The sequence below is a fragment of the Ochlerotatus camptorhynchus genome, unplaced genomic scaffold (genome assembly GCF_037179485.1).
Source record: "Ochlerotatus camptorhynchus isolate MF236.1 unplaced genomic scaffold, CSIRO-AGI_Acam_v1.1 ptg000128l, whole genome shotgun sequence".
NCBI lineage: Eukaryota > Metazoa > Arthropoda > Insecta > Diptera > Culicidae > Ochlerotatus > Ochlerotatus camptorhynchus.
The window spans coordinates 846086-918174 of NW_027040618.1; positions in this window are offsets into that span (position 1 = coordinate 846086).

Genomic DNA, 72089 nt, shown 5'->3' on the forward strand with positions numbered 1-72089 from the left:
CACGAATCAATAGCAACAAAACTAAACCAATTTCTTTACATAACCAGTGATTTCAATGTTAAAAGTGTAAAGATTTGTTTAGAGAGCCGTTGTTCTGTTGCGTGTAATTAGGGTACGTTCCATTAATTTCGCATGAAACAAATGTTTTATGTCCACTAATAAGCTAAAGCTATACAAATATGCTAATAAAGATCATGTGTCAAATAAGCTGTCCATGCATAATATAATTATAATCCGTTGCGTTTGGCTTTTCAATACTAGCAATCTATAGTAAAAACAAAATAATTAAACGTACTTTAATAAAACGGTACAGTTTTCATTTGATTCACACAATCAAAATATTAGGATACACGGTAACTCGCAACAACTCAAAATTGAGGCAAACATGCTCATTTCAGTGGGAAGTATGGCTACTAAAAAGTGAGTAGGTGCGCTTTTACTCAATTTTGAGTAAACAACGTTCTCGCGCAGAGTGAGAGATGAACTAGCCTAAGGCTAAAAATCTCTTAAATAAAGAATTAAAAAAAAAAAAAAAAAAAGTTCTCGCGCAGAGTGAGCCAAAACCACTCTGAGATATTTTCAGCCGGGAAGTTTTTTTTTTTTTTGTTCTGATGAAAAGTTGAAATTAGCTGCTCCAGAATTATTTAACTGGAGCTGAAGACGACTGAAAACCGTCTCAGCATGCAATTCCTGCTTACCTTAATGCATTTCGGCCTGTGTTATGCAATAATTTCGCCGTTTGCTAGAGCGTTTGCTCCGACACGGCTGACATTTTTTTTCTAAGTCCCGGATTTGGCTGACTGAGTGGCTTTTACTCAGTTTGACATTTCTCGTTTACTCAGATTTTGACAACCTAATGCATCAGACTGAATTGAGTACGATTGACACACCCGGTGAGTAAGCTGAAGTAAGCGTGTAGTACTGTACGATTCTTGTTGTCCATTATACCAGTACCAGCAATGCCAGATTGAAAGAAAAATATTAAATCCTAGTACACAACTAACCTTGGATTAAGAAATGCTAAAGCCACTATGAACTGATGAGCATTCAAATGTTACATGTAAAAGTAACATTTATTTAATTATTTCATTGAATTATTCGATCAAAACATCAAAGGCGTTAAGCAAAGGAATGCAAAAAATATTATTACACACGCAACGAATCGAAAAGTCTGGGAAAACTAGCAACAAGGCGCCACTGAGTTGCCTATATCGAGTGTAGTGTCCCACTAACTGCTACCAGGAGGACTGAAAGAACAAAAGAGACGGCATGTTACTATATGCTACATGACTGATAAGCTCGTATTCGCTTTCCCTCTCATAAATCGTAAACAATGGGGTCATCCGTCGTGAATGGAACGATTTTTTTCTACGACGAAATGCATTATCATTTCACTTTTTCTGGACGACGGTTTTTACGCATAAAAAGTGAAAGACGGAAGATGTTTTGCACAAACGCACACGGCCATGAGAAATGCCATTGGAGTAAAGAGAGTTTCCCTGACATTCCTTCGACATATCCTTTCGCAACCCAAGATATTTTCTAATCCTATAGGTAGAGCGATCTGCACAGAAAAACAAAACTACCCACCGCTTGGGTTTTTTAAACTCAAATTTGAGTTATTTGACCTCTGCCCGTTTCATTTCCTCTCGCTATTGTTGTCAAAAATAGAACGAAAGATTCGACTCAACCGTCTAGTTCCGTACGAGAAGCCAAAATTGAGTAATATGCGATATACCCAAATTTGAGTTAATTGAACTTAATTTTGGGTACAAAAAATTGAAAATAACTTAGCGATGGGTAATTTTGTTTGCCGTCCTTAAATGCAAACTACTTTGAGCCGGTTTACCCAAATTTGGCTTATCGTACGGAACATGGGAGATGAGTGAAAAGAACTTAATTTTGGGTTGTTTTGAATTTCTGTGTGCATGTGTATTGAATATAGTTTTGAGAATTCAGGATGAATGAAAGATTGGATATTTTTTAATTAGGGGGAATGTCGGCTTCGGCACTTCTTTCCCTTTTATCGCAACGGGGTTAAATGAAGTCTTAGAGTGTTAATTGTTTGCAGAACAATACATTGGAACATGATGCAAATATATACCCGCTGATGATAATATTTCCTATCGTTAAACTTTGGATATGTCTTATTCTAATTGTGTTTTTGAATATCAAAGTGTACGGAATTATGATAATCGTACTAGAATTAGGAAAACAATCATAAATACAGTTTTTCTTTTATGTGATCGTCTCACTCCACAATTAGCATTTTACTTACCCTTTGCATTTGCAGGAAGCATTGATGAAATCTGTGGGTAGGAAGTGATCTGAGCTGTCAAAGACTCGTGCTTATTCCTGCTTACACTACACCAGTGCTACACCGCAAAAACGAAAACGACATAAGCTCAGAGCATGCAATAAGCTTATATGCAATAAGCAATAAGTTTAAATTCGAAGAAGAAGAAGAAGAAGAAGAATTCAAAACAAGCATATAATCTAAAAAATAAATAAGATTTTCTCATCTTTCCTAAAGACACTCTATACATAAGCACCAACAGAAGTGTACACACCTTTCAATATATGAATCTTGGGTATGTTTGGTATAAATGGTAAAAGGTGGTATAAGTGTAAATAAATTTTGAGTGTAAAAAGCGTTCTCTCCACCGCTAGGTGTCACTACCAATTGAAATTTAAATGGCTCCGTTTCTGATTCCCATGTTACCTATCTGTTCTGTGATTTAAGGGTAGATCCAGGAAGAGTTAGAAATAAGTGAAAATAGGTTGTGGATACCTCTAGCCATTCCATTGCAAAACGATATAGTGGTTCTCAGAATTTCGTAAAAATTGGTCGTTATCGCAAAGTATTAGAAACACATATTTTTTTATTTTGTCATTATGTCAATGGTCACCCATTTCCATGGTTCAAAAAATAAATTTCTTTTTTCAAAAATTACTTCTTTTTTCATCAAAATACCGAATGAAAAATACAAAAAATGTGATTTTGTATTGAAATACATTGATTGTATCTTTGTTTTATGGTTTTCAAGGTTTGTTGCACTGGCGTGCACAGGGTGGAGCAAGGTGTGGCTTCATTGAAAATTTATGGTGGAAAATTTGCAGCATTTTGGTGCATGAAGAGGAAAAGCCTGAAAACTTCACCACAAAGGTGCATGGTGAAACAAACTTCACTGACAACTTTTGGTTCTAATGAATGGAGTAGCATGCTTTATTTAAAATTTCTGGTGCAAATTTTTGGTCAATTTGATAAAATAAATGAATGGAAAATTTCTGGTGGAAAACTTGCACTGGTCTGGTAAATTTAAAATAAAGCTTTTTTTTAAATATTTTTTGGAAAACCTGCAATATTCTGATGATTGGAGAAGCAAGCTATATTGAAAATGTCGGGTGAAAAATGGAAAAAGGAAATCTGCACCAATCAGAATATTGGAGAAGCAATTTTTATTGAACATGAACGGTGGAAAATTTGCATCGTTCTGATCAATTGAAATTTTCTGGTGTAAAATTTTCTGGGGGCAAGTTTGTATTGAAAATTTCTGGTGTAAGATTTGCAACAATCTGCTGCATGGAGAGGCAAGCTGAATTGCACAGTTCAGGTGAATGGAGGGGAAAGCATTATTGAACATTTTTGGTACAAAAACTATAACGTTTTAGTAAACTTGACTTCCGAGAAGAACCTTAAGGGTATTGAGTTCTTTGGACAGTTCCAAAAGAAAAGATTTCTGGGGATGATTCCATGAAAATTCTGCGAATAATTTCTAGTAATAATTATAATTTGATAATGATAGTGATAGTGATAAGATAATTTCAGAAATAATACCGAGAGAATCACATTTTGAATGAAATTCCATATTGAGCAAATTTTTTTAAGGGAATTCCCAGGATAACTTCGAGCTCATTCTGCGAAGAATTTCTGGAGAATGGAGAGGAAATTATACAGAAACTTTAGGGAAATTTAAGTTCCAAGGTGTTCTTAGATAAAAAAAGCTCTAAAAGATTCCGAGAAGAACCTCAAGGATATTAAATTCTTATGACTGTTCCAAAATATTTCTGGGAAGAATTCAAAGAAAATTCTGTGGATGAATTATAATACATCTTGCAGATAGTTCCAAGATAGTTTCGAAAAGAATACCGATAAAATATAATTTTGAGTGAAATTACAAAGGGATTTTAAGCAAAATTTCAAGCCGAGGATAATTTCAAGCTCATTCAGTTCCAAGGTGTTCTGAGAAAAAATCACGAAGAGTTCTAGTGGACTTCTGAGAAGAATTTCAAAAGAGCTCTTAGGAGAGTTCTAAAAAAAACCGAGAAGAACCTCAAGGATATTGAACTCTGAGGATAGTTCCAACGGATTTCTGGGAAGTATTCCATAAAAATTCTGCGTATAATTTGTAGTGAATCCTGCAGATAGTTCAAAGATAATTTTGAAAAGAATACCGTGAAAATTAAATTTTGAGCGAAATTCCAAAGGGATTTTGAGCACAATTTCAAGAGAGTACCGATAATTTCAAGCTTATTCCGGGAATACTTTTTTGACAAAATTCTTCTTGTAATAAATTCGGGTTTGTCCTTTATATCATCTTTAAAACATTTTGAATGTTCGGCATCATTTTCTGTCACCCCGACTGGCGGTACTTTGGGACGGTTCATCATCTACATCGTCGATGGGATTAAATTGCCAATTTCCATTGGCTGTTCTAAAGCAGTTTGCATTAAAGAAGATGAACCACCACCGGAGTAAAAAAATAAATAAAATTAGCTTAATTAAACAGTAGGGAAACAGTGGTGGGGGGACAGCACCATCTCTTACGCACTTTGGGGTACTCCCCATGCCCAGATTAAATGCACCATTGAAGGAAAAGATTGAGTCGCAATATGTTTATATATTTTTCCTCGTTAATTTAGGCTTTTTACACAAGATGTTAAAAAATCAGCGATGTGTTTCGTTTTTGATTTATATTTTTTGAAGTTCGCTCAATACTCCTAAGCGACTAAACTACTATGCGTCTCCATTGATACATAGCTAACATAAATCAATGGAGACGAGTAAAGTAATATCATTATCGTTTAACTACGCTGAAGATATCGTCAACAAACCTCCGCCAACGGTTTGGTAATAGTCCTTTCTCCTTTCGTCTGCTTGTAGAAGTTACCTTGGAAAGAGAAGTAGTTCTCTTCCATAAAAAGGAGGGTCAGCTTAAGGTACGTCTGAACCTTGTTTCTCCATGCTGCATCGTCTCGTTGCGTTAATAACCAGTCCTCCGAATGGTTGATCGCTTCCTTGGCCGGTACGCTGGGAAAAACATCTGTGACGTCGAAAGATACCATAATCTCGTCCTCGTTGATGTATCCTGAAGATTGTAGTTGCTGGGTGAACTCCTGGGTGTTGCTAACTGCTTTGCTCTAGAACTGATTCGGCATACTATGGAACTTTGTGACTAGCCCTTTTCGCTACCCGAGCTAAGTCCAGCATCAAAATGACAGAAAATTGAAATCAAGTTTTGATATCACCATAAAACTGGAATCATAATTTGATTTCAGGTTACGCAATTAACAAATTTGATGCCTATTTTGATTTTAAATTGCTGTACATTTGCTCTTCAAAAATATGTTGTTGCGGGTTTGTTTTCATTGCCTTAGCATAACAACAAATTGCATACTTGTTTTGTTAACACTATGAAAAATTCATATCAAATTTAATTTTCAGCTTGCTCTCACTGATAGCAGAAATAGTTTTCAATGTGATGTCACAGGAAGATTTGTTCCATCTCCTGACATTGATTTGCGCTCCTTCAGTGCTTTCTCCACGTGTTTCACTATGTTCTGTTTCACTTTAGTACAGATAGTAAAATTTTCAGCAGATCATTACAGCAAAAGGCTAGAACGATAACACCAACAAGTTCCTTTTCCAATCATAATTCCCATATAAACTTCAATGAGTCTGCATCCAAATCAGTTTAAATATTGGGAGATCTACCAGGACCTGATTTGAAATCGATTAAGCTTGATGGAGCTTGGCAGTCCAATTTTACGATGAGTGGTTCTCCCAGCATCTGGTGCATAGAGTATTTCTTCAATTGTCTAACCATATATTGTACTAATGTAAACCATGGTATCGACTGAGAAAGCTCTTAACAAGCAAATAGTTCTAAAAAATAATCCATTAGAGCAGTCATATACCATGTCCATGCAGCCGCATTCCCAAAATGGACCATAAATACACGAAACATTAACGTTTATGTCAACTTAATCGAATACAAAGCATTATCATTTCAAATGAAAGTGACGACTATGATCCTTAAATTTAATTTTACTGCCAACCCCCTCACACCATCCGGATCGGTTCGCAAACTAATTCCACTGATGGAATAAATTATCATTTCCTCATTCAACCCCCGGGATCTCCGAAGTTGGGATTCGTTTCTCATCAGTAAATCATCGTCCAAGTCTTCCCAATCAATCAAATCCCCATCGCTCGCCTTGTTGCTTTCAGATAAATTACATCAAAAATTTAGATTACATTTTCTACCGCGCACCAACCGATGATCCGATGATGCTCCCGCAAAACCCACTTGCAATAGCTGGACGTTGACCATATGATATGCGTATGTATCAAGAGAGTAAACTTTGTTGTCGACCTCATCGTTAGTGGGTTGCTCGGACGATGAATCGGTCGTAATCGTCGTCGTTGGACTGTCAACAAGCAGTCAGCAGTCTTAAATCAAATAAAGCATAGCAATTTTGCTCTCCAGCAAGCTATGGACGAATAAATTGCTGATATGCTTGACCGTTCTTCCAAGGGTGTATGACGAGGTTTAGCTTAGGACACACATGCACACTTATGCTCACACGCAATGAGTACAGCACTGAGCACTGGGCAGAAATCAGTTCCCCATTTTCGGTCTCTGCAACTCAATTTGTAATTTAAATTTCAATTCCATACACGGACACAGACACAGCCAGTCAAAGCAAAACTTCCATTTCCGTATCAGGTCCTCCTCTGCTGCTGCTGCTGCTGCTGCTGCTGCTGCTGTTGTCCATTCGTAGAGGATAGTAAGTGCAAGCTGAGAGCGAGATATCAACCAAAAGTTATGGCTGTAAGTGAATGCAAACATTGTTGTATGACCGATTCGATCGAGCACGAGGACTTGCCATGGATGGTTTCAATCGGGTGAGGCGCGGAGAGGAGGTAGTGCAACCGAAAAATTGCAACTGGTGCAGTGTAAAAATATATTTATTTGATATGATTTTGTGTGTCTGTCTGTACGTCCGCCTGTTTGTCGTTTTTTACTGGCAGTTTCCAGTGCAATACGACCTATAAAACGCAGTTCCTGGACCAACCCTTCGCGAAATGTTTCAATTTTCCTAAAGTGGAGCTCAGATGGGCTTCTTTAGGAGGTTCACCGTACTTCTTTGAGAGGCTTTTGGGTCACTACACAGCAAAACATTATTTCTCAAAGTGTATGTACTTCAATCGTGTCGAAAATATGGTTAAAAATTACTTGCCAAAAAGGACAAAACTTTTATTAATACAGTGTATGAACTGACATTACGCTGATTTTGCTGCATTTGTTTATTTTTGTGACAATAAAAATTACATGAGATTTTCTACATGATTGAAGTGCATTCTCATTGATGTAATATTAAAATTTATTTTTTGCTGTTTACACACGTAGTTAAAATATAAAAACTGGAAAAATCAGGAAGCTCTTAAAAGTCCTATTTTAAACATAATTATAATGAAATCAAATTGATTTGCTAATCATCTGGAATTTATTGAAAGTACCGTAATGTTTATGAACTAAATATATATTTTTTATAAATTATATGAAGCACATAGCTTGTTAGCATCAGTTTATATATCCATTACGCAGCATTTCAAGATTTGATTAAATTTTCAGTAAAATACTGCAGAAGGTGAAAATTTATTGCATTACAAGATATATGATAGCTCGAAAAAAGTTCATTTTCAGTAAACATACTCGACGTCCAGTTTGCACTGGAAACCGTCCATTTGGTAGATCTCTATATTCTGCCACGACGATATGTTTGGGTTGGGGATATTTTCGCCCCATACGGATTGCCGCTTCCACCGACCTCCGTTCCGAACAACACACGCCCGGGTCCAACACATGCATGCCAGCAAAAGGTTACTCCGGATGGTTCGATGCAGATTGCAACAATGTTGCTGCTGGCAGTGGAAAATATGGGAATCAAATTTATTGCTCCCGATTGGAGAAATACTTCGTTCGCAATCGATCGCCCACGTTGCCGTTGGTGACCTGAGCAGTGTCAGCGAGACTTCCAGCATTGATATAACTTTCCAACTCAGGGCAGTGGTCTGCGGGAACCGTTTCAAATTTCGTCCCCACATTGAAACATCGTTCACCGTTTGCAGTTTCCGGTGCATGGAACAATCGAGATTCAATTGATTGATTTCATAAATTTCAAACTCACATGTCAAGTCCATATTAACGTTGTTGCATTCTGCTTGAGCCACCCACCCACAGCAAGATATCCGAAACGGCCTGCGTTGGACTGCCGAGATGAAAGAAATTGGCTCGAGACGGAACGGAATTAGGTTTTAAATTAAAAAAGTATGTTTATTTATGATTTCTTTTCATCTTCTCTGTGTGTCCCTCGGCACCTTCCTCGACTCCGAGCCTGCCGGTGAGGTTTGCGGTTCCTGTGTGCTCCTCACGCAATTGGAGCGAGGATGGAGTCAAATTTAAAACAACTTTATTGGTTTATACATTCAGTTCCTGCTCCCGGTCACATTTCGGATGTATTTATTTTACAACTCTGTCCCTTTTTAGTCTCGGTGTTTTGTCTGTGCCAGTTGCCGGAATCAGGCCTATTCTGTCCTTTAATCTCCATGCGTCGTTTTCATCGCTTGGCAATTTTATTGGTGACGTTGAAATTTCAGCCGGTCCCTTTGTGACATATGATATGGTTAATTTCACTGTTCATTTCTCTAGTGGCGTCGCAGAATTGAGCTGGGATGACATTGGTATCTGTGGAAGTTTGATTGGAATTGATAAGTTTGATCGTTTTCAACCGATTGAATGAGGTTTGCGTTATGAATTTAAAAACTTTACTCATCTCTGTGAACCCTGAGAGATTGCAGATGTTGTCACGAGGAACTGTAAAGAACAGAAGAGAATGAAAATTATGGAAAATCGAATACACCACCCTTTCAAACGAGTATAGCATTGCACTAGAAAGACCATAAAACCAGCGATAAACAATGCAAAACAAGACACCTAACAAATTGCTGTACAAACAGTAATTATTCAGCGTCTTAATTCGTGCGTTACCGAGGTGGGGCACTCTGCTCGTTTTTTGTGCTAATATCCGCAGAGAAGGTTCTACCATACACATACCGAGCAAATGCTTTTTGAGCCCTCATTCTCGATTCACCTAACCAGAACAGCATGTTTCTGCATCCCAAATAAGCGGAGCTGTGGATGAAGAGTACCTGATGGTTCTACAACGCTGATTATATTGAAACACATGTTCGTACAACAATGTGCCAGAAAGAAACACCAGCGCATAAAGAGAAAGACAGAAAGACAGAAAGAGAGAGAGAGAGAGAGAGAGAGAGAGAGAGAGAGAGAGAGGTGAAACTGATTGTTTGTAATTTTTATTTCACTCTGCATACATTATTTAAGTTGCTAATGCGATGATTCTTTGCCCCCTTCACCCACACCTTTCGTTTGACTGCTTTTATTTTTCTCTAGCATAGTGGCACCCCTTTGAATGTAACATTTAGCTAAAGGGGATCTTTAGAAAAAAATTGATGCTATTTTGTGCATAAGCCCGTGAATGGGTTCATTCAATCGTTTCCAAAAGGGGCTTCGTGATGTTTCATGACAAATTAAGAGTCAAGATGAGAAACTGGAAGATAGGTACGATTAAAATGAAAACTAATTAACGCGATTCGCTCTTGTTCGGATCTGATTTTACTGGCCGTTTTCGTCACAACTGAAACTGTAAACCTAATTTTAACAGATTATTCTATTTATACTGCTAGGACCACTTTCGAATGTCTCTCCATAAATGTGAATCCTTGGTTGTAAATCAAATAGAACGGAAAAACATATTGCCTCTTTGGGGTTCTGCACAATTTCTGTTTATCTTAAATTTTCTCTCCGTACAAGAACACGGCAAATAATGGTGATGATCCAATGTTTACAATATCTCGACTGCCAGAAAGTGGCAGACAACCAGAAGATAGTAGCAGTAAAATTATGTTTATTTCTGTTGATTATGGTAGTACATTGATTTATGATATTAATTGATTAGCCTATCTGGCTCTTCATCTTTGTTTAATTTGATACTCTAATTTAATATTTGCGTTTTTCAACTAGTTAACAGAATTCCCCTTTGGGGATTTGTTTTATTTGAATTGAAAAAAGTGATAACCTACCTAACTACGAGTATAACTTAATCTAACGTGCTAGATCACGAAGGATCTGATGATTTGATCTCAGACAGGTCTGTCTCTGAACCTTTCCAGGATGAATACTCTCCGTTCTTCTAATGTCTGAATTCCAGCCAGGAGGTGGATCTCAGAATTTCTAGTCCGCGGGGGACTGTTTAGGACCATCCTAAGGATCTTGTTTTGGATCCTTTGGAGTTTAAGTTGATGGCATTTTGCGCAACTCTCCCAGCTTGGCATACCGTACTCGATTACAGGAAGGATGATTTGTTTGTAGACAGCAAGCTTATTTATCATGGACAGGGTTGACTTCCTGTTGATAAGTGGATACAACGATCTTATCAAGATGTTGCACTTGATTTTCATTTTGTCAACGTACTCCCTGAAAATCAGTTCGCTGTCGAGTGTTAGCCCGAGGTACACGGCCTCTTCGGACCATTCCACCACTGTGCCGTTCAGGCAGATCTTGTTATTCTCCGACGGAACAAGTGTGGGAGATTTAGAGTGGGACAGATAATGTCCTGCGTCTTTGCCGCGTTGATACGGATCTTCAAGCTGTTGAAGTATTCAGACAGGACGTCTAATCCTCTCTGAAGTTTGGCAGTCAGAGCTCCGATGACCCTACCCTTGTAGACGATGGATGTGTCATCTGCGAACAGAGACAACGATCCACCATCAGGGGGAGCCGGCATATCGGAGGTGAACAGGTTGAATAGAATGGGGCCAAGGATGCTTCCTTGTGAAACCCCAGCACCGATGTTGAAAGTATCCGATGTGATGCCATTCAGAGAGACTCGGAACGTCCTGTCTGATAGATAGTTGTTTATTATCTTCACTAGGAAGATTGGAAGATCGTACTGCTGCAATTTGAACACCAGGCCATCATGCCAGACATTATCGAACGCTTTTTCAACGTCCAACAACGCCATGGCAGATGTTTTCGAAACAGACTTGTTCCGTCTGAGAATGTTTGTTACTCGAGTCAGCTGGTGGACGGTCGAACGACCTTTCCGAAAACCAAACTGTTCCTCGAGTAACAAGTTATTTTCATCGGCAGATGTTAGGAGCCGGTGGTGCAGTGCTCTTTTGAACAGTTTTGATAACCCTGAGAGAAGGCTGATTGGTCGATAACTTGAAGGAGAAGACGGATCCTTCCCAGGTTTCCGGATGGGTATGACTTAAGCTGACTTCCAGCACGAGGAGCAGTAGCTAAGTCGGAGGCACAGATTAAAAATCAGTGCCAGATGGTTGTAGAATCTGGAACTCAAGTGTTTGAGTTCCAGATTCAGGATGTTGTCGAAACCTGGGGCCTTTATGTTCGTCAGCCGTAATCTCGGATTCCTCTGGAAAAATGTTGGGAATCTGAAGAAGATTGGTTGCATTTTCAGCAACCTCAGATTCATGAGGGCTGACGATGTTTTGTCCGAGATTATGGGAGCTGACGAAGTGTTGACCTATCGCGGCAGCCTTCTCTTAAGGAGTTATCAGATGAACCACTGGGTCGCCGGGACGATCCAGTGGGGTCAGTGGTGGAATGGGCCTAGGCTTGTTTTTAAGATTTTTTGTAAGTTTCCAGAAGGGCTTAGCACAATCTGGGAGAGAGCGGATCTTACTAGCAAAATCGTTATTTCTGAGATCCACCATCCTGGCCTGAATGATCTTTGTTAATCGATTACAATTGGTCTTCAAGTTAGGCAGGCCAGTACGCTGGTACTGCCTACGAATGGTGTTACGGAGTCTAATGAGATCTTTGGTAGGGCTGTCATGGTTCAGAGTGTTACTCACCTGTCTGGATACTGGCACGTGTTGTTCCCTGGCCCGGAAAATCGCCTCCTCGATGGTTTGTAGACACCGGTCAACATCTTCGGACGTACCCGGTTGGACATCGTAGTCAATGGTTGTGTCGACGCAGTGTTGATATTGCGCCCAGTTGACTCGATGGTAGTTGCGCCGGGAAGCTTCGAATCGGTTTACCGAGGATCCACCGGGTAGTGGTCCGAGCTTAGCTCCTGGAATGCCACAGGTTGCGAGATAACAACCAGAAGATACACAGCTGCAAAAATTAGGCTGATTTTGGTGGGGCCTCAGATAGCTTAGTCGGTTAAGGCATCGTATGACTAAACCGGAGGCTGCGAGTTCAATACCCGGTTCGTCGAGGAAATCTTTCAGTTTGGAAATTTTCTCACCCTCCCTGCATACTTAAAATCAGAATCAGTCCTCGATGACATATTTATTTATTTATTTATTTATTTCGTCAAGCAAAGTAGACTACATTCAATGCTTACAACGTTTTACTTACATCTTATGCATTATCTCAGTTTCCTCTTAGTCTAGTTTTTATTTAGTTTTTGGACATAGTGATTCTAATTTATGTTATACAGACGCGTCTTTTGATTGAAAGGACTATTTTTTGCATAGAATAATTTCCGAGTTCTAAGAGGTCTAAAGAGCGCATACAAATTTAGTTTTTTTTTTCTTTGGTTCCGTGCTGAGCACCAATGCTGCCGACGCCAGGGAGGCAGCTCCTACACCTGGACCCTACCGATCAACCCAAAAACTCTTAGACCAGAGACCATCGGCTATACTTCCCTTCGGAAGGAAGGCATGATCAGAGATGTTATGCCTCAGAACATCCCAGCGGCGCCGACTGGGATTGAACCCAGGCCTGCTGAGGTGAGAGGTAATCACGCTTACCACTACACCACCATCGCCGCTAAATACAATTTTAGTTGTGATAGTATTGCTGCAGATTTTATGCGATGAGAAATAATGTCATTGATAAGGAAAAGCTTTGCAATTTTTTTTAACTAGTTCGTTTATTTGAAAGGCTCAATCGCGTTAGCTTTATGGAGCCGATAGTTCATTGTTCTTTTTTTGTAACAAAATTCACTTCATTCTATGTCTAGTAGGAGTTGGGCCGAATACTCGCGGCTTACCCGAGGTTAGAGAGGTACATTGTCGAATGATAGGATCAGGCGAGGAGCTTGGGGGTCCGGTTTCGTTGTCTCATCAGAGTGTTGTCGCCAGTATGAACGGTAGTGCGGTTCTAGTTTCGTCTGGAGTTTGACCGGCTATGGTCACCAGTGGACGACCGATGAGACTCGTCGAGACGGGGGGACAAGGCAAACAAAAACTATTAAAGAAAGACAAAAGACAAAGGAATTAAATTCTTATACTAGAAATTTGAAGAAACACATAAACCGACTGCATATAGCAGATATCGCGAGTTCCCGACACGTCTCTGATAAGAACATAGGGTTGTTTTCCTTGGGCCTCGAGGGTATTTAAAAGTCGCTCTCTGGCGGCGTCATTATCCGTACATTGCCAAACTGCGTGATCGATGAGCATTGCAAATTCACGCCGTTTTTTTAAGTGTTTGCAGATTCATGAGCATGCAGCGCGCTTCATATGATGGTAGAGGAAATGCAGTAAAATTTAGTCGTCGAAGAGCATTCAAAAGAAATTGTTTTTTTACAGATTCAATGCGTTCTTCGTTTATGGCAGTGTATATTATCCTAACAGTTCAGTGATCTGAAGATTTGCTGAAAAACCAAAATTCGGATCAAGGTTTAGCAACATTTCGGTAAAAAAATCATTTACCATGCTTCATCAATAATAATCACTGATCTAATTTAAAAAATCTCAAATTTCCGAAATCAGCAAAATAATGTAACGAACTTTACGGCATTCATATTTTACTAAATAAGACTGACACATTTCAAACTTTCGTTTTGCTGAAAATACGTAACTAACTGCCATAATTAAATTGACCGCTCTGCTAGCTTGTCACGTTCTTCGTTATTTTGGACATAATTTTTGAATACTTTTGGTACACTTCAAATCAAATGTTTTGATCATTTTACCATTGCATGGAAAATATAAGATTACGTTTCCAATAGAAAGAATTTGACGCAAGATACATCTAGATTTTGCTATAATTGGTTTAAATTTTAAAATTTAATGCAAGCCATAATTTTGATATATGTCCTTCAAGTTCACTGAAAAGAGGTAGAGGGCTCACGAAACTGTTGGAGAATGAAGGTTGATAGACTCGTCTAAATAAGATACGTCAGATTTGATGACGATGATAATTGTTTGGACTCGACTAAGTTGCTATTAAACTCTATCGTGGGTTCCAATATTTGTTCGGCTAGAGTAGAAGTCAGTCAAAGTGATAAATTCTTGGTTTTTTACATTTCAAACGGTGTGTTCATACTTAACCTAGTATTAGTATTAGTTTTATCAAGAAGTGAATAGTTAGCAAAATTAAACGATGGTTTGATTTATTTTCTTCAATTATAGTTTCCGCTTTGCGAATATCACGAAGAGCGAAAACTCTACTCTGATGCCCCTTCCTTTTTAACCTTAAGGTAATTTAGTAACTGAATTATTTTATTTAATATAATCCTAATCGATGAATTGTGTTAGACAGCAGCGTCCCGCGGATGCTTTTTACACGGGCTGCAAAGCTCCAGGCTAAATACATCGGCCGTTTTTCTGGCAACCACGTACTGTTCATGCGGTATGCAACCCAAGCAGCATAAATTCATAGAATGATGTCGAGAAAACTGCTATATGACCAAAATTAGTCATACAAAGGTTATGTAAACTATTATATAACATGTATGTTGCTGGAAAGTGTTCCTGTAGGCCCGCCGGTTTCGGTAGAAAAACGGAGTTAAAAAGGATTTCACGCTGACCTGCTGTTAAATGGTCTGACCGATACCGTTGTGTTTACTTCCATTTCGTTAAGATCGTTGGAATTGGCGAGTCTACCTGACCGTTATCCACTCCAGAGTTTGTGCCTATCTAACGGTAATTTCCATACAATTGCGATGCATTTGGTTTTCACAAACCGTTCCGAGAATCCCCTTGAGAGTCTCATGCTATTCAGCTTAGTCGGGCGAACACAAAATAACACGACCAGTGGTCTCACGATCTCGAGAGTGACGCATAAGTCACTGCGTTTGCGATAGTTTCTCTAAGCACATTCGACGGTCGGATACAAGGTACGCATGGAAAGTTTATGTGGTAATCAAGCTGAAAAGAAGGTTTTCATTGAACCAACAACTTAAATAAAAAAACAGTGTTGTAAAATTGTATACTATACTTCTTTTATTACTCTTCAAAATCTCGATCAAAATTTAACATGGAAACTACAAAATTTAAAAAAATATGAAGAACTGCAGGGAATCACAAAAAAAGCAATACCCGTAAAAGGTAAACATTTTGTTCCGAAGCTTTGGTTAAATTTAACAGTTGTGGAAAATTTTGCTATGCCAATCCCACGGCAATTAAATCTTGTACCGAGGTCTTTGCCACAGGCTCGGCTTTGGATTCTTTACACTTTTTTTGTCGGGCTTGGCGAAAAAATCTAAGTGTGTGGGCATATAGTATTATTGTACTTACCACATGCATTGGTATAAAGGGTCTCCCACACAGTTAAAATTATTTTGTAATTTTACACAAAATTTTCTAGCACATAAAAAGAGCATGCATATTCATGTAAAATTAAATTGGTTTCTAAATTTACACGACTTGAAATTAACATGCATGCAAAATTAAACGTCACTTGAATTTTACATGGATAGCTTAAGATGGGCTCACTTTGTAATTCTACAGGACATTTGGAATTACACGCATTTGGCTTTTTGAACAAATTTGCATAAAATCGAACTGATTGTCAAATACGGGAAATTATCACCCACGTGGAATAACCCGCCTTCAAGGCATAGTACATACCCTACACTACGTTCTGCATCAAAACGATCAGTCAGGAGAAAAAGGACCCACGAGCGCATTTTTGAATGTTTTTCTATTTTTCAATATCCAAATTTTTGATTTTCTGCACGAACTAGAAGTGCTCTCTGTATAAAACCGCTTTCATCACTATTTTGTCTGTCATCCATTTTCGATGTGTGGACGCGGGTATGCACGATAAATCGTTCCACATAACCAAAACTGAGCGCACAAAACAAAACAAACCGAGCTGAGAAAAAACCGATGGAATAATCGGTCCGTCCGTTGATTTAAATTTATACAAGCATGTAAATTTATAGGTTGTATCGTTGAAAATCCGATGTTCTTCAATAAGGCTTAACATCACGTGGTGATATTGAACTGCAAGAGAAAATTGATCGAATAAACGTGTAATTTTATGAGTTTTATCATGTTTTTATTATGTGCATGATTTTTAATGTAAAATTAAATTAAAACATAGTTTAAAGCAGTGTAATTTTAAAATGGTTTTGGTTTACATGTCATGCAAAATTCCGTATTTTTTGCTGTGCACATCAAATTGCATCACGGAAAAAAACGCTGTTGAAAATTACCTAGTTGACCGATCTTTTTCAAATTTTCAGATAGTAAAAAATAACCCATTAATAAGCTTTTGGAATATTTATTTCATTCAATTTCAATACCATAACTGTACGCTCGCACCTTACCCTTACCTCCACTCATTAGGTTCTAGCTGCAGCTTCTCCTGTACGGAAACCCACTGTTACTTCCTCAGATTTGACCTCCTTGGAATGCTTCCGTAGTGCCTGCTTCATAAAAGCCCAGTATTTTTCGGTGGACCTTCGTTCCGGTGCGTTGGGGGGTTCATGTCCTTGGGTAAGAAAGTGACCCCGTTGGCTTCGTACCACTCCAGGACAACATTTTAATAATGGCACTCAGTTTAACACATGAGCAGATCGCTTGCCAAATCATATATTTCTTGGCGAACTTTGAAAGTTTCTGCTGCCTTACTTCCTCCGGAACATCAAACTTGTGCTGGGCCCCGGTAGCCCCGGAAGCTGCCAGAAGTCCGCCTTGACGTAAGTCTCATCATCCATGATAAGATAGCGACGCCGGTGGTGTAGTGGTAATCGTGATTACCTCTCACCCCAGCAGGCCTGGGTTCAATCCCAGTCAGCGCCGCCGGGATGTTCTGAGGCATAACATCTCTGATCACGCCTTCCTTCGGAAGGGAAGTTAAGCCGTTGGTCCCCGGTTCATGGGTTGATGAGTCGATAGGTAGGGTCCAGGTGTGGGAACTGCCTGCCTGGCGTCGGTAGCATTGGTGCTTAGCACGGAAAACAAGATCGACGGAAAACAAATCAAGGAAAAAAAAAAATCCATGATGAGACAATGACGCTTCGTCGGCATCTGGGTGTATAGTTTCCGGGCCTGTGTCTTTCCCACCGTATTTTGCCGTTTGTCACGATTTGGAGCCTTCTGAACTTTGTACGTATGCAGTCCCTCCCGGTCCTTGGCTCACAAAACGAAAGACTTGGACAAATTCAACTTTTTGGCCACATCCCTGACCGAAGCATTGGGATTCCGCTTAAACGCTTTAACAACACGATTGTGATCCTGATCACTAATAGAACATCTATTCGGACCGCATTTCTCCTTCCATTCGCTTCTCATAGTTTTGTAGTAACGTTTAATCACACGACGCACCGTTGACTGCACCATTCCGAGTTGTTTTCCGATGTTCCGATGAGAGAGATGAGGATTTTCCAGGTGCTTGAGCCAAATCAATTCGTGACGTTGCTCGCTATTTTTTCCAACTTTCGAAAAACTGACAGCGTTTATAATACAGTGTAAACAATGCACTCTAAACTACTTCTGCCTAAATTTTTCAAGAGCAAATACCCAATGGTCATTGGCGTAAGAAGAGGGGGGCCGGGGGGTCTGCCCCCAGGCTTTGGGTTGCCCCCCCCCCCCCAGAAAATTGCAGAAATAAACACCCGAGCAATTTATTTTCCAGATTGTTCAGAATAAATTTTGCTGTGATTTTAAATTGCTTAATATATTGCATATTCATGGTTGATAATTGGTTCTCATCTTTTATTTATTGTTTCGTTGATTCCCTTTAGTGTAGAAACGTTATGCCTTGATGACGCTTGATGCAGTAAATAACTTTTTAAATTGGCATACCGTTACTGCAACTTCACTCTTCATAGACTTCTCTGACACCGTTGGTATTAGTGAGTAAAAAAACCCGCTGTCGGGTCAGACAATTTGACAGTTGAATTTGTGGTTAAAAAAATAAACAAAATCGTTTTTACTCTGTTAGACTAGCACAATTGTGTTAGTGAGATCTCGCGGCAAGAAGTCTATGTCATCCAATGACGTTTATATAAGGTTCGGGCCAACAGGCAGCTTGCTGATGTTAGAAGCAAAAATATTGTAAGTAATCTCCCTCCCCATACTACCGATGGTTTATGTCTTGTCAGCTAGGGACATGGCCTCCTCCAACCCAACATCACAGAACAGATAGGTAACATGGGAATCAGAAACGGAGCCATTTAAATTTCAATTGGTAGTGACACCTAGCGGTGGAGAGAACGCTTTTTACACTCAAAATTTATTTACACTTATACCACCTTTTACCATTTATACCAAACATACCCAAGATTCATATATTGAAAGGTGTGTACACTTCTGTTGGTGCTTATGTATAGAGTGTCTTTAGGAAAGATGAGAAAATCTTATTTATTTTTTAGATTATATGCTTGTTTTGAATTCTTCTTCTTCTTCTTCTTCTTCGAATTTAAACTTATTGCTTATTGCATATAAGCTTATTGCATGCTCTGAGCTTATGTCGTTTTCGTTTTTGCGGTGTAGCACTGGTGTAGTGTAAGCAGGAATAAGCACGAGTCTTTGACAGCTCAGATCACTTCCTACCCACAGATTTCATCAATGCTTCCTGCAAATGCAAAGGGTAAGTAAAATGCTAATTGTGGAGTGAGACGATCACATAAAAGAAAAACTGTATTTATGATTGTTTTCCTAATTCTAGTACGATTATCATAATTCCGTACACTTTGATATTCAAAAACACAATTAGAATAAGACATATCCAAAGTTTAACGATAGGAAATATTATCATCAGCGGGTATATATTTGCATCATGTTCCAATGTATTGTTCTGCAAACAATTAACACTCTAAGACTTCATTTAACCCCGTTGCGATAAAAGGGAAAGAAGTGCCGAAGCCGACATTCCCCCTAATTAAAAAATATCCAATCTTTCATTCATCCTGAATTCTCAAAACTATATTCAATACACATGCACACAGAAATTCAAAACAACCCAAAATTAAGTTCTTTTCACTCATCTCCCATGTTCCGTACGATAAGCCAAATTTGGGTAAACCGGCTCAAAGTAGTTTGCATTTAAGGACGGCAAACAAAATTACCCATCGCTAAGTTATTTTCAATTTTTTGTACCCAAAATTAAGTTCAATTAACTCAAATTTGGGTATATCGCATATTACTCAATTTTGGCTTCTCGTACGGAACTAGACGGTTGAGTCGAATCTTTCGTTCTATTTTTGACAACAATAGCGAGAGGAAATGAAACGGGCAGAGGTCAAATAACTCAAATTTGAGTTTAAAAAACCCAAGCGGTGGGTAGTTTTGTTTTTCTGTGCAGATCGCTCTACCTATAGGATTAGAAAATATCTTGGGTTGCGAAAGGATATGTCGAAGGAATGTCAGGGAAACTCTCTTTACTCCAATGGCATTTCTCATGGCCGTGTGCGTTTGTGCAAAACATCTTCCGTCTTTCACTTTTTATGCGTAAAAACCGTCGTCCAGAAAAAGTGAAATGATAATGCATTTCGTCGTAGAAAAAAATCGTTCCATTCACGACGGATGACCCCATTGTTTACGATTTATGAGAGGGAAAGCGAATACGAGCTTATCAGTCATGTAGCATATAGTAACATGCCGTCTCTTTTGTTCTTTCAGTCCTCCTGGTAGCAGTTAGTGGGACACTACACTCGATATAGGCAACTCAGTGGCGCCTTGTTGCTAGTTTTCCCAGACTTTTCGATTCGTTGCGTGTGTAATAATATTTTTTGCATTCCTTTGCTTAACGCCTTTGATGTTTTGATCGAATAATTCAATGAAATAATTAAATAAATGTTACTTTTACATGTAACATTTGAATGCTCATCAGTTCATAGTGGCTTTAGCATTTCTTAATCCAAGGTTAGTTGTGTACTAGGATTTAATATTTTTCTTTCAATCTGGCATTGCTGGTACTGGTATAATGGACAACAAGAATCGTACAGTACTACACGCTTACTTCAGCTTACTCACCGGGTGTGTCAATCGTACTCAATTCAGTCTGATGCATTAGGTTGTCAAAATCTGAGTAAACGAGAAATGTCAAACTGAGTAAAAGCCACTCAGTCAGCCAAATCCGGGACTTAGAAAAAAAATGTCAGCCGTGTCGGAGCAAACGCTCTAGCAAACGGCGAAATTATTGCATAACACAGGCCGAAATGCATTAAGGTAAGCAGGAATTGCATGCTGAGACGGTTTTCAGTCGTCTTCAGCTCCAGTTAAATAATTCTGGAGCAGCTAATTTCAACTTTTCATCAGAACAAAAAAAAAAAAAACTTCCCGGCTGAAAATATCTCAGAGTGGTTTTGGCTCACTCTGCGCGAGAACTTTTTTTTTTTTTTTTTTTAATTCTTTATTTAAGAGATTTTTAGCCTTAGGCTAGTTCATCTCTCACTCTGCGCGAGAACGTTGTTTACTCAAAATTGAGTAAAAGCGCACCTACTCACTTTTTAGTAGCCATACTTCCCACTGAAATGAGCATGTTTGCCTCAATTTTGAGTTGTTGCGAGTTACCGTGTATCCTAATATTTTGATTGTGTGAATCAAATGAAAACTGTACCGTTTTATTAAAGTACGTTTAATTATTTTGTTTTTACTATAGATTGCTAGTATTGAAAAGCCAAACGCAACGGATTATAATTATATTATGCATGGACAGCTTATTTGACACATGATCTTTATTAGCATATTTGTATAGCTTTAGCTTATTAGTGGACATAAAACATTTGTTTCATGCGAAATTAATGGAACGTACCCTAATTACACGCAACAGAACAACGGCTCTCTAAACAAATCTTTACACTTTTAACATTGAAATCACTGGTTATGTAAAGAAATTGGTTTAGTTTTGTTGCTATTGATTCGTGGAGCTTTGCTTATTTCTTAGACAAATTTTGCATTTTTTCAATGTGCTATGAAACTTTCAGAAATTTTGGTTGCAAAATAAGAAAATTATTTAATTTTTCGAGTTTGTGGTTGAAGCAAAATAAACCGTTTAGAATTGTCTCCGAAAAAAGTGCACACACAATAACAGTTGTAACTTTTTAATCATCGTTTTCAGAGAAGATTATTGTGTACATATTGCAATTTTTTGACGATCTAGAAGGTTTTATACCAAATTACAATGGAGTGAACACACTTCTCTCAGAAAAAAATGTGCACACTATTCCAGGCCTCCGCTGTTCGGTAAATTTTTGAACTACGGTTTGTTTAGTAAAAGTTTAAAAATCAGTGAAAAATTCAAAAAATAATAAATTTATACGGAACATATACATATATACAGACTTCGTTTAGTTAACTCCATTTAATAATACAAAATAAAAATAAAATTTGTCAATTTGACTGATTACTCACCTGTAACGGAAATTTGAATATTTTATCGACTTATTTAGATGTTCAAAAATTCAGTAAAATTCTACCGGTCTCATATATAAAATCAGCGGTTGCAAGAAAATTAGTGGATCATTGATGCTTTTGATTTGGGTCTTACCTATTTTTGCAGTTTCTTTTATGTTTTATAGTTTTATAATCTGTAACTTGAACAAAGAACATACTGAATTAATAAAACATAGTAAAATGTACTATTTTGCACTTGTAATGGGAATGTGTTATGGTCAAAATCTAGGGGTGAAAATTATCTCAGAAATTCATAAAAATATAATTTGAAAAATATTTTCCATGAAAATTGAGAAAAGTTGCAAAGAAAAACCGAAAGAACCATTTTCTAAGTAATCAATTTTTTTTAATATTTTTTCGAAGGATAAGTGTGACAGTTTTTAATCCTAGTTGTCATCTAATTGGCCCTATTTTGAATTTCAGATTTTTTCATTCATTATATTATTTATTTCACTACAATGTTAGAGCACAAAACTGGAGCATTAGTTTTAAAACTGACACACTTACCCTACTTGAAGATTTCTTATCTTTCACTGGTGAAAACTTCAGGATGGATTCTCTTTTTTTTTGTGTCAAGATCAAAAATCTAACTAATTGAAAATTTGAATATAAAACATTATTTTTACAATGCCACCCTCAAGGCAAAATTGCAAAGCAAGTGACGAATGTAAAAATCCGTTAACTTGTGGGCAAAGTTTCTAAAAAAAATCTGAGACTCCTCTTTGGCACAAACCTGCAGACAGATCTTTTGAACCATATCATTTTGTCCGCGCACGGACTTTAAACTTTTACGTTGCGTTTTCGTTGTTGTGTAGTTGAATTGAACAAATAATACGCCAATTGCTTGACCATACCTCGACCGAACCTTATTATTATTATCATACAGAGTCTGAACAGTAAGTAGCATAGTTGTACATACATACATAGTTGTTACACAAACACATTTGCAGTCACCTTAATTAAAAACGAGACATTTCACCAACATCCCATCCAATATGTTTTTAATTGGTTCAAACAAATTGTGATACTAATAGTAATTTTATGCAAAGCAATGTAATACCCTATTCACGTATTCCAACAAAACCGCTAGAATTGCGTCAATAATGATTATTTTTGTCAAGCATTGAAAAAAAGAAAATTTAATTTTTGCATGTTCAAACAATTAGGAGCGTACTGTAAGCAAAATGTTTTAACGGTAATTATACCAATTTATACAAGATTTGAAATCATCATGTGCACTGCGAAATGAAAATAGAAAGGAATAGCAAAAATTACATGAAAAGCATGAGCTCAGTTTCAGATGAAACCGTTTGCTCTGAGTTACCTATCTGTTCTGTGCCAACATGGTAGTTACGCCTCTGCCAATGGTTAATTTTATACAGCGTTTTTTTTTCCGTGATGCAATTTGATGTGGGACACCCTTGAAAAACTGCCTACTTTGGACTCCGAACGACGATCCGGTCGAATAAAATTCACCGCCACACGAAGTTGACTGTTTATAAGACGCTGATTAGACCGGTGGTCCTCTACGGCCACGAGACCTGGACTATGCTCGTGGAGGACCAACGCGCCCTTGGTGTTTTCGAACGGAAGGTGTTGCGTACCATATACGGTGGAGTGCAGATGGATCACGGAACGTGGAGGAGGCGAATGAACCACGAATTGCACCAGCTGCTGGGAGAATCATCCATCGTCCACATTGCAAAAATTGGGCGACTACGTTGGGCTGGGCACGTCGTAAAAATGCCACACGACGACCCAGTGAAAATGGTTCTAGAAATCGACCCAACAGGAACAATAAGAAGAGGCGCGCAATGCGAATCGACCAAGTAGAAAGCGACCTGTGGCCCCTCCGTAGACTACAAGGCTGGCAAAGTGTGACCATGGATCAAGTAGAGTGGAGACGACTTCTTCGGACAGCAGAGGACAACAAGGCCTTAGTCTGATTGGTAAGGTAAGTACCCTTAAAAAAATCTCACTTAATAACTGTGGATGGTTTTCAAGAACACTGAAACCCATGTAAAAGTATCAAGGCCACTTAGTGAGGGAGGGGGCTGCCTTTGAGAGATTATACACCTGACTACACTGAAGTTTTCACATTTTCCTTAAGTTCTTGGTACTGCTCATTAATTAACGGAACTGTCTTAAACTCTGTAATCCTTTTTAAAAATCTTTAGACTTCTGCAAAGTTTCTAAAATATTTCTGAAATTGAAAAAAAAAATCAGTGTTTCTCTGAGTTTTCCTGCAATTACTGGAACTTTCTATCTTCTTTCGAAAGTTTCTCGAAATTTCCTGACCTTTGTTAAGCTGCTCTAAATTTGGTTGTCCAAGCGTATTGAGGAAAACAAATATTCGTTATCTGCATAAAAAATGGCACCGAAATCCAACATTTCATTTATTTTGTTGTACTGGAACTATTTTAAATAAGTGCGATTACACAAACAAAAATCATCATGTTAGCGCTGCTCGGTGGGACTTTATGTGGGAGTGAGCTACCAACTAATAGATTCAGTGTTAAAAATTTAAAACTCATTTAATTCGTTTGTCTTTTGTATATCTTTATTAGCTTTTGTTAGTCTTGTCCACATAGCAAAAAATAAATTTTAATATTACATCCAAGAGGATGCACTTCAGTCATGTCACAAATCTCATGTAATTTTTATGGTCATACAAATAAAAAAATGCAGTAAAAGCAATGTAATGTCAGTCCATGCACTGTATTAATGATAATTTTGTCCTTTTTGGCAAGTAATATTACACCATATTTTCGACACGATTGAAGTGCATCCACATTGATGTGATATTAAAATTAATGTTTTACTGTGCACTGGTCACCATAGCCGGTTGAACTCCATGCGAATCTAGAACCACACTACCGTTTATACTGACAACAACGAAACCTTACCCCCAAGCTCCTCACCTGATCCTATCCTTCGCCAATGTACCTCTCTTACCTCGAGTAAGCCGCGAGTATTCGGCCCAACTCCTACTAGATATAGAATTAAGTGAATTTTGTTACAAACAAAGAACAATGAATTATCGGCTCCGTAAAGCTAACGTGATTAAGCCTTAAAAATAAACGAACTAGATAATAATTATTTAAAACTCGAGATGAATTTCCATGGGATTGATAAAAATATCGTGGTGCTCAGAAAACGATGCTCTTTTAGATGATGTATAAAAACCGGTATGTTTTTCAAAATTAAACAACCAAAATAGCGCAGCGCTATTGTATCTGTCGCTTGGATTCTGGCAAAGTTGCCAGTCTTCTTGATTTGATGTCTTTGGTTAAGGTTAGTCTCGATAAAATGATCGAGACTAACCTTAACCAAAGACATCAAATCAAGAAGACTGGCAACTTTGCCAGAACCCAAGCGACAGATACAATAGCGCTGCGCTTGACTGAAGGTGGAAGCAACGCATAGAAAAATGAGCAAATACACAAACCTTTCTTCTGAGGATGTAATCTTTGCTATCAAATTCGTTCGAAGCATTTACCTTTGAGCGGCAGATGACGCGATTGTACCTGTCTCATAGCGTTCGTATGAGAAAATGAAAGAGTTGCAAGTCTTCTTGTTTTGTTGTCTTCGCCTTAACAGAACTTCAAACTTCCCTTTAGTAATTGAGACCACCCATGAGATTTTTGAGCTTCCCGAAGATCTCTAGACCTAGCTGCCCTGAGGTTCTTGGAACTTCTTAAAAGTTTTTACGATTCTACTCAAGTTGTCTGCATTTCTCCAAAGTTTTCTGGGCTTCCTAGAACCTCGTTTCAGCAGTTTCCCTAAAAGTGCCCGAAATATTGGATAATTTTTCAGAATTTCTCTTCTCAAGTAACAACTTTGAACTCACAGTCAATTGATGAAACTTCTTCGAAATTCTTGATATCTACACGGCAAGAAAAAAATACTCAAAATTAAGTTAAAAAAAACTCAACGTTGGGTTCTATCATTTGAGGTCCGCTGTTGAGTGAATCAGAAAAGCGGCGTTGGTTAAAATTTACTCAACTATTGAGTAATAATAAATGAACTCAAATATAAGTTTATTTTCATTGAGGTTGCTCTTATGTGCCTTTAACCATTTCATTTTCACAAGCGTTGATAGACGAGTGGCCAACACACGGGCCCCGTAATGTCAACGTCCATGGTTCGGTTCCAGTCTGCTCCGTTTTATTATTTTTTGTCAACTTGGTCAACGTGGATTCATGATCAGGATTACTCAAAATTGAGTTCTCTTCTTTAACTTAATTTTACCTAGCCCCACGGAAGCCACGTGATGAGTGAAAGGAACTAAATTTTGGGTACTTTTTTCTTAACGTGTATTTACAGTCCACGGAACTTTTTTAAAGTTTCTACAAAATATTGTGGACCAGCCTGAAGCTTTCGTTAATCTTCTTATGATGCGCCTGGAATTTCCCTTAAATTATTATTTGTTTTCTCTTTAGTAGAGAGACTTTCAGCCCTCGGCTGGTTTTTTTTTTGTTAATTAATTTATTTGATAAGGCTCAACCGAATTTACTTTACAGAGTCGAGGATTCTTGTTCACTAAACAATACATCTTAAAACTATAGTCAAAAGGTACAACACAATAAACATTCAGAACCGGAGCCACTTCCAGTGGTTTCATTGTATGGCAGATTATCCAACGGGGGTCAGAGCGCTTCCATTGCAGCAATGGACGCAAAACGTGGTCAGCACTCGCACATTCATCACGAAACGGTTGCTTTCCAAAGTCGACGACGACGCATCGACCGAAAGAACTGCAGATGAAGAACAATGAGGAGGACCACACAATGTTTGCTGCCGAGTAAACAGACAGTTGCGTGACACACATTGAGAGTGGTCTGCTTCTGAAATTTATGAAAGTGTCCTAAAGATCGTAACTTCACGAAGTTTTTTGCACTTTCGTGAACTTTTCGGAACATCTATGAAGTTTAATTTTTTTTTTCATAAGTTCTTTTAACCTTCAAGCACTGCACTTAGTGCAAAACTTGTGGATTTTCCGTTACCATTTTATTGCAAAATAACCAATCAATGTCAAACCAACGTGTATTCCTCACGAAACTTGTTAGTAACAATATAACTAATTTGTTATTACAGTAATACCCTTAATAGCGCTGTAAAATAGAACATTGTAAATTGAATCCGCATAAATGGAACACATAGTATGGGGAATTTGACATAATTGGTTCCAAGATGAAATATCTCCTGATCCTGGCCATATAGAAAGTTTCTGTCTTAAGCAAAGCTGTTCAGTTGATAAAGGACTTTTGGTAGGTGCACAGAAGTTCAGAATTTCTCTCTACCCGGTGCTAATGTGCAAGTGAATTTCCTGAAAATGCTATATCTTTGGATCCTTGCCGTATATAAGGCTTTTTTTCTCCGACGAAGCTGTTCAGTGGGTGATGAACCTTCTGTTTGACAAATATCACTAGACATGGATTATTAAGGAGCGTAGTGAGTCCATAAAACGAATGGCCTATTAGAAAAATTTACCGAAGACATATTCAGGAAAGTCTCTTGTTTGTGAGACAATTTTGGAATTCTGTCCAGTGGTGTAAGCGATCACCATAGTAGACGCATTTTCTGTGATAATTGGCTGCCTTTGCTTTCTGCAGTTAAATAAACAGTGTGTCCAGATATTAAATGACTCAAGCTTTAGTCTAACATTTTACGAATACTTGCACTAGAGAAATGTATTATTTTAAATTAAAATTAAATGGATAGTTAAGAATCTTGTCTCAGAATTCTTGAGTTCATTTCCAAATACTTAAAAGTTAACCCCATTGAAACCTAATCACTCTAGCGCAACACTGACTTCATATGCAAAAAGCTCATCCAAACTCATCATTCCATGTCGCTCATCAGGTAGGTACGCTATTCAAAGAAAAAAACATAACATTTTCCGATCACCTTGTCCCCGGAGGCAGTTTTCCATCATCGTTATCGTCTGCGCATCGGAATATCGATTTGATTCGATAAGACTTGACGACCGACGCAACAACAACAAACGGTGTGTGTGTGGAAATTGCCAGGCACCCAAGCTCAGTTGTAACGTGTATGGGCTCACATATCAATCGAATGAGATGTATTTTCACCTATGATTTTTATGGTTCCGTTACCGAACAGGTCCCCGGGAAGAGAACGAGTGTCTCAGATTAGATTGCGTTCGATTTTTCCCATCTTCCTTGATTGTGTCGCATCGTTCTTCTTGCTAGGCTTCTCAGTCTTCCTGGGGGGTGAGGGCAATATTTTACTTTTACTGCTCCTGGAAGCAGCGAGAACGATTTCCCCCCCAATATTGTGTGTCATTTTCATTTGGTACTAGAAGACGAAGAAGTGGAAGTCTCCGAACGATTGCCTGGAACGGAAGATAAATTCATTTCAGGTGTAATTTGTCGCAGAAGATAGATACAAAAAAAAAACGAATACAAATTTTCAATTCACCTGGGGATTAGATCGTTCTGTGTGGAAATAACGATGCACACTCTCTTCGGTTCTTGTTTTCTCCATTTGGTTTCGCTTTCGTCCTGTCGCAGGATCAAAATCAGGATTCACGAATAAAAGGAAAAGTTTGTGGCATACAACTGGATCTTTTTGAAAAGCGCTCAAAAATTCCATTCAGTGAGATTTATTTCTGATTTGAAAACGAGCATGTTGATTTATTTTACAATTCGTAATTCCCTTTTAGGATCCCTTTGATAATTAAAACCGAGTCGTTTGTCTATTTGGGGGAATGTTTTACTGCGATGGCATTCACGTGGAAGAAGCAAGATTTGACATTAAACGTTAATGAATGCCATTGCCGTAGATCACAAAGCAAAATATCAAATCAAACCAACACAGGATGGTCCCATCCGAAAAACTCCCCCCGGGCAAGATTAATGCCATTTCCACGCACATGCATCGGCACATAAATTCGTCTCATCGTCGCTTCACGTGGTGTGCAGCCAACGAACCAAAAATGCATCATCAAGTAAGTGAAATATTTATAGACTCCACTTTCCATGTGATGCGCATCTTGCAGGATGATAGCTCCACCGCCCGCCGCCGCATGGATGTTCTTTGAGTGGAATGTGCGTATATTTTTGGAAATTTATGAAAGGAAATAATCATAGCAATAAACGAATATGAAACACATGTGATGCCGAATGACTGCCCGAAGTTGGGAACCGGGGATCCGCAGTCCTTCCAATTGCCAACAGCACGGGGTGCGGACCGCGTTGGCTGCGCACAGATTGTGAAAGTCGTCGTCGCTTTTAATCAACTGAGAATGATTAATTTCATTAGTTGCAGTGACATAAATTATCAGTTTTGCCGGGGGATATAGAGGGAGAGATAGAGAAAGAGTGAGTGCGTTTCATTCGGGAAAAATTATGACTGTTGCTTCCCGTTGATGAGATCGAATGAATGGAGATTTGTAGCAGGTTGAGATGGGTTTCAAAGCTGGTGAATGCTGGGAGCTAAGAGGAGAAGTTTTATGGGAGCAGATTTGTAGAGAAATGAGATATGTTTTCAGAAATGCATAAATCCTTTATGAGAAAATGAAAGCGGGGAATAGAGTGAGAATGATAAATGTTTAATGAAAATGTGTAAATGATAAAAAAAAATCTGTGGATTCGTGTGAAATCTGGCATTTAAAAACTTTCAATAAATTAATAATAAAATGACACAAAAAATGAGATTACTGAACCAACGTTGGTGAGTCATTTTTATTGATAGCTCCAGTATTTGGTCTTAGAGCGAATTGTAACTAATAACAAGATATCCTGGATGAATTGGTCTCTGGGTGACTCAGCTCATAGTTATTAAATTCAGCAGATTAAAAGTGAGTTCCAAATATTGCTTCTCCTAGTGAAATTAACGTTCATTTTTTTAAATGCGTTCATTTTTCAAGGCTCATTATCCGTAGCTTTGCGGCGCCGATATTCATTGTTTAGATCACAAAATTACTTAAAACTAACTTTAGTAAAGCGGGGGCAGATTACTCGCGGCTATCTCGAGATTAGGGATAACAGTTAGGGTAACAAATGGATGTTAGGGTAGGGATTGAGAACACAAGGTTTGGAGGACAATGTGTTCTTGATCTCGAACTAAACGACATACTAATGAAAAAGACATCTCTAACAGGTATCTAACTCAGATCTGGAAACACGGTGTAGGGTACATGACCAAACAACATGCTAGTTATCGTGATAGCCACTGCCACACGCACATAAATTGCTGTCTGAGAGCGCCATTTGATAGAAGTGCGAGTCTAACGAACAGTGATTGGACATTAGCCTTGACATAACGCGTATAAAGTCGCGGCTCATGTCCAACCCTTTGAACCATGGTTTGTTCGACACCTTGCTGCTCAACTGACGATCCCTGGTTCCAGTTTTTTCGTTGGTCCGCTATTTCTTTTTCAGACTCAGAGTTTCCTTATAGGTTTTAAGCACTCGAAAAACTGTTGTTTTCCGCATATTCAGCACTTCAGCCAGCTTGGAACCGGACCACTCCGGATTTTGCAGGTGTTTGTGCACAACATTGTTTCGATTCCCTACACTAAAGGGGTGCTAGTAGCGCGCGAGGGGCGTACCAATTTACTTTTAGTCAGCCTTTAAGTACATATACATGGGAACTGATATGTTTCATGTTGTTCATGAATGCATCCTGCAAACTTTTTCGATTTTTACGAAATGAATTGAAATTTCTTCCGAGAAATCATGAAATCTGCTTCCATTCCGTAAATGTCCACATTTAGTATTTTATTAATAATCAGAGACGATGTACCTAAATGTTTCTTCTAGAGACTCACTGAGTCGTGAAGGTTGCTGTTGCAAACTGACTGCGCTGAGGCAGTCGCAACCACAGCGCCAGAATGTCCAACGCCGGCGAAGACGAGAACTGGGTGAGAGGAGATTTACGGCAACAGTTGTCAAAGATTTGCTGGATATTATTCGACAAGCAGTGAGTGAGAAAGACGCGCCGTTGAACAGTTGCACAATTTAATTAATTTGTTTCAAATCAAAATTGTTATTCTAAATTTGCTTCTACTTAAAACTAATTGGAAGATCGAAATTTGTAAGTAAATCTATTTAAACTTATATACAGTGAATTTGGTTGAAAACAATAAAAAAAAACTACTTGCAGCACACAAACATAACCTGTGCCTGCTAATGGAAGCGGTCGAACCAAAAAAAAGAACCCCTGGTAGGAACATTTCTTCTAGAAATTTCGTCGCGATGGACCCGGATGAAACGCCACCGGCGGGAGAACGCAGCTGTGTTTATTGCGACCGTTTGGATTCCGCCGATAACTTCGTGCCGTGTGACCAATGCAACGCTTGGTGGCACATGACATGCGTCGGGGTGACAAGTTCGGTGGAGGATCGTTCGTGGAGTTGCAGTAAGTGTGTTCACGTCCCAAGTTGCGCCGGATCAGTAACGTCGGTGTCCACCACGAAGTCTAGACGGATGTTGTTGGTGCTGAAGAAGATGCAGGAGGAGCACGACATGAAATTGAGGCAGCTATAGGACCAGAAGGATTTGGAGAAGACATTTCTGGAGCGAAAGTATGCTTGTCTTGAAGCAGTTTTGGAAGAAGAACAAGATGGTGCTAGTTTTCGGAGCCGTACGAGTGATAGAGCAAGCCGGAAGAAAGCTCAAGAGTGGGTTGACGCGATACCCGATAAGGAGGAAGGAGCGGCAGTAGTTGTTCCACCAACGAAAGGAACCGTTTCCGATGCAGGCAAATCGAAAGGTGCCATTCCGAAGCAAGTAGCACCGAAGCAAATAGCCCCGAAGCCAGTACTACCGAAGCCGTTGCTCCCGTTTCTCAACGGCCATCAGAAACCAACACCCAAGTTGAATCATAACAACAACAACAACAAACCCCCCCCCCCCCCCCCCCCAAGCCAGGTAACACTTTAGCCCCTAAGCCGCCACGTCCAGGTAAGTTCAACCATCCTTCACGACTAGTAAATGCTAATGAAGAGACCGTGAAGAGAGTCGATGATATCGCTGCCCTTGAGCAACTTACCAAACAATTTGGGCTCGGCTCTACCGAAAATTTGAACCTCCCGACCAATATTAACATATTTACACCCTCGCCTTCACAATTAGCAGCGAGACAAGTAACCCACGACCTTCCAACCTTTTCTGGCAGTCCAACTGATTGGCCAGTATTTATCAGTAGTTTTACGACCTCTACGTTGGCGTGTGGCTATAACCCGCTGAAAATTTGATGAGACTGCCAGAATCTGTTCCCCATATAATAGAAACGCTTCGTTTGCTGTATGGTCGACCGGAGCTGTTGATAAATGCGCTCATCGATAAGGTCCACTCCGTTTCCCACGCCAAAAGCAGAGAAGTTGGAATTTCTCATCGACTTCGGGATGGCAGTGCAAACATTGTGCGATCACCTAGAAGCTGTGAATCAACAAGCTCATTTGTCAAATCCATCGCTGATGAATGAATTAGTGGACAAGTTACCAGTGCACGCGAAGAGTTCTGGAAAGAAGTGAAGAAGTGAACTTGAAAGTGTTTGGTGAATTCATGCGGAGAATTGTGAAGTCGGCAAGTCGGGTCACGCTGTACACTGGAGCAACGAGCAAAGGAGAGTACACATGGAAACAAACGTGAGCGGAAGCGCCGCAGAACAGCAACGTAGAAGGAGTCGACAAGATATGTCCAGCGTGTCACCAGAAAGGTCATCGACTGAAGGAGTGCAGAACGTTCAAGTCCTATTCTATCGAAGGACGAGGCCGTTTCGTACAACAGCAAGGAATCTGCCGCAATTGCCTGAACGCCCACGGCAGACGTTCCTGTCACAGTCCTGGAGTTTGTGGTGTAAATGAATGCCAGTATTGACACATTTTTCTCGTTCGGTGGTACCAGCAGCAGAGAACCACATACATCGAATCATAAAATCATCACTCTACTTCAGGATCATTCCTGTGACGGTACATGGAGGAGGAAAAAGCATTACTACAACGTTTGCTTTCTTGGACGATGGGTCATCCATTACATTAATCGAGGACGGGTTGGTGCGGCAGTTAGGAGTTGATGGCGTAGAACAACCTCTGTGCCTGAAGTGGACGGGTAATATGTCACGTGTAGAAGATGAATCCCGAACAGTATGCTTATCGCTGTCCTACGACAACCAGCGTCCATTTGAGCTGCGAAACGTGCGCACGGTAAAGGCACTCACACTTCCTAGTCAAAGCCTAGACGCTGAATGGTTGTCCAGCCAGTATGCACATCTGCGAGGCATCCCTGTAGAAAACTACGAGGCAGCTGTCCCAACATACGGCAGGAATCGACAACATACGGTTGACTGTTCCACTGAAAACCAAAGAAGGTGGAGCAAATGAACCAGTCGCAGTGAAAACTCGCTTAGGCTGGTGCATCTACAGAGGTAAAGAAGAAACCACAACAGCATCGTTCCTCAACGTACACGCTTGCGATTGTTCTTCGGATGAGAATCTGCACAACATGGTGAAGGAGTTCTTTGCGGTGGAGGAAGTCGGGTCACGACCAGTGGAGCCAATAATCTCGGACGGAGATAGAAGGGCCAGCGAGCAAACAACCAAAAGAGGAGGAGATAGATTTGAAACCGGTCTGCTGTGGCGATTCGAAGACTTTGAGCTACCTGACGGTTACGGAATGGCTCTAAAGCATCTGGAATGTCTTGAACGGCGTATGAAACGAGAACCCCGGGTGAAGGAGAACATGGCGAAGCAAATCGATGACTATCTGGAGAAGGGATATATCCGTCGAGCCTTTGTATAAGATCTGGAGCAAACTGACACTAAACGGGTGTGGTATCTGCCGCTAGGAGTGGTGTTCAACCCGAAGAAACCTTACAAGATTCGGATGATATGGGATGCAGCCGCAAAGACTCGTGGAGTATCATTGAACGATATGCTTCTGAAGGGTCCGGATCAATTGGCATCGTTACCAGCAGTGTTGTTCCGCTTTTGGCAGTTTGCAGTAGCTGTTTCTGCTGATATAGCAGAGATGTTTCACCAAATTCTAATACGAGAAATGGACCGTCATGCTCAGCGCTTCCTGTGGAAAGGCAACCCGTTTGAAGCTCCTGAAGTGTTTCTGATGAACGTCACAACATTCGGGTCAACGTGTTCGCCAGCATCCGCTCAATTTGTGAAAAACAAAAACGCAATGGAATTCGTCGAGCAGTATCCCCGTGCTGTGGAGAGCATGTATAGTGAAGAACCACTACGTCGATGATCTTTTGGAGAGTTTTGAAAGCGTCGAAGAAGCAGCTAGGTTCATGCTAGGAGGTTCGTGCGATCCACGCCAAAGGCGGGTTCAATATACGTAATTTTCAATCGAACAGTTCCGTAGTACTATGGAGGCGAACCAGCCCCAGGCTGAAAGCCTCCCTAATAAAGATAGATTAATTAATTAATTCCGTAGTGCTCAACTGTCTTGGTGAGAAAGAAGTATTGGAAGTGCGCAGCCTGGACTTGCAGAACCCGGACAAGTGTGAACGAGTGTTGGGGCTACTATGGAGTACAAAGGAGGATCTTCTAGGATTTTCAACGTTGATCCAACCGGAAGTCCAGAGAGTGATATCTACAGGAGTGCCACCCACCAAGAGGCAAGTCCTGAAGTGCCTAATGAGTTTCTTTGTTCCAGTAGGATTGCTATCCACGTTTACGGTACAGGGCAAGATTCTTCTACAGGGGATTTGGAGATCCGGTATCCAGTGGGATCAACAGATCAACGAAGTGATTCATGAGCGTTGGCGAGAATGGGTGGAGCTGTTAAACGATGTGTAACGCCTCCACGTTCCTCGCTGCTATTTCCTGGGAGCAACTGTTCGGCACTACCAATACGTCGAACTACACACATTTTTCGACGCGAGTGAAGAAGCATAGATCAGCAAGGGGAAGTGGAATGCTGCTAAACCAAGGTCACGCCGATCAAACCGATGTCCATTCCACGGCTGGAGCTTCAAGCAGCCGTTCTGGGGGTCCGATTGATGCAATTCGTTACGGAAGGGCACTCAATACAAATCACCTAGAGAGTGTTCTGGTCAGACTCAAGTACCGTGCTATGCTGGATCAACTCCAACGATCGCCGTTACAAACAATTCGTTGCGGTACGCATTGGGGAAATTCTGACAGAAACCAACGTGGAAGAATGGAGATAGGGTACCGTCGAAGAAGAACATAGCAGATGCAGTGACTAAGTGAGGTAAAGGGCCAGAGCTCAAGCCAGACAGCGTTTGGTTTAAAGGTCCAGCGTTTTTGACGAGCAGCGAAGATCAGTGGCCAGCCAAGCTTGCACAGAGGCAAACGACCGAGATCGCCGATGAAGAACTTCGCTCGATTTACGTTCATCGATGAGTCGTTATAACACAGTAGTCGACCTGGAAAGGTTTTCCAACTGGAACCGAGCTACTACGAGCTACAGCATACGTCCATCGCTTCATTTGGAATACACGTGGCGGGGAAAATGGATCAGGACCACTACCCGGAAGTCTTACACAGGCGGAGATAACACAAGCATTGATCCGGGCGGTTCAATGGGAATCCTTCCCAGTTGAACTTGCCATTTTAACGAACAATCTTCAACGTCCGAGGAAATCACAGGAGCCTCTGGACAAACACAGCTGTATCTACCACCCAAGTAACATTGCAAGTTTTATCGAGGTTTTAAAGCATGCTACAAGTATAAATCATGGTCTCCAGAACCTTCATAAAACCAAAATTGTTTCTTGGGCAGTTATCACCTGTGCTTGACGAACGTGGAATCTTACGAGTGAACAGTAGAATACAAGCAGCGAATGTAACAAGTGATGCAAAGTTTCCGGTAATTCTGCCGAGGAAACCTCGATTGACTCACCTTATCATCGATTCCTTCCATAGGAAGTACCATCATGGAAATCCGGAGACTGTAGTTAACGAGGTAAGACAGCAATACTACATTCCAAAGCTACGCACAGTCGTGAGAGCAGTTGCCGGAAGGTGTCAGTGGTGTAAAATCAAGAACGTGCAACCACGTGTTCCTACACCCAACCGGTGGATGTAAGATTCGCTTACAATTATGTGGGATTCCTTATCAGAGGATGTAAGTGGAGACCGCATGAACCAAGGATGCGATATACCTATCTGCGGTCCAATGCAAGAAAATTGGAGACCGAAAAATGTAGAGTGTATTAGTGAGGTAAATTAATGATGTCGAAAAAAATAGGAAAAAGGTTGCCGACTGGACTCGAACAACGAACGTTGTGATTATCAGACCTGTGCTTCCTCCCCAAGTAACAATCTAAATGCTTGGAAGATTTATTCTTATTTTATCATTGTTTTATCATAGCATCCCTTCCAGCCTGTGGTTGTATTACAGTTTTGTGTGCTTGTCATAAAATCAGGCCGTCAAGTCGTCTATAAAACTGTTTTATGACTACTAAATTAAAACTCAGACTTCATAGTTTTAACGGTAGCTGTAAGGTGGTTCTGCATCACTAGTTATAACTGAAAAATAAAACCAAAACAAAACATACAATTATGTTTTATGGTACACTTTTTATGACCAATATAAAACTTGAAGCAGTCTTAGACCTTCATTAAAGCTTCATTACAACTATCATCTTTATCAGAGGCCTAAGATTCACAGATAAGAAATATACTGCTACAACAAAAAATACTCTGAAATTTTTTGTCATTATAAAAAACAAATCTATTCAGATATATGAAATGAAAACCCCTTCAGTGCTTCTGAACACGATGAAGATGAGACGATCGACAATATGAAACTCCTGGAGGAACTACAGTTATACGATCCCCACATAAGGCACAGTGCGGTGAAGGAGCTCTTAAAAATATTGAACAAGCGGCTTTCCGATACACTTCCGAAAGATCCACGAACCCTTCTTAAAGCAACGCCGACAGTTTCACTAAATCCGTTTGGAGATGGCCAGTATTGACATCACGGCTTTAAACCTTGTATTGAAAAAGCTTTTAGTGGATCCAATAAGCATTTCTTACATCTTGATTACAAGCGAAAATAGGTGGATCGCTTGGAATGTTGACTTTTTGACAGGTGGTCATGGTTTTTGTTTTGTTTTGATTCGCTGTACCGAATAAAACCAGCAAGCTAGTTATATAGCTTAAATATAACTTAACGCTCTCAATTTGGACTACGAAATGCTAAGATACAACCATTAGGTTTATGTTATGCTATAGAATACCAATCTAGGAGAATATGTTATATTGAGGTATTTTTAAGGAGTAGCAAGTTATAACGAAAAAAAATGTCGCCGTATGAACAAATTTCACACAGTATGAATAATTACGCTTTAATTGATAGGCAATAAAACACTTTCATACATCTATGTATAATTAAATAATATGTGACTGGTTATTGCTCAACAGTAGTAACAGTTTTGTACTAAATAGATAATCTTTGAATGACTCTTTAATGCATGGTGCTAATGCAGACAAATTAAAAATATCCCTATATTTTAGTATTCATATGGCGCACTAAATTTATGCTCCTATTTGGTATAATAATCACCATAAATATTGCACGGCATGCTGTGAAGCATATACAGATTGGTTTTAAATTATAATAAAGTCGTCTTATTTTCAATGTACAATAATATCAGCCATTATTACCAACTGACAAGGAACATGATTTCACATCAAACATCGAAAGAATAAAACCACAATAAAATATTTCTCAATATTAACTATCATCCAAAAACCCCAACTTAAAACCTTCAAAGTTGTCAAAATGTTTTGCGTATCATGTTTTATCAACTTCTTCAGGAGCGATTTATGCGGTTGTAATATAGTTTTATGGTAGTCATTAGAAGGCTGTTAAAACTTTCTGACCTGGAGGAGGTTTTATGTTTTCATTTTTAACAATCACGTCTAGAGTGTGATAAAACTGACATAAATCCTATGCTCCTAAAGTAGTTCGCATATCAAGTTTTAATGACTGCATTAAAACTGGGCCAATTGGCCATGACATGGCTGTATTGCGGTTCTCAGGAGATTGTTAAAGCAATGTGGTCGTCAGTGAAGGTTTTATAATTTGGTTATATCAACTGCTATAAAACTTAAATAAAACAAAAATTGTTGCTTGGGTCCACTGCTTTCTCCATGCTTCTGAATAAGGAGAGCCTAAAAGCAAACAAGAAGCGCTAATTTCCTCTCACACTCGACTTCGTATGCTTTTTCTGCTGGAGAGATTCGAGGCAAGGGTGTGCGTCGTTCTACCATGTTGTACATAAAAATCAAGACAAATGCTTGATTGTGTAGGTGAAAGCACAGACAGAACACGAAATAAAAAAGGCAAAAAACCAGTACATCGCCTGCAAGGTCAACTTCTAACATTCGCTGCGATGTTCATGAACAGAGGATGATAGGAAATTCATTGTAATACATTTTTGGTTTGCGTGTAGGATGGCTCCGCTTCCAAATGCTCGTCTAGCATCGTTTACGTGACCTTTTAGCTATGTAGGGTTGGATCTTTCCGGACCACTCCTTGTTAAGATCGGTCGGAGCAACTTCAAAATGTGGGTCGCACTATTTACATGCTTGACGATCTGTGCTGTCCACGTCGAATTTGTACACACTCTTTCAACTGAATCCTGCATCAGGAGTGTGCGTCAATTCGTGAGCCGTCGTAGAGCGCCTCTGGAAATCCATTCCGACAACGGGACGAACTTTCGAAGAGTCGATGGAGCACTACGGGAACAGATACGGAAGATCAACGGATCGATGGCGGAAACCTTCACCAACACAAACACGAAATGGGTATTCATCCCTCCGAGCGCGCCGCATTTGGGTGGATCGTGGGAACTGATGGTGCGTTCCGTCAAGTCAGCAATGGAAGCAGCTAATGAGGGACGGAGATTGGATGACGAAGGTCTACTTACTTTGGCGATAGAAGCAGAAGGAATGGTGAACTCAAGATCGTTGACGTACCTCCCTCTGGATTCTGAGGAGGCGGAAGTCCTCACTCCCAACCATTTCCTCCTGGGCAGTTCGAGTGGCGTGCGACAACCAGCAGTGGAACCAACGGAAGAATCAGTCACACTACGCAGCAACTGGGGCCAGGTGCAACATCAAATGGATACTTTCAGGAAACGCTGGTCGCGTGAGTATCTACCAACTCTTACTTCTTCATTCCATTATTTAACGTCGGTCTCTGTTCCGCAATCTAGTGCCAATCACCGACGGACATCGATTGAAATCCATTGATGGCAATCGAATGTGCACGAAGGCAGCTTACACACCTGCGTAGGATATCGCACCCATTCAAACACTCATGGGCCGGGACCAACGGCTTTACTTCCCTTCCGAAGGAAGACGTAACCAGAGATTTTTATGCCTCAGAAAAATCCCACCGACCTCGGCTGGGATTGAACCCAGACCCATTGGGGTGTGAGAAAGCAGTCACGCTTACCACTACACCACCGGTGCCGGCTACTAACTCTTACGCGACGAAGAAAATGGCTCAGGGAGGTGAAACCTATGGCAGTTGGGGATCTAGTCTTTATAGTGGAGGAATCAAGAAGAAATGGTTGGACAAGAAGTCGAATCTGCAAGGTCTATGCGGGGCAAGATGGTCGGATTCGGCAAGCATTGGTTCAAACAAACAGGGGTCTCATTCGAAGACCAGTCTCTAAATTAGCAATCTTGGATTTGGAGCAGGTCGGTAAAACTGAACACGAAACTTCCGGTGACCAGTGTTACGGGGTGGAGGATGTTGCAAACTGGGTGCACTGCCTCAGCGTCGCAACCACAGCGCCAGAATGTCCAATGCCGGCGAATATGAGAACTGGGTGAGAGGAGATTTCCGGCTACAGTTCTCAAAGGTTTGCTGGATATTATTCGACAAGCAGCGAGTGAGAAAGACGCGCCATTGAACAGTTGCACAATTTAATTAATTTGTTTCAAATCAAAATTGTTATCCTAAATTTGTTTCTATCTAAAACTGTTCTACTAATTGGAAGATCGAAATTTGTAAGTAAATCTATTTAAACTTATATATAGTGAATTTTTTGCAAACAATAAAAACATCTACTTGCAGCTAGAAGCTTGCCACACACGAACATAACCTGTGCCTGCTAATGAAAGCGCTCGAACCAAAAAAGAACCCCTGGTAGGAACAGTTCCTTTATAAACTATGCAATAAGAGTCTGTGAAAACCCTGCATAGTTTTCTGTATTATTCAGAATAATCAAGCTGATTAATCATATTATAAAGATTCCTGGCTAGGATCTGTTTAAAATGTCAGAGAAAGTCAAAAAGTGTTCCTAATCACCATATTTAATAAGTTTGTTCATCCATCAAATCATAGCTTTTTCCTGCAGTTTTTGTCAAATGTTATAACCATTCAAAACAGCTGGTAATATTCCTACCTGAAATAATCATCAATTCAAAACGTAAAAGCATAACCCTTTCCTGCCATTTGATCGACCCCACATGTTACCTCTGCCCATAGAGCTATCGCTTCATGCACATGGTAACACATTTATGGTCGAACTATGGAAAACACCCATTCATCAGCGCCCAAAACTTCCTCCGAAAAGTCATTCAACCAACAAAAGCAATTAACATACCTACTTCCCACTCTACGCAAATGTCGCACAATTTAGTTTTTGAGAAAATCATCACCATCAGCCGTCGTCACACAGCTCAGCAACTGAGCATGTTGTGGGGCCAATACACACTGCAATCTAGTTGTACAACCCCTATGATTTAACCATACAACGTACGGTATACGGTAAAGTGGTTGTACAACCAGACTGTAGTGTGTATTGGCCCCGTCAGGTGCTTAGTCAGAGCCACAGCTTCCAAACAGGATCTCAATCGCATCGGTGCCTGCTGACTCGTTGTGCCTATGTGTATGTGTGTGTGTCTCATTTGGGTTAGGCACAAATGAGCATGAATATTTCACCGGGAATCCTACAGTGAGCCCAAACTCATAGATCTCCGGGAATCGATTACCCTCTCGAAAGTGTGTTGTTCAGAGCAATCTGTTCTGATTACCTTTGCCAGGGTGATTTAAATTTTGAACATACGCACACAGCACACCCGTCACCATCAGGGATTGGAAGTTTTGATGAGCTGTAAATTTGCACCAACCGACGACGACGACGACGACGACGAAGGCTTGGATAGCCTCGCAAAAAACGTGGGTATAGAGGTATTTAAAAATTTAAACCATACGTTGATGAAAAATGACGTCGAGCAGATGAAGCAGAAATCCCCCGCTGCTACTGCTGCTGATGCTGCGACGGAAAGCACAACTCATCTTTGGGATCCTTTTCACGGGCGTACATCGAGGGCTTGGCCGGGGGTAAAGAAGGCAAAGGTGTGATGAATCCTTTCGATGGTGCCACGTTCTTGCTGACGTACGTGCAACGCATGTGTGGGTGGAAATTTAAGAGATTAAAATTCATGATTATGACTTTCCGGAGTTGAGAATGGAACATGCTGAGAAACCCGGCCTCGCAGCAGAAGAGGGTGGAAACCAGAACAAACGATCCGGAGTTTCAGCTGGAGCAGAACCGATGTGTGAGAAGGAAGAAAAAAGGACGATGGCAAACTTTTCATATTTCATTCTGGTTTAACAAAATCGAATAAATGATGTGAAAGAGTTAAATTTATGTTTAGCATGAAAAATTCTGTTGCCTGTCTGTCGAGCAAGGGATGTACCGTTATGAATGGGATTCGGTATCTAGGATACTGCTTGCCTCTGGGACAAGAGGGTAATTTTCCGAAAGTCATCCTCGTCGTGGTGGTTGTTGTTGTGGTTTCCAACCAGACGGCTGTGGAAATCCTTCTGAGCTCAAAGAAGACCGAGTGGGATGAGCCTAATGAAGGGATTTTGACATCGCGGGTACCGTCTGGCACAGTTGGCTGCCAATAATAGAGGTTTGTGATTAATTATCGACGAATGAGCTGGTTGGTTTTGAAGGTTGGTAACCGGATTGAAGCTAAAGATATATTTAAGAAAAACATATCGAATTTCTTGTACTTGCGTGCAAAACAAACGTTGTTGTGTTATGTTTTCAATGAAATAATAAAGTAGTGAGAACTTAAGTGGCATGGAAAATTCCACGGAGTAGACCAGGAAGGCTGAGACAAATAGCATCTACCGAAGTAGAAATCGAATACAACCAGCCTTTACTGACTAGTCGTAGACGCAGGGTGGGATCACTCCTTTGGGACTTTTTTCATTACTTCTTAGGTTGTGATCCATTTGCCGAGTTAAATTTAACTCGTGGTTCAAATTGACATGCCAAAAGTAATTTTCCATGTTGGGAAATCCCTGTGTTACCGATTGATCGGTTTTCGAGTAGAACTCAGTCACGGTTGTTAACATTTAACTTTTTGTCTGTCGAAAATATTCACGGTCGAATGTTAATCAAATTTTAACCAGAAGTTTAAAAAAAAAAACTACAAGGGAAAGCCCAATGGGGAATGTTATTTAAAATTCCCGATATTATTATGACATCCGTGAATTTCTTCCGAAGTGTAAAAATTGGTCAGTGTCCATTTTCCGTTTAAAACTAATAAGATTCTTTTTCAGTTCATGTCTAATTATTCTTGTGTTAGAAAATATTCTAAACTAACTCTTTCTTTGAAAATTGTGGTGGCCCTGAAAAGGGCCGTTTTCATGGTTTGTGGCTGTGAAAAGAGCCTGTTTGATGTTGCATTTCCCTCAAAAGGACCGTGAAGGGCGACACACTATGTCGTGACGCCACTTATCACAGGTTCATATTATTCTGGACGCGGTAGGTTTGATGATTCGCATTACCGGGTTGTTCGATCTTTGTCGTGGTTGGAGAATTCTGAGACCCGCATGGATACGGTGAGCTAGTTTGAGCTGGGGTGAGCTTCGACATGGCGATAACGTGCTTGATGACTTACTTAAGGGTCCTGTGCACCACCAGCGGTGCAAAGGGCCAACGTGAAAGACTTCCATCCTGGGCGGCTGCTCGCTTTTGCCTTGACCTGGGCCCAGGTCAGATTTCTATCGACTTGCTTAATTTCCTTATTGAGGCTCCGCCGCCATGAGCCCCTGGGTCTGCCTCTGATGCGATGTCCTGCTGGATTCCAATCCAGCGCTTGCTTGCAGATTTCGTTTCCGCCCCGTCGAAGTGTGTGGCCGACCCACCTCCACTTTCGCTCTCGAATATCTGTTGCTATCGGCTTCTGATGACATCGACGATGGAGCTCGGCATTCGAGATCCAGTTGTGAGGCCACCAGGCATGAATTATATACCGCAGGCATCGGTTGATGAAGACCTGCAGCTTTTGAGTGTTCTCCGCTGATACACACCACGTCTCGCTGGCGTATAACAACACAGATTTCACGTTCGAGTTGAAAATTCGGATTTTGGTGCGTTGACTTATCTGGTTGGATCTCCATACGTTTCGTAGACTCGCAAAGGCAGCCCTAGCCTTCTTGATTCGTGCACCTATGTCGCTCTTGGTCCCGCCGTCCGACGCTATTTGGCTGCCAAGATATTGGAAACTTTCGACCTTCTCCACTGCTTGCCCCACTACCGTAAAGTTGGAAGGGTTGCCCGTGTTGATATCCAACGATTTGGTCTTGTTGACGTTGATGGTTAGACCCGCCGCAGAGGAGCGTTCGGCTAGGTCATTGAGCTTACTTTGCATATCAGAGCGCCATTGTGCTAGTAGAGCAACATCATCAGCCAAATCGAAGTCGTTGAGATGCTCCATGGTGATAGGCTGCCAAAGCAGCCCACGGTTCGGTACACGGTCAATTGCACCTACCATGATCTCGTCGATTACGATGAGAAACAGTAGCGGTGATAGTATACATCCTTGTCTCACACCAGCGACTACCCGGATAGGGTCGGACAAGGCTCCGTTATGCAGAACTCTGCACGTGAAAGCCTCATACTGCTCTTCGATGAGGTTGACGATTTTATCCGGGACTCCCTTGCGTCGCAGGGCGCCCCACAGATTCTCGTGATTGAGACGGTCGAAAGCTTTTTCGTAGTCAATGAATACCAAATAAAGGGACTCTTGGAATTCATTGACCTGCTCCAGGATGATGCGGAGCGTGACAATATGGTCCACACAAGATCTTCCGGCACGGAATCCTGCCTGCTACCGTCGGAGAGTCGCGTCGATCTTCTCCTGTATCCGATTCAGGATAACTTTGCACAGAACTTTGAGAACAATACACAGTAATATGATGCCTCGCCAATTGTCGCACACAGTCAGATCCCCCTTCTTTGGAACCTTCACTAAGATGCCCTGCATCCAGTCGGCCGGAAAAGTCGCGGTGTCCCAGATATTACAGAATAGTTGATGCAACATTTGTGCGGATAGCATGGGGTCAGCTTTGAGCATCTCTGCTGATATGCGATCGACCCCTGGAGCCTTGTTGGATTTCATGCTTCGGATAGCTGCTTCAATCTCCTGCAGTGATGGGGCCTCGGAATTGACGCGAGTGATGCGCCGCACCCTAGGCGGATCATGCCGAGATGTTGATGGCTGGTTGGCCGTCGAAACTTGAAGAAGTTGTTCGAAGTGCTCAAACCAGCGTTTCAGCTGGTCAGTGGGTCGGTAAGCAATTGTCCAGTCGTATCCTTGCTTCACTCAGGCGTCGTGAGATATCGTATAGGAGGCGTATATCGCCAGTGTTTGCGGCTTTCTTCCCTTCGTCGGCCAGGGAGTTCACCCACGCTCGCTTGTCCCGTCTGCAAGAGCGCTTGACTTCCTTCTCTAGAGCCGAGTACCGTTGACGGGCTTCGTTCTTGGCTCCTCTGGTTCTCACCCGCTCTATCGCGGCTTTTGCTTCTATACGCTCTTCAATCTTCCGCCAGGTTTCATCTGTGATCCACTCTTTCCTCTGGGTGCGCAGCTCACTCAAGTTGTTCTCGCTTGTTTCTATAAAGGCATTCTTGATGGCCGTCCATTGTTCTTCTACGCGGCCACCTTCTGGAACGTCCGCAGCTCGAGTCTCAAGTTCTTCAACAAAAGACCTTTTTACCGCTGGATCTTCAAGTCGGCGTGTGTTGAACCGCCGCCCGAGTCTCTCCTCCCGTCGCTGGATCCGCGCCATGCGTAGGCGGATTTCACCGATTAGAAGGTGATGGTCAGACGCGATGTCGGCGCTGCGTTTATTCTGGACATCAAGAAGGCTCCGTCTCCATTTTCGGCTGATGCAGATGTGGTCGATCTGATTTCGGTATGTCCATCACGGGAAACCCACGTGACTTTGTGCACTGGCCGATGGGGGAAGAGCGAGCCCCCGATCACCATGTCGTTATTGCCACAAAATTCTGCAAACAGCTTACCGTTCTCGCTCATTTCGCCGAGACCATGGCGTCCCATGACACGCTCATAGTCCGTGTTGTCGGAGCCGATCTTCGCATTGAAGTCGCCAGTGTAGATCTTGATGTCACCCTTTGGAACCTTATCCACGACGGCATTCAGTTGACTGTAAAAATTCTCCTTGTCCTGTAGCTCGGCAGCATCGGTTGGCGCATAACATTGGACTATGGTAAGGTTACGAACCCGTGTTCTAAATCTCTCATTAACAGGCTCCCACTTGATGAGCGCAGCACTTGCCTGGACGCTAAGTAGGAGACCAACTCCACGATGGCGGGGAGCGTTTTCACCTCGAATACCAGAGTATAGTAGTACCTGTCCCGACGGCAGTTTGTGTTCTCCAAAGTTTGGCCAACGAACTTCACTCAGTCCCAGGATTTCTAGCTTCATGCGTCGCGCCTCGTTGGCAAGTTGTGCCAGTTTACCCTGCTGGGCTAACGTCAATACATTCCATGATCCAATTCGTGTCCGTTGTTTTGCGCTAAAAGTCGTTGCCGTTATATCAGTTCGATGTCTTTCTCTGTTGGTTTCTGTAACAATTGTAAAGGTTTCAGAGACAGTAGGTGGTTGGCCTAAGGTCTTCTATCCGCCGTGATGGGGCTGCCATCTTAGGTGTAGCTTCCGGGGCAGAGCATTTCTTATTCAGCCGCTGTATGCCAGTCAGACGCTGTTTGAGCCGCACCTCCATGGTGAACAGACGCTCGGGTTGGCGAAGCATTTCCTCTATCACCGTGCTATGGCTACCGCGCCAGTGTTCGCGTCGTACCTCCTCACTCTGCTATTGTCGGATTAACAACATTGCCCAGGCTACGCCAACCAGCTGTGTCCATGTTTCAGCTGGCAGTCTTTTGTGATCATATGACTCGTGGAGGCGTGAGGTAGGAACTTGTGAGGACCGGAGCTAGGTATATCGCTCCTTCCAGATTGTCACTAACCATTTTGTAGCCGGTGGCCCACAATGCTTTCTCACGATGAGCAACTGTACCCAAACAGTGACAGTGTGGCTTCATGCTACTCTGTCTAGAGTGCTCTTGCAGGCAGCCTTTGCAGTAAGCTGCTTGTGGAGCCTTTCGAACACGTCTGAAGTTCGAAAGGAAATGCGGCAACGGCTTGATTCGTTTGGGACCAACTATGTGATGTCTTTGTTAGGAAATACACCTTATGGTGTAAGCAAATGTGTGGGAAACTTTGATGCTACAAATTTTAGTTAAATTTCTTAGTTGTTTAACTAATTGCACTATTTGTACAACATGCCACAAAATTGCTGGGGTAAGCCCCGTCGAATGACATATTTCACACTAATGCTTTGGAGATATATGCGTTCAAAACCTGACCCTTTCGTTACATGCTCATTTTCTAACTCGCAAAGTGTACCGCCATATATCATACGTCAAAATCCGCCAAATAGTTCAAAGCCTTAATATAGAATACTTACGTTAAATCCAATTGAATGTTGAGGTAATTCATCTTAAAATAGATACTTTAGTGCTGTTCATTTCACTATCAAAATTCAAAATTTCCGCACCGCAAAGCAAATATCAAAAAATCAAATCTCACCAAAGATCAATATCACGCTTGATTTTCGTAGACATAAACCAACATGCAAACAACTGCGGTTGATATTGGAAGCTGTGATATTGCAGCTCGGAACAACAAGCTAACAAAACTCACCAGCTGCAAATCTCACCAAACTGTGGTGAGATTGAATTTCATGATTGTGGTTTTACACCCGATCGCAATTGAAACTTCCAGAACGGCTGGCAGCAGTTGCTTCGTGTCTGCCATCGGTGAGGACAAAAAAGAGATAGCATTATTGTACCTTCTCTTTCTAAGAAAACGAGGTGTACCGGCATCATTTTGGCGTCGAGTCAACTCTCTGCTTCAACTTTACACATTGTGAATAGTCTCACAATATCAAAGGGAGCTTGTAAATTCATTATCTAGCATGATATTTTGCTTCAATGCGTCATCAGAGTGCATGAGAATGATTATGCCATCACTGGCAGAGCCACACTCTGTGTTTTCACTGAAGGTACACTTGAGATTGCTCTCGAGTGCACCTTCAGTGAATACACAGAGTGTGGCTTTACGGTGCGGAAGTTTTTAATTGTGATAGGAAGATTAATAGCATTAAACTATCTATTTTACGATGGAATATCTGAAAATTCAACTTGATTTTACGATATTCTTCTATAATGACAAGTAGTGAAAAAGTCCCAAAAGAGTGATCCATAACTGGCGTAGGTCACAAGTTCGATTGGGCAAAAGTTTGCTTTTGGGGTTTGGCGGAATGTGTAAACTAAAACTTAACGTTTTAGGAGTTGTGGGAAATGATTTTGGAGAAGTTACAGGGAACAGTTCTCGAGCAAAAAATCAAATCAACATAAGTACTTTTGTAAACAATAACTTCAAACGTTCAAATTTATGGAAACTGGTGGCTCGCCTACGCAAACTAGTACCACTATCAGTAAAAGGGAAATTTCACCTCTCTGATGGTATTGTTTGTTTGCGTTAGTGAGTTATCAGTTTCAATAAATTGAGAAGTGAAGTCAATGTTTACAAAAATTGTTAAGTCGATTTGAATATGTGCTCGAGAATATTAAAAATAACGTGTCTACTTACAAGCTTTGCAGGCATAGATCACAAGAAATTCAATAGTGGATGGATGACTTTATTTCGGTCATTTTTTCCTTGTCCGGTATTTTCATCACTGCCACAATTTTCTGATCTATTGTGATATATACCCCGTTTTTTTTTCCTAGCTATATCAAGATGCCGTATCACTATTATTAGGAGTGATTGCCATCTTTTGACTAATAGCATTACAGCACTGCATTACAATCCGAATAATGTGCACTACCATACTGCGAGTTGTTCTCCAAATGTCAAAGAGTTCTATTAGCCCCTTGTCGAAGAACTTACTCCTTTTATTGAAAATTACCGGATAGTGGCATGGCAAATATTCCAAGTCTTCCTTTTCTATGCCACAGAAGCAACATACATCATCTTGAAGTTTTCCAACCAGCTTCAAGTAATAACGAATCTAACAATGACCTGTTATAAGACCTGTATATTTGCTTAGATCTTTCTTAGAATGTTCCAGAATTTTGTGGTTCACATAAGTGTATGGATTAATGAATCGCTTCGACTGCCTAGCAATGGAAGTGTTCTTCCAGCTTTTCTCCATTTTTGAAGATTCCTACGCTTTTAGCTCCATTCTAAGAGATGCAGCCGATAAGTCACAGAAGGACTACGGCCCTATGAACTTATTAGAAGATCCGGCTCTTGCTAGTGCATCAGCTCTTTCATTTCTGTCAATCCCGCAATGACCAGGAACCCAATATAAGTTGATTTGATTATGACAAGACAATGTTTGAAGTGATTGAACACACTCCCAGGCAAGTTGCCGATTTTAAAGCGTTTAGAGTAGCTTTACTGTCAGACATGAAGCATAAATTTGAACTCTTATAGTTTTTAGGCAAACATATAAAATAACACTCTAAAATTGCTAGGATTTCAGCTTGGAACACAGTTGGCCATCTGCCCATAGCAACCGATATGTCTATTCATAGGCCAGATACTCCTGCTCACACTTGATTGTTCAATCTTGAACCATCCTTATAAAAACAATCGATCTTGTTTAAAAAGCAGACCACCAAATTGCCAAGAATTACACCCATGGTATATATTTTCTCGATCCAGTCTTCGTTGTTCCTTACAATAGAGTTGTAACCAACAGTTTTTAGAATCCTAAGATGTCATCTAAGGTCTCCTTCAAAGAGTTTCACCTTGTAATCCTTAGAGCACATTTTTCGGCTACTAATTGTATAAATTGATGCAATGACATGATTGCGTTGTACCTTTGCCTCACTGGTTGAGGCCATAAGCTCGTCAGAACAAGCTATTCAGAAATATCGACCTGTAAGCGAAAGTTGTAAACCTTGATCTCGGAAATGTAATTTAAGGTATGGAATTAGTTGGATTTCAAATGTTCAGAGTTTTGAGGTATTAAAACTATTCAACCGTGGATATTCTTTTGCTTTGTTTTGACCCTCCAAGTAGAATCAGTGAAAAGCAAACGCTTGATTCAACTTTCGGAAATGGTTTCGAATATTTTTTATTGATGGAGATTTGAAACCTTTGAACTTTTAGAAATCTTGAAACCATGGAAACTCACGGAACTACAGAAACTTTCGGAATTGTTAATGCTCAATGAACTTTAAGGAACTCTGATAAATCTCGGTGCTTAATTTAAGAACACCCAGTACATCAAGTATTGCCTGGTTTGGATGGTTTTAAAACTTTCAGGAAGCTTCACGATATTCTATTGTTTTGAGAGTTCATTTCAGAAGATATGAAAGTTTCTGCATATCCGGGTGTTTCCCATGTTTGCCGGAGCTTTGAAAGTTTTTGCAGACTCCCAGAGTTGGCAAAGCCCTCAAACTAAAGGGTGTCCACGATGAAATTGCCACACAAAAAATTGATTCGCAAAATTCGAGTTTTCATTCGATTGCCATCAAATTTTCAGGGATTGAGAAATAACTATTAAACTTCATTTTACCATTTTACTCGTATTTTATTTACAGTCCATACGCAAATGCCCGCACCTTGGCCTTAACCCCGGCCATAAGATTCTGCACAACGTGTGAATCAACCGTTTTTTGCATGTAAACCCATACTTTCTTCAGTTTCTCGACTGTCTTCACTACCTTAGGTCGTTTAAGAAGGTGCTGCTTCATAATCGCCCAGTAATTCTCGATGGGGCGGAGCTCCGGAGTGTTGGGAGGGTTGAACATTTTCGGCACGAAATTGACCTTATTGTCCGCATACCACTTCAGCACATCCTTGGAGTAGTGGAATGAGGCCAAATCCGGCCGTAAGATTGTTGGTACGTTGTGGGCCTTCAGGAGAGGAAGCAGCCGCTTCTGGAGGCACTCTTTTATGTACACCTGTCCGTTCATCGTGTCCTGGGTCACGAAAGGTGCACTCCGCTTTCCGCACGTGCAGATGGCTTGCCAAACCAGGAATTTCTTCGCAAATTTGGACATCTTCTGAGTGCGGACATGCTCCGGAACGCTGAACTTATCCTTGGCCGTGAAAAACAGGTTGCCGGGGATCTGTTTGAAGTCGGCCTTCACATATGTTTCGTCGTCCATGATGCAGCATTCAACTTTCGTCAGCATATTGAGGTACAACTTCCTGGCACGGGTTTTGGCGGACTTGTTCTGCTTCTCGTCGCGATTAGGGGCCTTTTGTACCTTGAACGTTCGAAGCCCAGCCTTAGTTTTGGCCTTCTGGACAAAACTTCGGCTTAGGTGCAGCTTCTTAGCCACATCCCTAACGGAGGCGTTCGGATTTCGGTTGAAGGCCCCAACTACGCGGTTGTGATTTTTGGTGTTGTACGGAATACTTTTTCCTTCACTTCTGGGCTTCCGATCGGTGGTCAACCGTTCCTCGAACCGCTTAATCACTCGCGACACCGTGGAATTCGCGATTCCCAACATTTTAGCGATGGAACGATGCGAGAGATCCTTGTTCTCGTGATGAATGCGCAAGATTTTATCACGCACGAGCTGTTCTTTCGACTCCATTTCCGCGAGTTTTGATCACAGGACTTTAAAACTTGCAGGATGTAAATAATGCACTATGAACTAAACTACCCAAAAACCCAAATTTTCATTAAATTCTACCCAACGGTTAAAAAGTTAGAGCAATTTCATAGTGTGGCAATTTCATCGTGGACACCCTTTAACAACATGTTTCCCGTTCAGCATCTTCATCAGGATGATCGTTGATTTTCGCTTGTTTATTCAATTCCGGAAGTTTACTAGTTTTTAGAAGATTCAAATGCTCTTGAAATGCCAAGAATTTCAAAACTAGGATATTTACTCCAATAACTGCTGAAACCGCGAGAAGCTTCCACAACTCAACCTACAAAAAACTCAAGGACATCATAAGAGTTCAAAATCTCCCAAAGTATCTGAATTCACCAAAGATTACTCTGAGAACTTTCAATCTGATCAATTTAGCTCAATGTCAGGATTTTCAAATCTCAGCGAGTTGAACTTTTTTATGCGATATGTAAAACATCCACAACTACATTCTTTGTAGTGCTTTCGGAATATTTCATCCAGCCAGCCTCAGTACTTCTGTGAACATCAGTACATTGCAATACTCTACTAACTACAAAAATTGCAATGACTCTCAGAACTCTAGGTACTTTTGGAACTCTAAGAACGATCAAAACATCCAGCAATAGATCTTCGATTTAGATTCAAATCTCTAGGAGTTTCTCGATCTCCAGCAACTTATAACTCTTGGAAACTCCAGAACAGTTTTATACTGTACGACTGAATATTGAGGACCACGAGAAGTCTAAAAAATCCATGAGTATCTGGAATTTCAGTAACAATCAGAACTCCTGGAGACTACGGTACCATAAAACGGGGTATCTAAGAATACCGGACGGCGATCCAATAGAAGGTGATCTGTGGACCCTTCGCAGACTACTAAGCTGGCGACGTGTAGCCATGGATCAAGTAGAGTGGAGACGACTTCTTCGGACAGCAGAGGACCTCTTGCCTGTTTGTTAAGGTTAAAATTTTAGGATGCTTATTATTTTTTTATGATTTAAATATTATTAATCTTAATCCATCGATATTTTTTTTTTTTTGTTAATTACTTTATTTGTACAGGCTCATTCGAATAAACTTTACAGAGCCAAGTTATCATTTTCTTTATACATTATAAATGTCTTAAATCTAAAATTAAAGGATTGGAACCGATTACTCGCGGTCTTCTCGAGGTTAGGGGATGACAATTGTTTGGATCGGGAGAGGGAAAAGGAGATTTGGAATATGATTTATGATTCAAAAATTTCACTATTTCTAAAACAAATACTTAATCCTATCGACGTTATATCAACTCTGTAATTATACAATTATTACAGAAACAAATCTACAAAAAAAAAAAAATACACACACACATACAAAACACAAACTAAACACAAGGTTAATCAAACTTACAATCTATGGTTAATATTCTTCAAGAAAACATATATGAGTTGCATAAACTCCAGATCGCGTCTAGCGAAAATATCCCGAACTGGAACATTAGGTTGTCTACCTCGAGCCCGAAGGGAATCGTACAACTCGGATCTGACTCCACGGTGCTCAGCACATGACCAAATAATGTGATCTGCGTCCTGGTAACCTTGTCCACATTCACAGAGATTACTGTCCCCCAGCTCAACACGGAACAAGTGAGCGTTTAACGAGTAGTGATTGAACATGAGGCGAGACATCATACGAATGAAGTCTCGACCCACATCCAACCCCTTGAACCAAGGACACTTCGACACCTTAGGGATGATTGAATATAACCATCGTCCCAAACTCCCTTCACTCCATTTATTTTGCTAGCTGGCGAGGGACTGTTGACGATAAATGAAGAAAAATTCGTCGTTGGCGATTTGTCGATCATAAATATCGCCTTCCATAGCGCCCACCTTTGCAAGCGAGTCCGCCTTCTCATTGCCCGGAATCGAGCAATGAGATGGGACCCATGCAAAGGTGATGACAAAAGATCCTAAAGATAAAGCACTTAGAAGCTCTCGTATTTTCATGAGAAAATACGAGGAGTGCTTTACCGGCCTCATGGAGCGAATAGCCTCGACAGAACTGAGACTATCCGTAAAAATAAAATAATGATCTGGTGCAAGTGAGGCGATCGTTTCTAGCGTACAATGTATTGCCGCCAGCTCAGCAACATATACGGAACAAGGAGCTTGAAGCATTCGAGAGGCGCTATGAAATTCGTTATAAATACCAAAACCAGCGGACGCCTCTATTAGTGATCCATCTGTGAAGAATCAACTTGGTCAAACTTTGCAGCGAAAATTGACGGAGCTATCATGGAACGATGATGCTCTGGGATTCCGCGAATCTCTTGCGTCATGGATAAATCAAAATGAACAGAATTGACGAAGTCGGAGAAGCAAACACGATAGGGATTATGCTGCGAAGGGCTGACATCCTGTGTTATGTACACGTAGTACAATGACATAAAACGAGTTTGAGGGTTTAGCTCAAGAAGCTGCTCAAAGTTTGCAATCACCAGTGGGTTCATAATTTCACAACGGGTGAGGAGCCTGAGGGATAATTCCGAAAACCGATCAGAGAGTGGCAACATGCCCGCTAACACTTCGAGACTCATCGTATGAGTCGAGTGCATGCATCCTAACGCGATACGAAGACAGCGATACTGGATCCGTTCCAGTTTGATGATGTGCGTTTTAGCCGCCGACTGGAAGCAAAAACTACCGTACTCTAAAACCGATAAAATCGTTGTCCGGTACAACGTTAGAAGATCTTGCGGATGGGCTCCCCACCACGTTCCGGTAATTGTTCGGAGAAAATTGATCCTTTGTTGGCATTTCCGCTTCAGATACTCAATGTGGGATCTCCAGGTGCATTTTGAATCGAACCAGACCCCAAGATATTTGAAAGACATGGAATGAGTGATCGGCTTAAACAAAAGTTGAAGCTTCGGTTGGGCTATGCTTTCTAGAAAAAACGACCAACTCAGTTTTCTCCGTGGAGAATTCGATACCTAGCTGGATAGCCCAAGTAGACAAATTGTCTAAGGTATCCTGTAAGGGTCCTTGCAGGTCGGCCTCTCTGGGTCCTGTCATAGACACTACTCCGTCATCTGCAAGTTGTCTCAACGTGCAGTTGTCCCTTAGACAATTGTCAATTTCTCTGACGTAGAAATTATACAGAAGGGGGCTTAAACATGAGCCCTGGGGGAGACCCATGTAGCTAAATCGTGAAGCTGTAGAGTTTCCATGAGAAAAGCTCATATGTTTCTCTGACAGCAAATTGTACAAAAAGTTATTAATTAATGGAGAAAGGCCACAAGCGTGGAGTTTGTCTGAAAGGACTTCAACCGATACTGAATCAAAAGCCCCCTTAATATCCAAGAAGACAGAAGCCATTTGCTCTTTATTAGCAAAAGCCAACTGAATTTCAGTGGAAAGCAACGCGAGACAGTCGTTCGTTCCCTTGCCCCTACGGAAACCAAATTGAGTATCTGAGAGTAGGTGGTTCAACTCAACCCATTTGTCGAGGCGAAAAAGGATCATTTTCTCCAACAATTTTCGAATACACGATAGCATCGCAATGGGACGATACGAATTGTGATCTGACGCGGGTTTTCCAGGCTTTTTAATGGCTATAACTCTCACCCGCCTCCAATCATCCGGAACAATATTAAGCTCCAGGAACTGACCAAACAAGTTCAACATGCGCCTCTTAGCGACGTCTGGGAGGTTCTTCAACAAGTTGAACTTGATTCTATCAGCCCCCGGAGCCGAATTGCCACACGAAAGGAGCGCGAGTGAGAGCTCCAGCATTGAAGAAGGCTGGCTGATCTCGTCTACCGAATTCATCGTTTCGCGAGGAATCATCTGTGCCGGCACAGCATCAGGACATACTTTTCGCGCGAACTTGAGAATCCAACTATCGGAGTACTCCTCGCTCTCGTTGTTTGAAGACCGGTTACGCATCCTTCGCGCCGCATTCCAAAGCGTATTCATCGACGTTTCGCGCGATAATCCGTCCACGAATTGCCGCCAGTATCCGCGTTTCTTGGCTTTGATGAGGCTCTTGAGTTCGCGTTCAAGAGCCGAGTACGCTTCGAAATGTATGGGTGTTCCACGTTTCCGGAAAAGCTTAAACGCGTCGGACTTTTTACGATAAACCTCAGTGCATTGCTGGTCCCACCAAGGGGAAGGAGGTTTCCTACGGAAAGACGTTCCTGGAACCGGCCGAGTTTGAGCTTGAAGCGCGCTGTCCAAGATCAGATTGGAGAGGAAGTTATATTCCTCCAACGGTGGAAGCCCTTCTACCGACGTTAGGGCATCTTCTATCACATTATTGAACTTTGTCCAATCGATATTACGGGTAAGATCGTACGCGACGTTAACGGGTTCGGACGGATTGAACCCACTGGCAACTGAAACTTTGATCGGCAAGTGATCACTACCGTGGGGATCTTGGATCACATTCCACGTGCAATCCAACGATAATGAGTTAGAGCAAAGTGTGAGGTCTAATCTACTTCCATTCGAGGATGGGCCAGCCAAACGTGTTACTTCTCCATTGTTAAGAATTGTCATATTAAAGCTGTCGCAGAGGTCATATATCAAAGTAGAACGGTTGTCATCATACAGTTCCCCCCAGCCTGTACCGTGGGAGTTCAAATCTCCCATAATCAACCGTGGAGCAGGAAGTACCGAACAGATATCTGAAAGTTGTTTGCGATTAACAACGGCTCTAGGAGGAATATAAACAGAAGCAATACAAAGGCTCTTACCTTTAATAATAGCCTGACATGCAACAACTTCAATACCTGGAAATTGTGGAAGATTCACTCTATAGAAGGAATGGCACTTTTTGATCCCCAAAAGTACCCCTCCTCCACGCGAATCCTCACGATCCAGTCGAATAATGTTAAAATCATAAAAAGGAAGATCGATATCTGAAGAGAGCCAAGTTTCACAAACAGCAAATGCATCACAATCATTATTGTGAATTAAAAACTTAAAAGAATCTAATTTAGGAATGAGACTTCGACAATTCCACTGTAGAACAGTGATCAAATCCCCGACCTCGTTTGGAAAATTATCCATCGAAGGAAATGATTGCTGCAATGAGGGGCCACTTCAATGTCAATTGCTTCAAGAGGGTCTTCACAGAAGGAAGCATTGCCAGAACAATGCTTTTGAGAGGATCAGAAATATTGAGGTACTTGAGAATATCGTCCACAATTTTATCAAATGAGAACAACCCGGATGAAGAAGGGGCTTCTGTTCTTAAAAATGGGCCATCAGGGGTTTTTGATGTCCCCGGGAGAGATGGAAAGTTCTGGTTATAGTCAGTTCTGCGGAAACCAGGAGGAGTTGAAACTTCCTTTTTTCCATCACTCCTTGATTTGGGCAAGCTGATTTGGGGTTCCTTATCTGCAACTTTCCGCGAACGGATGCGTTTTCGTTTCCGTGCAGAACTAATCCATCGATATGAAACTCATTATATCCTTTGCCATTTTTTCTAAGCCTAAAATTTCCCAAAACAATCAGGTTAAGTGTGCCAGCATAGGGCATCAAAGTCTAGTCAGTGGGGAAAAGGAACTCAGTCAGTAAAGGCGCAACTATAAAGGAAGACCATGATGAAAGCGTCTGGGTTCCAGTATAGATTTTTTCGGTTTGAAAAATGTCTCAATTTCACTGTTCGTAGAGTATGATTGTACTTGCCATTAGTAATTATACTAATGCAAAAGTGGTGCAGGCCTAGAAAGCTTTCAATTAACAACTGTGGATGTACATCTAGAACACTTTGCTGCTCACTGGCGTTAAGTCCCAAACTGGACGTAATAAAGCCAAAAAAGAAGAAGCATGGTCAGTAAAGGCACGGTATTCCAAGAAAGAGGGAATAGAGTATCATTGTGCTTGCCTTACAATAAATATACATACAAATTCATGCATTGGTAGAGGACTCCCAGAGTTCAAAAAGAACTCAAAATACCAGCATTTTTCCCGCTCAGCATCCGCGGCAGTTAAGCATGGCCCACTTAGTATGCAAATAAATGCTATTCTTTATATTTTAAGTAAAAAAAATAAGAAACGAATTATTTATCGCGGTTTCTTAGGAATTCTCGAACTTTTTCCTTAATACGACCCATCAAGTGGTGCACCAATTTTTCATCTGAGCTGCCGTTCTGATGATTGTACCTTTTACCTTCAGTTTCCTCTTCATAATTGCCCAGCATTTTTCAATGGGTTTGAACTGGGAACAATTGGGCGGATTGAGGGTTTTCGGAAGAAATTGAACTCCGTTGTCATTGTACCATTGTTGCACTTCTAGGCTGCAGTAGCAGCTCGCAATATCCAGCCAAAATTTCACTGGGCCATCATGTGACTGGATGAGGGACAGAATTCGCTTCTGGATACATTGGGTTTTGAACACCTCCGAGGTAATCATTTTCTCAGATCATATATTTCCGTGTGAATTTATCCGCATAAACAAATTTGAATCTGCCAAAGACACCTCTTCGAGCCTTCGCCTTGTAACATTTTGGTCATGGAAGCTGTCCGAAGCTTTTACATAGGTTTCATCATCCATAAATATGCACCCACCGGACTTGGTCAGCAGGTTGTTATACAGCTTTCGAGCACGGCTTCTAGCTACAGTATTCTGCTTGAGTGATCGATTTGGTTGCCTACTGGCGCGGTATGCCTACTTAGGTTGCTTCTGATGGACCTCACGACCTTTCCATGGAGCTGACGGTTGGCAGTTCCACTCCTGCGTTTACTTTGAGGTTTTCGATTCGTCGTCATGGTTTCCCTGTATGTTTTGAGCACGCGCCATACGGTGTTTCTAGGAAAATTGAACACTTTAGCCAGCTTGGACGCGGATCACGATGGATTTTTCAAGTGACTGTGTTCGATTTTTTTTTCTACGCCTCTCTTGCATGGTGACGTTCTCCAAAGCAAGAGCGTTTTATGACCTGGAAAAATACACTGTCATTGTTATTGTTGTTTTCAACAAACAAACGTCAAAAGCTTCCGAAAACGTCCACTAGGAGCGCTGTAATAAGTAAAAGAGTTTATTCCATTACTAAGTTGGCCATGGTTTATTCACTCGTTTTTGGGAGTTATTGGAGATTCAAATGCTCCAGAAGTACCGAGAATTTAAGACTCTTTACCGCCCCGCTGAGTTCCTGAAGAGAACCCCCCAAAGCCCCAAGCTGCTGGTTTTAACCAACGGCAGCTCCCGGGGTGGACACTCAAGTCCCTTGTAGGTTCCGGGTCTCAGGACGTATTGGCGTGGGAGACTTTTGTTTGGATGTGAGGAGACCTAAAAGATTGATTTTGTATTACTTTGTGCTTTATTAGCCGGCTAAAGTAGTGGGGGCGGTGGCAGTATCGGAAGGTGATCGGTTGGTGGTTCGGCCGAATCTGGCTGGAAAACAGTGATTATTGACGGGGTCCATCCGACCCTGGCCGGGAAATGGTGCTGATAGCCAGCCAGGTGACTTTGCCGGTAATCCTGGCTCTAAACGGCGACGTAAGTAGCCCGGGAAGTATTTCGGGTGCTGCTCGGCTGGCGGTTGTGCTGTGGGCTTGGCCGTATAGCCCGCTAGCAATAGCAGGGACCGGCGGTAAGCAATGGCGGGTTGAATCCGAAGAACTGACTGTCCACAATTCGGTGGCGATTGAAGTTCGACTGGTGATTGACTGGTAAGCGATAGTAGAGCAGCGACTAATAGTGGGCTTACTGAAAAGCGTGGTATCGCTAAACCCTGGAGTGCCAGTACGACGTCGATAGTCCGGTCCGATGATAATCACCAAACTGTTAAAAATCACACCACACGCAACAAACTATTCTTCTTGCTTCCACGAGGGCTCACAACTAACTGATCCCATCCTCTGGCCGTCGTGCTCTCTCTTCCCTCTTCTCATCGACAGTAGCATTGCGTTTCTCTCCATCCGCCAACGGTCGTAGATAGCCGTAAGTCCTATCTCCTAGCGACTGACTGGCCGTTATAATATTGAATTTATTGGCCCTACTCCTCACATCAATATTTTAAACAACACAATATAACCCACCGGTAACAACTCCAATAACTGCTGAAACCGCGATAATTCTTGGATTGTCATGAACATATCAAGAGTTAACAATCTCCCAAAGTATCAGAATTCACCAAATATTTCATTACTCCAAACACTTTCAAACTGATCAATTTTGCTCAGGTATTTCAGATTTCTATCAATTCGTAGAACTTAGGAAAAAGCACACGTTTCAAAGCGTTTTAAAACAATCCTTTAACTTGTTTTGAAAAACATTGTACTATCCAAGCAAATTAAATGGTAAACAGGTATTCTCCCAATCAAAAATAAGACATAACCGAGCATGGGATTCGAAATCAGATATTGGGCGTGCTAGGTTTGTAACTTTTCTAGTAGACTCCGCTTGTTGGTAAACCATTGTTTACTATCCATCAAGTTCTCACACATGACAGAAACCCAAACTAGAGGAGAAGCTTGTAAAAGTAGATTATGGTCTTACAACATGTTTTGGAAAACATCTTAGAAACCAATAAATTTCAGTGGCAAAAATATAATCCAATAAAAACGGTTGAACATGGATTTCGAGCACTGGTTCTTGGTGTAATAGATTTTTCACTTCTTAACTAGATTAATTCCGAAAGATGATAAACTAAGGCTTACTATCTGCTATGTTCCCGTCAATTCATATTCTAGAGCAAAGTTTGGTGCGTCATAGAGATGTTTTGAAAAGTACTACACGACTCATCTGAATTATCATTTCAGCTCTTTTGTGACATCTTACACTCTTTCGGTTGACTCAATATATAGAAATATTTAAGAAAATGACAATCACTGCAATGCCAATTTGGAATCATGTCATGTTTGGTTTTGGTTTTGTAAAAGTAAGATGCACATTTATATAACTGTTAAAGATCACAGTCAAACATTATCATTTTGGAGGATGAACAAATCTGGAAAAAAGCAAGAAAACCTTTACGGCGCTGTTTTAAAACACAGGATGCTTACTGCATCACTTGCAATACATTTATAGAACATATGCTTGGGTAGCTATTATTTTAAAAGATGTTTTGGGTGTTTCTTGGGTCTGAAAACCTTAATTTTTGTTACAAATCTAATCCAGGTGACATCACGAAAAATTAGCGAATTTCAAGTTCCTAAAGATTCACATAATTGATCATTAGAGCAGTGCTTCAAATTTGCGCCAAAATTAATCAATTTGGATACGTGTCTCAATATATCAATTGTTGTATTTGAAATTAATCTTTAAACCATACAACGAATACGTCTTGTTTAATCGAAATGGCGTCGGAAACTAAGTTGTTCGAAAATGTTCATTTCAGGAAAAAATACACACGGTAAAACAATCCTAAATTATGGTTGAAAAACCAAAAAAGAAACTCCTAACTTAGTTGTGGAAACTATGCTTCAGCTATGTATTTTTGTCTTAAGTTTATTTTAAGATCTGAGGTCATGCGTCCGCCATTTTTGTTGGTTCATTGAAAAACTAACCCAATCATCTCGAATATGGTAAAGATGATCGAAAAATCCAACTGACAGTCTTTTTTAATTATTCTAAAAAATATTCTGTGAATTGAACGAACTCCTGGGTGTTCTCAAGTCAAAAAAATGATATTTGTTTACCATTTTTTCCACCCCATTTCACTGACTTTATGCCTTTCTTTCAAAGTTTTTAGTTGTTTTAGATAAGGATTGAGAATTCCTCCTGACAAAAGTTTTATTTTTCCCTAAGGATCATTTAAGTATTAAAAAACTTGTGTGCCTTCGCTGTATTTTTTGAGAAATTTAACTTCAAAGTTGCAAAACGTTACTTCAAATGTATATGATTTCCTAAATTGGGAGAAAATGCTAAAAATATTCCTTTGCCATTTTCTCTAAGTAGAAGAAAAAAATGAAACCCGTGCCATAAAAGAACGGGTTCTGACTAGAAATTATCACATCCGCCATCCAAACCTACTTCACAACCCTGAACAATTCATCCAAAGCCCTCTGAAGATCCATTGAGCTTTGACCAGCCTAAGTAACATATTTTCCTTAGAACATTTACCTTTGATGTCTTTTGTAATCTCCCAAAATTGTTTTCCATGTTCAGCAAACAAAATAGTCCTCGGAAGATGTTATTTAATAAATTAAACCAAATACACCTATTGAAGACCTTCCAGGGAGTTAAGAGGGAAATTCACAGTGATCCACAAGCAGTTAATCTCAAAGAGCAATTCAAGGCATTTTAACCTTCCATATAAGTTCAGGAGGTGCAGTTGACTTCTAAAAAAAACTATGATTTTTGAAAACAAAAAATCCAGACGATGTATAACACATGCACATATTGTCCGGGAAGGTAGTATATACAATCTTCAGGATAGAATCACACATTTATCTTAACTGGTTGCATTTTCTAATGATCCTACGTTGTAAATGATATCTTGACTTACGATAGAAGTTTTGCACTTCTTCCATTAAAATACTCTAACTTGATTCTACTCACACTTTCAAAGATGGGTGTGCCTGTTGTTTCTGCACTCGAATAATAAAATTCCAAAGGATTAAGTAAGATTTGTAATACTAGTGCACCCGCGGCATAATCTATGCAACTGGATCTCAACACTTAACGTATAATTTAAAATGAGAAATTTCTGAAATTTTAACTGCCCCGCTCTTCAGACCCTATCTTCACCGATACGAAACAGCTCGCATCTGATAATCGATTTTCACCGGTAATTTATGATAAATGGATAATGTACTTTTTTACCGATTGTAAATTGGTAGAGAATAAAGGCACACACTCAGTTTTGAAGAGATAGAAATAGGCAACGAGAAAAAAAAAGAGGGCTCATGATTTGACGACCGTACACTCACCCGTACGGCTGCTCCCAGCAGGAAGGCTGACTATTAAATACAATGGGGATAGCACGTGCCCCCAGCCAGCAGAGCGGTGGCACCTGGAAACAGGTTAAAATGGGCAACAACAGTACGCTGCTTTCTGTGCTCCCCCCCGAGGGATTGCCCAATTGCTTCCAAATTGAGCATAAGTGGAGTTCAGTTAATGAATTTCTAAACGGTCTTAAACGAAATAACAGAGCGATTAGGTGCCCGGCAGCGTCTTGGCTGATTTGGAAAGGGATGGAAAGGGAAGGGTCGACCGCTCTCTTGACCGTCGGTCGTGGCAGTCTGGTGGATTTGAACTGTTTCCAGAGTAAATTGATGTTAGAACGTACCGGTCCAATTCCGGGCAATCTGGGAACCTTCTGGGTATTTGCTTATTAACTTTAGATTGGTTGAGTTTCTATGATTGAGGCCATTATTTCCATTACTGAGCAAAGAGAAAGGGAAAACAATGGGCACTGGCAGCTGATGTAAGAAATCCTTCCGTCTTGCTAAAATTGATTCAAATTTTGAGGGCTTTAATTAAACCGTCACAATGCTGAACCTATGATGGTAATTCGTAAAGAAAACAGAATTACTGTGCGCTTTCGAGCATAAATCCTTGAACCATATTCAAATTAAATCGCACCAGCACTACTGCGCACTATTCTTTGTTCGCTTTGTTCCCGTCCGCACATTAATTATAGATTTAACCAACGCAACGATTAGATAGTCCCTTTCCGAAAACTTGACATCGCACCGACCATTAATTAGAATCTCCTGCATAGTTAATTATCATCTCTGGGCGCAGCACCACGCATTGCTGCTATTCGTGAAGTCAATATAATACTCAGCACTGCTGCCACTGTCGTTGAAATTGCTGTTAGGGACACATACATAATCCACACCGAAGCTGTACCCGATGTCTAGGTGGCTCTACGCTTTTAAAATGTAAAGCTCGAAATTGTATCACAAATGAGCAGGTTCTAGCGAAACCCTTTCACCATTCACTGAGTCTGTAGGTGGTCCCTCTCTGCACGGTAGGTAAATCCCGAGGAATCACAACACTGTTCACTGCCTTGCAGCCACAGTGATAAGCTCCACACTAAACTGCGAAGTAGACCAACAACGCAACAGCAACGGGACGGCCCAGTGAAAATAAATAATTCAAATCTCGGAAAAGCATGACCAACCGAACTCTGGTGACTGGCAAAATAGATGCCACAATCGGTATCGGCCCGGACCAGAATGCAACATTGTTGCCATTGCACTAGCTACTGGAAACCAGTCCGGAGGAATTCATTAGGCGAGACATTCACATTTGCAGAGCCCTAGTCGCTTGACTGTACTGATCACCGTCATCATCGCCACCAAATGGGGAAGGGAAAATGGTCCTACAGAGTCACCAGTAGTGGGACTAGATTGCTTCTGTCACTTTGTGGCTAAACGGCTTGTATAGGATGCAATTTTAAGTCCCTCTTCCGGGGGGTGCAAAAAGGTCATTCGGTATGCACGATGGACATGTTTTCAACGGGATTAGGGATTTGCAACCTTCTGCTTTACATTGTAATTGAATTACTGATTACTTTGTAGCGGTTTGAGGAATAATTTTGCTGACAATCAATCTCATGGATTTAAATCCTTGTTTATTTCCCACTGGTTCCGTCACATAAATGCCAATTACCGACGGCGGAATCCAATGAGAATGTCTATTAAGAGAAAAGGTTGCAAAAGCGACCAGTTTAATAAATATAAAAAAATTTAAAAAATTTAAAAAATTTACAAAATTTACAAAACATACAAAATTAACAAAACTTACAAAATTTACAAAATTTACAAAATTTACAAAATTTACAAAATTTACAAAATTTACAAAATTTACAAAATTTACAAAATTTACAAAATTTACAAAATTTACAAAATTTACAAAATTTACAAAATTTACAAAATTTACAAAATTAACAAAATCAACACAATTTACAAAATTTACAAAATTTACAAAATCTACAAAATTTACAAAATTTACAAAATTTACAAAATTTACAAAATCTACAAAATTTACAAAATTTACAAAATTTACAAAATTTAGTAATTTGGTGCCGGTGGTGTAGTGGTAAGCGTGATTACCTCTCATAACAGCAGGCCTGGGTTTAATCCCAGTCGGCGCCACCGGGATGTTCTGAGGCATAACACGCCTTCCTTCGAAAGGGGAAGTAAATCCGTTTGGTCCCCGGTTCATGAGTTGATCGGTCGATAGGTAGGGTCCAGGTGTGGGAGCTGCCTCCCTTGCGTCGGTAGCATTAGTGCTCAGCACGGAAAACAAGATCGACGGAAAACAAATCAAAGGAAAAAAAAACTCCAGTGTTTCCAGACTTATCAAAAACCTAACCCCCTTAAGTACTTATCCCCTAGGTCTTTAGTGGGAATGACACTGATGAAGACTGAACATTGTAGTCGAAATACGTATCTGTCATACATACATACATACATTTATTTGTACAGCATCATATTTAAGATAAGACATAATCAACAAAAGTACGCCACAATACTCGGTTTGCGGCTGCCGCTCTCCATCCTCGGTCATGCCCAATGCTCGCTAGATCACGCTCTACCTGGTCCGCCCATCGTGCTCTCTGCGCTCCACGCCTTCTTGTGCCAACTTTGCAGGGTTGTTGTCCGGCATTCTTGCAACATGCCCTGCTCACCGCATCCTTCCGGCTTTGGCCACCTTCTGGATGCTGGGTACGCCGTAGAGTGCAGCGAGCTCGTGGTTCATTCTTCTCCTGCTCACCGCCGAAGATTGTCCTTAGCACACGTCGCTCGAAAACTCCGAGTGCTTGCAGGTCCTCCTCGAGCATAGTCCATGTCTCGTGTCCATAGAGGACCACCGGTCTTATTAGCGTTCTGTACATGGTACATTTGGTGCGGGGGTGAATCTTTTTTGACCGTAGTTTCTTCTGGAGCCCGTAGTAGGCACGATTTCCACTGATGATGCGCCTTCGTATTTCACGACTCACATTGTTGTCAGCCGTCAGTAAGGATCCAAGGTAAACGAATTCCTCCACTACCTCGAAAGTATCCCCGTCTATCGTGAAATTACTTCCTAGACGAATCCTGTCATGTTCGGTTCCGCCTACTAGCATGTACTTTGTTTTTGATGGACTCATCACCAGTCCAACGGTTGCTGCTTCGTGTTTCAGGCGGATGTATAGTTCTTCCACCGTTCCAAATGTCCTTAGCATATAATGTCCATGTCGTCCGCAAAGCACACAAATTGACCGGATTTCGTGAAAATCGTACCCCGGCTGTTGAGCCCGGCTCGTCGTATTACACCTTCTAGAGCGATGTTGAAGAGTAGGCATGAGAGTCCGTCACCTTGTCGCAGTCCCCGGCGAGATTCGAATGGACTGGATAGTTCACCCGAAACCCTTACGCAGTTTTGCACACCGTCCATCGTTGCTTTGATCAGTCTGATCAGCTTCCCAGGAAAGCCGTTCTCGTCCATGATTTTCCATAGCTCTGTGCGTTCGATACTGTCGTATGCCGCCTTAAAGTCGATGAACAAATGATGCGTTGGGACCTGGTATTTCTGGAGGATTTGCCGTACGGTGAAGATCTGGTCCGTTGTCGATCGGCCGTCAATGAAGCCAGCTTGATAACTTCCCACGAACTCGGTAATTTTAGGTGATAGATGACGGAAGATGATCTGGGATAGCACTTTGTAGGCGGCATTCAAAATTCAAATGGTGATCGCTCTGAAGTTCTCACATTCCAAATGGTCGCCTTTCTTGTGAATGGGGCAGATTACCCCCTCCTTCCACTCCTCCGGTAGCTGTTCTGTTTCCCAGATCCTGACTATCATCCGGTGCATGCAGATGGCCAACTTTTCTGGGACCATCTTGATGATTTCGGCTGCGATACCATCCTTACCAGCTGCTTTGTTTTTTTTGAGCTGCTGAATGGCATCCTTAACTTCCCTGCTGTGCTGACGTAGTCGTTTCGTCCATTGCGCTGGTCTCCCGTGCCTACGTTCTCCTCGCCATTCAGGTGCGCATCGAAGTGCTGCTTCCACTTTTCAATCACCTCACGTCCGTCCGTCAATAGGCTCCCGTCCTTATCCTTGCACAGGCTCGCAGCACGAAGCCGTTGCGGGATGCGTTGAGCACAGCAGTTCCATTTCCTCGCACTCCGCTTCTTCCAGGCGGCGTTTTTTTCTCCCGAAAGATGCGGGTCTGCTGTTTCCGCTTCTGTTTATACCGTTCCACGTTCTGTCGGATTCCATGCTGCAGCATTACCGCCCGCCCTGCGTTCTTCTCCTCCAAAATCGCTCTGCACTCCTCGTCGAACCATTCATTCCGTCGACTTTTTTCCACATACCCGATGGTGCTCTCGGCTGCGTCGGTGATGGCTGCTTTTACTGTACTCCAGCAGTTCTCGAGAGGGGGCACATCGAGCTCGCCCTCCTCTGGCAACGCTGCCTCGAGATTCTGCGCGTAAGCCGACATCCGGTTGCTTCAGTCGCTCTAGGTTGTACCGTGGCGAGCATCGGTACCGTATATTGTTGATGACGGAAAGTTTTGGGCGCAGTTTGACCATCACCAGGTAGTGGCCAGAGTCGATGTTAGCGCCACGATAGGTCTTCACGTCGATACTGTCGGAGAAGTGCCGTCCATCAATCAGAACGTGGTCAATTTGCGATTCCGTCTGCTGTGGTGATCTCCAGGTGTAACGATAAGGGAAGCTGTGTTGGAAAAGGTGCTACGTATGGCCATGTTCTTGGAGGTGGCGAAATCGATGAGTCGTAGGCCGTTCCCGTTCGTCAGCTGGTGGGCGCTGAACTTTCCAATCGTCGGTCTGAATTCCTCCTCCTGGCCTACCTGAGCGTTTAGGTCTCCTATGATGATCTTGACATCGTGGCTTGGGCAGCGATCGTACTCGTGGTCGCGTACGTACTTGTCATCATCAGTGCTTCCGGAGTGAGGGCTGTGCACGTTGATTATGCTAAAGTTGAAGAATCGGCCCTTGATCCTCAACCTGCACATTCTTCAGTCGATCGGCCACCAACCGATCACGCGCTTCTGCATTTCGCCCATCACGATGAAAGCTGTGCCCAGCTCACGTGTGTTGCCGCAACTCTGGTAGATAGTATGATTACCTCTAATCGTGTGCACCATGGATCCTGTCCAACACACCTCCTGCAGCGCTACGATGCCGAATCCGCGGTCCTTCAGTAGATTGGCGAGTATTCGGGTGCTCCCGATGAAATTGAGAGATCGACAGTTCCACGTGCCGAGTTTCCAATCGCAAGTCCTATTTCGCCGCTGGGGTCGTTGCCGTTGGTCTCGGTTCGTATTCCTCTGTTGCTGATTTTCCGTTGCAATGCTTTTTATATGGCTGGCTCGCAGGGCCTGACACCAACCCCCTAACTTTCCGGAGGACCAGGGTGCACAGTTGTGCTTAGAGTCCTTCACTGGCACTCGAACGTAGATCAGCCGCCCCTAACATGGGAACTGACGCTGTTGTGAGCCGCTCCTCCTGGAGAACAGACGCTCAGGCTTGCCGAAGCAAACCCCCCCCCCCTCCCCTGTCAGCCTATGACCAAAGCTCCCCCCGAAGTTGGTTACCCGATCTTCCCTAAGGTTGCTCACAGTTCCCGGCCGGTACCACGAGGAGGTAGGGATAGGAGTTGCTGGGAAGAGGCAGGTGATCTCAATGGGATCTGTATTGCGCATTACCCAGCATTTACCAACCATACCAACGTATCTGTCATTGATACTAAATTATTTAGGTGGAATTAAATGGAAGATAACCCTTTTTTGCAGTTTTATTGAAGCATTTCGCTAACAACCCAATTCCGGAAGAGTAGATATTAAGATAAATCTGCAGAACTGCAAGGCATTTTGCAGATCTTCAGAGACCTTCAATGGTTCAGAAAGCTTCACAGTTAAAGAAAAATTCGAAAAATTTCAGAAAAGTACTTCAATTTCAAAAAAAAAAAATCGCAGTGAGGTACAAAAGTCCAAGATTTTGCAGAACTCAATCGAAGTTGGAAATAAATACATCTGAAGAACTTCAGATAAGTCCGTAGACCTTAAGAGAAGTCTGTAGAACGTCAGGAAGTTCGTATATGTTTTGAAAATTTGCAAAACTTCAGCAAAACTCATAGATTTTGGACAAAGTTCACCGATCTTTAGACGTACTTACAAAACTTTAGATAAATTCGCAAATCTTCAGAGACATTTTTAAAACTTCATCGATGTTCAAATGTTTTTAGATAATTTGTAGAGCTTTGGAGAATTTCAAAGAATTTCAGATAAATATGCAGAATTTTATGGAAAGCCAAGAATCCACAAAGAAATTTACAGAACTTTAGAGAAGTTCTACTGAGAAATTCATGGAACCTCAGACCAGTACGTAGATATTGATAGAAGAAGAGCAGTACTTCAGAAAACTTATCAGAATTTTAAAAATCTTTGATTTTTATCGAACCCCTTAACGGAATCCCTTTAGGAAGAGCTTTGAATGTTTTGGTTTAGTTCCTTTAAATTCCGTTATAATTGCTTATCTTATGACAGATACGCGTTTTTCGTCTACTACTTGCAGACTTCATCAGTGCCAAGTATTCAACACCACTTTAAATTTTAAAGAAATTTTAGGAACACCCGAAAAGTTCAGATGATGCATCGTAAATCTACTCAAAAATCTGCAGATGTCTGAATTTTTTTTCAGAATTTTATTGAGGTTCATGGGCTTTAAGATAAATTTACAGAACTTCCGAAAAGTTCGCTGATCTTCAGAGATATTTGCACAACTTCAGAAAAATTAGTCGATCTTCAGAGAGCTTCTAAAAACTTCCAGTAAATGTTTAATACTTTAGAGAATTGTGTAGATGTTCAGAGATATTTGCAGATCTTTAGGAAAGCTTGTTGATCTTTAAAGATACTTTACCAGAGAGCAGAAACAAAACTTCAGGGACGTCGGTAGGTCTTCAGAGAAATAGGCAGAGTTTGAGTTCTTAACAGAAAATTTCAGAACTCAAGGAATCATCAGAATCACAGAAAGCTTGTCAAAAGTTGGTATCGACATCGTGGCGAAGTTTTGAAATCCTTTTTCGTCTTCATAGCGCAGTTGTTGAAGGACAAGATCAGCCAGATCCCTGCCGGCGTTTCTCTTGAGCAACCATTTTCCAGCACCACAAAGTTCACCTTCTCCGTCTCATTTGATTTAAAATAATAAAAGCAAATACGCCTGCCGAAGCTAGAGCAATTTTCCGGTAATTCATTATGCAAGTACTTTTGATTCCTGATACAGTCTTGTTTTGAAATCTAAATTGACAATTCTTTCGACATGTGCAAGCAGTGTGAATAACAGCAAACAGGGGGGTTCGAGATAGTGTGTCGAAAGTAAATTCGAGCAGATTTTTCATGGCGGCGGTAAAAATCAAACCAATAAATCAGATAGTCTAAACGGACTTTTAGGATTCAAATTTTCCAATGTGACAGTACGGACCATATGAATGCAGATTGTCTCCAATGGAAATCGAGCAAACTAGCCACGTCATGCCGCTGGATATTCCACCTACAGTGAAGCTGAACGCAATTTAAAGATTAACAATATTGAGAAATCTAATTCACGAAATTCACACCAGCACCGGTAGAAAACACATTAGCAGTAACAGCGCATTCATATTTAAGTCAAAGTGTGTTTGCCAGGACCACCGAAATCATCTCAGAAACAAACAGTTCGTTTTATTCACTTTAATAAGGATACAGTAAATCGACAAATCTGGATCAACAAAAGAAAAGGTCCCGCCCATTACTCACAAAGCGAAGGTCACTTACGCAAACCATCACCGGATAGGGGAAACTTCCACCTATACGATGATGGTGTTGGTTTGTCTAGGAGGTCTTCGATTTGTGAGGAATGGGCTTTGGAACGGTTTGCTTACAAATGCTGATGGGCCCTTTTCTATTGTTGATCTAGACAAACGGTATCTACGTAGGCATAGCCTTAAGTAACGCCGATAAATATTTAGATCGGAAGATGTTCACGTGAAAAATCACTCTAAGGGGATGTGCTCCTATATTTGGACAGAACATAGTTTAATAGCAGAAGCATCGATAGACACTGATAACTCGATTTTGATTGCATTTGTTACTTTAGACGTAATGCAAATTTACTCTTGAAATAGTAAAGCAAAAATGGCTTGGTCTTTGTACGGATTTAGAACACCCATGTGAACACAAATGCCAATAACCTATATGCGTGTCATTTCTTCAATGTGTTAGACTTATAGTTTGAAAGTGCAGAAGCCTGAAGCGGCTCACGATGTGTCACTCACCGTCTCCACATGGCAACAATCATCGAATCCCGGACTGCATGCATTCAATCTGAAGCTCGCCGAAAACACAACTCAGCACTTAATTGCATTCACCTTCTCAGCCAATGCCATCACATCTTATCGGCACACGTAAGGCTAGCAAACAAAACAGACGTAGGTACCAAGCCAGTCATTGTGTCGCCTGATGGTTCGACAACTGACGTCACGCGACTCGATATCGCACGACATGCACCAAACACACCCGTCACGTATCTCCTACAGGGCAAATCGATAAACAACAACCAGCAAAAATGTAGGTACCCATACCTGCATTACAAATGACACATAATGAACCGGGACATTGAGGCTTATCGGAAGCGAACTGCGAAAAAAATAGAACATTTTATGGGCGGCACCTTGACCTTAATCTAGCCAGATAACGGTTAATTTTGTCAGCTACTAATGATTTTTCTGATTCTTACCGCATCTCGTGTGAAATGCTGCTGCAGCACATGTATAACAAGTCGCACCACGAGTGGCAAATTTTGTTTTCCTCCTTCCTTTAGAAAATTGGGCAACACCTGCTCGCACCGACTGACTGTTGTCAACGGGACGGAGATGTCGTTGTTTTCGAGGTGACCCCCATGTGCTAATCATCGCATCGTGAGGTGCCTTGAGAAAATGTGTGTTCACGACGGGCCAGTGGTCGTTGAAAGATGTGAATATTTTTGAACACGTCCAATACCGAACAACTGGGTCATTTTTCAATAATGTTCTGCTAAATTGACGGCTGATGAAGAATGACAGGGGAAACATTCCCAAAACATCCCATTTCAGCATACCGAGGAAGTCAATGACCGCTCGGTTGAACTGTAGTTAACGATCGATGATTGTTTCACGCTTCCGAGTTTATCCAAATTATACCAGCCAATAGATGATGAACATGTGCTTTTGGGGCAGTAAATTGCATACGGGGTGCGGTTGCCAGGCAGAACCTCCTCCAATTTTATGATGATCTAATATCGTGTGCGTTGCTCGGATACAACACATTCAGCAGAATGTCATTTGATGAGTAATTTGTGGCGTGGACCCTGCATCGTATGATTGGACAATAATGTAGGTGTTGATGGGTCAATGATGAATCATGTAATTGCGGAACAGTTGAGCGGAAATTTTTTGGTCACAATGGGATATTATCGAGTATTCCTTGCTCAACGAAATGAAGATCTTGCTTCAACGCTGCAAGCACACGGAACAAGGTGATCCAGTGTCCAACGTACGTGCTGCAAGTCACGTGTAACACGCTGATAAAGTTGTTTACCGAATCGGAGAGCAGAGCAGACGTCCGTCGGACTTCGTCACCCAAGGGATGCGTACGTGAAGATTTGTTTGTTGAGCTGTATAAAGAAAAACGAAAACATATTTGTCATTCCGATCTGAAGTTCGTTCTATCGCATTGGGGCAAACAACGCTCATTAGCATTTAATTTCGGACATCAGCTGATCGCACTGAATTTCCTCATAACTTGCCAACTAGGTAGAACAGCACAAACTGCTGGCCTGTGTTTTGACGAAAAATAAAACCTGACATCATTCTGCTTATAATTCACTTGGAGGGCAGGCCCACCGACCAATCGCAAAAAAAAAGACCAGGTACCAAACAGCTGACTCTTTAAAGTGGCACAGTGCCATCATTCTGCCAACCAAAAAAGAAAAACAGAAGTGAAACGATTTTACTGAATCCGAACTCGTTTGAATTTTTATAGACTCAGCAACTTAATAGACAAATCAGGCGGTTTTTCATGAAATAGTCTACCTTTATTGCATCATAATTCAACCGTCAATGTGCTTACACCATTACTAGTTTATTATGATTTTCAGGTTCGGTGCGGGCAAATAAACCTAAAAATTATTACTTTATTTCATGGTTAGAGTCGGTTTTT